The sequence below is a fragment of the Solenopsis invicta genome, chromosome 11 (assembly GCF_016802725.1).
Source record: "Solenopsis invicta isolate M01_SB chromosome 11, UNIL_Sinv_3.0, whole genome shotgun sequence".
NCBI classification, from domain to species: Eukaryota; Metazoa; Arthropoda; class Insecta; order Hymenoptera; family Formicidae; genus Solenopsis; species Solenopsis invicta.
Window position 1 is genome coordinate 10,185,740 of NC_052674.1, and position 59,760 is coordinate 10,245,499.

General features: G+C 37.6%; 6 protein-coding genes across 8 annotated transcripts; 1 reads left to right on the forward strand and 5 right to left on the reverse strand.

Annotated features, from left to right (window-relative positions):
- Positions 1-2,832: 2,832 nt before the first annotated feature.
- LOC105200273 (chymotrypsin inhibitor) lies at positions 2,833-4,417 on the reverse strand. The gene is made up of 3 exons (XM_011167747.3): positions 4,263-4,417; positions 3,373-3,470; positions 2,833-3,115 (listed from the first exon to the last, which is right to left on the reverse strand). The coding sequence occupies exons 1-3, from the start codon at positions 4,309-4,311 to the stop codon at positions 3,035-3,037; spliced, it is 228 nt and encodes a 75-aa protein (XP_011166049.1). The 5' UTR covers positions 4,312-4,417; the 3' UTR covers positions 2,833-3,034.
- A 2,387-nt stretch (positions 4,418-6,804) lies between these two features.
- LOC105200274 (chymotrypsin inhibitor) lies at positions 6,805-8,512 on the reverse strand. The gene is made up of 3 exons (XM_011167748.3): positions 8,354-8,512; positions 8,086-8,189; positions 6,805-7,929 (listed from the first exon to the last, which is right to left on the reverse strand). Exons 1-3 carry the CDS (start codon positions 8,412-8,414, stop codon positions 7,792-7,794), a joined length of 303 nt encoding a protein of 100 aa, XP_011166050.1. The 5' UTR covers positions 8,415-8,512; the 3' UTR covers positions 6,805-7,791.
- Positions 8,513-9,089: 577 nt separating this feature from the next.
- LOC105200275 (chymotrypsin inhibitor-like) lies at positions 9,090-10,144 on the reverse strand. Its single transcript, XM_011167749.2, has 3 exons — positions 9,985-10,144; positions 9,720-9,829; positions 9,090-9,569 (listed from the first exon to the last, which is right to left on the reverse strand). Exons 1-3 carry the CDS (start codon positions 10,031-10,033, stop codon positions 9,489-9,491), a joined length of 240 nt encoding a protein of 79 aa, XP_011166051.2. The 5' UTR covers positions 10,034-10,144; the 3' UTR covers positions 9,090-9,488.
- Positions 10,145-12,186: 2,042 nt separating this feature from the next.
- On the reverse strand, positions 12,187-13,533 carry LOC105200276 (chymotrypsin inhibitor). Its single transcript, XM_011167750.3, has 3 exons — positions 13,378-13,533; positions 13,113-13,222; positions 12,187-12,964 (listed from the first exon to the last, which is right to left on the reverse strand). The coding sequence occupies exons 1-3, from the start codon at positions 13,424-13,426 to the stop codon at positions 12,881-12,883; spliced, it is 243 nt and encodes an 80-aa protein (XP_011166052.2). The 5' UTR covers positions 13,427-13,533; the 3' UTR covers positions 12,187-12,880.
- Positions 13,534-16,277: 2,744 nt separating this feature from the next.
- On the forward strand, positions 16,278-17,367 carry LOC105200277 (inducible metalloproteinase inhibitor protein). Of its 3 annotated transcripts, none has more exons than XR_850957.3 (4): positions 16,278-16,436; positions 16,702-16,826; positions 16,982-17,160; positions 17,259-17,367. XR_850957.3 is itself a non-coding variant. In XM_011167752.3 (4 exons), exons 1-3 carry the CDS (start codon positions 16,385-16,387, stop codon positions 17,105-17,107), a joined length of 303 nt encoding a protein of 100 aa, XP_011166054.1. In that variant the 5' UTR covers positions 16,278-16,384; the 3' UTR covers positions 17,108-17,156; positions 17,259-17,367. The 3 variants fall into 3 exon arrangements, 2 of the variants coding, with proteins under 2 accessions (XP_011166054.1, XP_011166053.1); XM_011167752.3 differs by having other exon boundaries at positions 16,982-17,156; XM_011167751.3 differs by having other exon boundaries at positions 16,982-17,367.
- Positions 17,368-29,433: 12,066 nt separating this feature from the next.
- On the reverse strand, positions 29,434-58,835 carry LOC105200284 (dynein beta chain, ciliary). Its single transcript, XM_039455165.1, is given in 39 exon segments — positions 29,434-30,047; positions 30,196-30,344; positions 30,431-30,787; positions 30,855-31,069; positions 31,154-31,281; positions 31,488-31,789; positions 31,986-32,267; positions 32,450-32,750; positions 32,820-33,374; positions 33,661-34,130; positions 34,189-34,492; positions 34,573-34,742; positions 34,894-35,190; positions 35,292-35,554; positions 35,655-36,004; positions 36,110-36,374; positions 36,621-37,097; positions 37,276-37,637; positions 37,743-38,989; positions 38,992-40,156; positions 40,244-40,808; positions 40,882-41,410; positions 41,540-41,785; positions 42,435-42,464; positions 42,752-42,900; positions 43,169-43,549; positions 43,768-44,039; positions 44,249-44,603; positions 44,954-45,271; positions 45,426-45,969; positions 46,095-46,359; positions 46,528-46,769; positions 46,856-47,283; positions 47,623-48,029; positions 48,151-48,416; positions 48,498-48,730; positions 48,919-49,158; positions 55,687-55,953; positions 58,552-58,835. Coding segments are annotated over 38 exon segments (13,650 nt in total). The 5' UTR covers positions 55,913-55,953; positions 58,552-58,835; the 3' UTR covers positions 29,434-29,752.
- Between the last annotated feature and the right edge of the window lie 925 nt (positions 58,836-59,760).

The window sequence follows — 59,760 nt, forward strand, 5'->3', positions numbered from 1 at the left end:
AGTTCCGATGTTGCCGCTCATCGAGTAATGGAAGATAACCTACGCGTAAACGAGATTTTTGCAAAAAATATCTACTCATTTCTTATTTCTCAGATATCCAATCGATCTACACTCTTTGCACAAATTTTTCTTACATATTTTTTTGTTATTATCATTAATTTGTACAAAAACTGTCTGTTAATTTTTTACAAATTTTGTGGAAGAAGGCTCGAAAAATGTCATTTTCCATAAGACACAATGTAAAGTTGCACTAAATATTTTTATTAATATCTCATCACTGAGGTATCCAAAGGACTTAAAAATTTGCGAGATATATTTTTATACACATCTTAACTTGTATTTAATTTTTTTTCAAAATTTATCTGTTAATTACTAACCAGATGAACCTCCTTAAATCGACACGACGTAATACACGGAAGAAGATAATGTTGTATTACAGTATTAGCTAACGATGGTATAACTCAAAATAATCTTATTAATAACCATGTAACAACAGTATTGATGAAACGAATAACATTTTATTAGAATAAGAGCGCATGACGTATTTGTTTATTAATATTAATATTATTATTGAATTAACAAGATTGTTTTCAATTAGTAGACTACTGTATTAGCTAGACTTTTAATACACCGTGTACGATACAGTTTCGTATAATATAGTTTCCGAAGTTTATTGATACCACTTTGACAATCGCTATTTGTTTATTTAACTCTCTGCAAAGTCATTATTTTATTGCTTATGTTTTTATATGCTTGTAACTCTTTATGATACGTGCTGCTGTAAAACTCAGATTCAATCTCTTTATATCTCTGAAAAATCAGTCTGTAGATTAGATTACTCATTAATACAATAGCAGATTACTTCGCGAATGTCTCATCCGCGTGCCAATTGCGCTGCTTAATTCTATTAATGACAACTTGCCTTGTGACGGAGTTCAGTTTTCTGAGCTGTCGGAGTAGAGAAGTGGAGGAACCATGTGACGAGGGTACGAGGTGCCTAATATATTAACCACGTCTTTAATTGATAAAGACACTCGGTCATGCGGCTAATCCAATTTTAGGATTTGAGCTTGTATTAAATTAAAGGATTTTGTTATGGCGTTACTGATACAATCGTATTTTTTCTATTAATTTTTTAATGCCATTAAAATTTTACTGCTATTTATATCTTTAATTCGACACTTAATTTCTATCCATTTTCATTTGGCTTTCAATTTTACATGAAATTAATAAGAATACTAAGATGAGTGCAAAATTGCATTACTTTGCAAATGTCATATGATTGCCGTCTCAAGACTGCGTAAATATTATTAATACTCAAATGTGCTGTACGTATCTAGAGTATGTAAATTAGCGTATGATTAATCGGCGATTGTCACGTCAGATGTGATAAGAAAAACACATTAACGGTTTCGTCAACAACATTTAAACGTAAAAAATAAAGCCTGTCCAGATGGAATAATACAGAAATTTATTATTTCATTCAATGCACTAATATTCGAAATATTCAACCACTCTTTAGATACGTACTATATCCATATGTGACGAGCTTTGTCATATTGTCATGTAAATCGTATCGTCACGTCAACATGCACGATATCGACAATGGCTGATGATATTTGCTTTTGTGAAACACGTTATGCATCTTTCGGTAACATTTCTAAACCGGTATGCGTCATTCGTGACATATTTTCTCTCCGAACTTATCTTAACGCTGTGAAAACATACGTTAACCGAAATAGAATTCCAGTTATCTATTAAACACTTCTATAGTGCATCGTTATCTTGTTATTTTATATTATTGCGCAGATATAGTAGAAATTAGGGATGGGTAGTAACTTGTTAAAGAGTTAAAAGTTAATACAGTTAAAAATTAATAATTTCTAACTTAACTTAGTTAATTTTTAATCATTTAATCTTTAACTTTAATTAGTTATTTTTGAAACGCATTAACTTTTTTCCAAATTAAAAATGTATTTATGTATAAGAAAAAATTGTAAGAGAAAAATACATTTTTGTATAAGAAATGAGATTTGTTTGTTATATTATACAAATTTAATTTATAAATAAAATATTAAGTTTGTTTGTTGATCCACATTATAATTGTTTTGAGTAATTTAACTTTAAAAAATTACGATTTTATAATTTAATAGTGTTTTTCAAAATTAATTTCTAATTTAACTCAAGTTAATTTACTCTTAACGTAACTTTTAACTAGTTAGTTTTTTATTCATGTAATTAAATTATAAACCATTAACTTTAGCTTAATTTAATTTAAACAATGTATTAACTTACTCAACCCTGGTAGAAATATATTGCATAATATGTTGTTATGAATATTATGATATATTTGTACATTTATTTCTAAAAAAATGTTAAAATTGAATATTGAAATTGTTTATTATTTATTAATTATAATCCGAATATCTGACTAGAAATAGCAAAATATCTTGTAATTTTAAATTATAATCTGATTTTTATTTACTTTCTTTGACTATTAATAAGTTAATAATTTCTATTTATTTAATATAATAACAAAAACTGATATGCATATTATATAAACTTTCCATATGTCATATGGAATACATACTAAAGATATTTCGTAGTTATGTGAAAGAACAATTTATAATTTTTAATGATGCAGAACTAAAAAATGCTAGTTTATTTTTATTTAGTTTCTTATTTACTTTCTTTTGCAATATATTTCATGCATATTTTATATTTTTTATAATGTGTAATAACTTGATAGATATTTAGGTATACAAATAGAATTTGTAAATATCATGGATGTACAATATTACAGGGTTCTAAAATATAACAAAGTTTCCTAAATATTTCTAAATTAATTTTATTAAAAAAAACATAAAAAGCAACATTTACTCAATTCAATATGCTACATAGTATAATTGTTCAGATTAACAGTTACAAATTTGTGTGACAAGCTTACTAATTAGCAAAGATTTTTAATGTTTATTAGATTTATGTTTGGTATGATGCGATATTATACTCGTTTGAAAATCATGCTTCTGAATGATTAACAATTTTGCAAAAGTACACATTGGTTATCCGCATTTCTTACATATCCCTCCACACATTCGCATCCAGGAATACATGCCTGTAAAACAAAATAAAATAATTAAATTCAAATACCAAAAATTTTATCTGAACAAAATTATTTTGAAATTTTAAATATATTTATAGATTTATTTATAAAAAAATATGCATAATTTTCTACTATTTAAAATTTATGAGAACTAGTCGAGGTAGATTTTTTTCGACATAAACAGAGAAAAAATCTTATTAAAATATTTAAGTATGTTATTTGAAAAAAATTTTTAATATATCTTTTTCGTCGGAGTATATAATACTGACCAGCGTGCAGGCTTTAGGCTGCTGATCTTGACAGGTGGTTGGACATTTTGTACCACAGGGAGTAAATACTTGATTTTCACCGCAATTAGGCGCAGCATCTATACAAACATAGTTAAAAATTAATTATTATATTTACTCTTTACCTAATAAAGTTTTTGAAAATATACACGAAAAGAACAGATTATTGCTAAAATATCTAAAAAGCTGGATATAAATCTGAAAATAATTTTAAACTATAAAAATAATTATGTATGATGCTAATCTAATTGTTAAAATATAAAGATTTTTTACAGCATGGCTCATCATCCTTGAATATTCTTCATAATTATTTTGATGATCCAGCAAAATTATTTTCAAATCTGTATCTAGTTTAAAATTTTTAGATATGTCAGCAAAATCGTTCTTACCATGTATTATTATATAAAATATTCTTTAGTTTCGCTTTTCTTGCTCAGTACTTTATAAATATATTTTCTACAGCGATATATTCTCTAAAACGATTATGACCAAGTTACATTCTTGCTTTCAACAGAAAGTTTGTACATTTGAAGCGAACACAATTTTTTCTGTTATTAATTAGTGTGAAAGACTCGTCTTTTCCCTTAGATTTTGTATTAAGGAATTACAAATTTGAAATTTTGTTGAAAAGAAAACTTAACAATTTATTATTATTTTTTTTTATATATATATAAGGAATGTAATGAAGCCAGTAGTTATAATCTCACTTTGTAAATGACTTCATTCATTCATAATTGACAGATACTTGGTTATGATTATTATTACGATCGTGTGCATCAATGTAACAGTAGCACAATTTTAGAACAGTATCAAGATGACGCCATTACGGTAACGTTATTTAATAATATTGATTATTGTTACGTTGGACTTACTGATGGTGACTGCCACGATGAGCAAGAGAAATACTACGGCGCGGAACATGTTCGTGTCTTCGAATTCGTGTCGCTTGCACTCGAACAACTCAAGATAGACTGATGATAGCTCACCATTCCACTGAGCTTATATACGATGGTGGGCGACCTTCGATCGCGACGTGTTGTCTCCCGAGATAGGTATTTTTTCGGCATACTTACTTCCCTCTTTCTCTCGATGGACTCATCTCACAGTTTGGTACGTGACTATTGACTCGAAGGTTCGAGCCGTTATCGGTATGCGTGATATGAATTTTAAACGATGTGCCTATCGGTAAATTTGTAATCTAATCCCAATTTCGAAGTAAAAGTTTTGGATTTACATGAAACTAGTTTTCGATAATTCTGAGGTAATAATTCCAAGGTATATCGAACGCTTAATAATTTCTTTAGAAATAAAACAAGAGGATTGATGCCTTATTTTTACCACCAACGTAATATTTTATCAAGCTCACAAATATTTATGATTAATTCAATTATTATAATTATTAATTACCAATTATAATTCTCTTCACAAATTCCTATAATATATGGATAAGAAGTCCATGGATAATTGCACGTTTAGAAATGAAAAAAATTTTAATTTCTAGTTCCACTCTTTCAGTCGAAAAGAATATATAATGTATGTAAAATAATTCCGTCACTTATCTTACGTTCGAACAAAGATTGCGGCAAAACTCAAAAATGCATTCTCGTTAATGAGGTCGACTATATCTTTCGGGGCAATCCCTACAACTTAAATTTGACATTTGCTCTCATTATGTATCTTGCTTCCAAGAAACATATAATGTCGCGGGGATTTACATGCCTGTTCACACTAGTCGTTTAATCCTAGATAAGTGGCATAAATATTTAGCATGTTACGGATAGAAATCAATAAACACGTAAAGTTTCCAACATTTTACGTGACAACGCAATTGAATGATTATTCTTGAGATTACAACACTCACACAAATATTTATTTTGAATAAGTTTTTTAAAATTTTGACACCTTAACAGAAATTTAATATTAAGGCTAGAGTGAAAGAATAAATTACTTTATTAATGACTAACAGTGGTTTTAATATTTGAAATAAATATTTAGTACTAAATTGATAAATTTATGTAAGATAGTGCATGGAAAATAACTATAAGAAATTATTACATTACATCACTCAGTTCATTCACTCATTGCTTTTACAAGCCAGATCTAATTGATAACTGATTATCTAAATCAGTTAATCCTTAATTGAAGTACTACAACGGTACATGTAACATCAATATTGCATTATCACTTGTACTAAAAATAAATTAGTAAATAAGTTATTTAATGATAGTTTTTTTATAAATAACAGTGCACTCAATTTAAAAATAAGAACATTTGTTAAAAAATATTTAATGTGTTGTATTTTTTACAATTTAATATATATCATATATTTTTATCTTAATATAATATTTTAATACGACGTTAATAAATTATAAAATGATAAATTATTAACATTTTACACGTTTTAAATTGATTTATTTTGTGAGATAAAATTACGAGACATAGTTCTTATATTTTCTACTTATATAATGTGAATATTAAATTTAAAAAATAAGAATGTATATATAGAATTTGCAATTAATTGTTGAAAACAGAAGGTACATTTTCACACTTGAATGTTTGATCAATATTTCCTTTTGTAATATTGATTTTAAAAAAATCTGTGTTGATTTTCGCTAGTTAAATAATTACAAGTTTTTCTACGTGCATACATATGCGAATAACATCACATTTTGCATTTTGTTTTAGGTTAATTTTTACTACATATAAGATAATATCAAAATCATGTCTTTTCCTTAACTTTATGTTTGCGATAAAATTGGTTCTCGTGGGTTAGTAAAAACGAAATTATTGTAAACTATATTATATCTTGTGCTAAATATGCAGATAACCAATATTACCATTGCAGCATCCATATACGATGTCTCTTTTAACATATACATTCAATATTAGCTAATATCTTATTCATTCTGTGAAATCTTGTTATTTCAACAGCATTGACGTACAAATCTTCGTTTGCTTCTCAGAAATATGACAAGAAGTGAAAAAATTAATACTGTATTTTACACGTTCCTTTTCTGTGCTCTCCAAATGAAGAACAAATTCATTCTAGGGCTTATTATAAAATTTTCTAGTATGTCTATCTGTTTCAATAATAAACTTTTTCATAATTAAATGCATGATATATGTTTGAATATATTATAATCTATTGACTATTCATATGTACAAGAGATAATGCAATTTTCTGTATATTGTACAAGAAATTGTATATTGTTATAAAGAAGAAAATTAGGAGACCTGTTGAAGTAACTTTGACGCTATTTGCAATACAAATTTACTGCATATAAGTCCATACATCCAAATTTTACAAATCTTTTTATATTGCAACCAATAGGGCATTTATTATTATTTTTTTTGCGTAAACTAAAATACGCGTAGTTGTAAAAAAAAAACAATTATTTCTACCGTCGTTATGTCTACGATAAAAGAGCTCATTTATTAAGATACATACATATATGATTATTTTTTGTATATAATCTAAAAAATAAAATCAGTATCTTATTTAGCGTATTTGCTGTAAATTGTTCGAATTTTCCGTAACTGTCATTTCAATATTAATCATAAGATACATATGTTCCATCATCATATGATGTTACACAAACATTGTATATATTTAGATTGAAGTGCACATTTCTACAAAAGAAAAACGAAGAAAGAAAAAACTGACATCTTAAATTAGTAATACTTAAACATTCATTATGGATACAATTGAATCAGCAAGTCCAGAATTACAAAGTCCAGAATTTCTTACGCATTCCGTCATTATTTCGATCAAACAAATGATTGTATTTTTTATCCGCTGTTTTATAAAATTTCTCAACTTATTCGTCACATTTCTAGTATCACTAGTGCAAAATATTATTGTCGAAAGGTGAGTACAAGAGTGAAGTATTGAAAGCTTAATTCTCGCGCAAATAATTCTCTTGAACATTCACAGTGGTTTTTATACTGAATACGTAAAAATATTTTTATTCAAGACAGATTTATAGAATTTATTTGTGTTCGCACTGACTTAAGCAACATTTACATAATTTTATTTAAAAAAAAAAACAAATAATTTATTGCAGTAATAAATGTTTGTCATAAAAATAATTTACTGCACACGCGCATGCACTTTATAACTATTTCCTTTTTATATTTGGAAAGATTGTTACTATACGATATTTAATCATTTTTAATCATTTAAGCGTTTTTAATCATTTTAAGTTCACAAAAAATAAGTATAATAGATATATTAATACAGAGAAATACAATATTTATGTTGATAATCTTTTATTTGTTTGTCATTAATTAGTAAAGATATAAGCAAACAATAATTATGTTAAATTGCATCTAATACAAGTTAATGTTGGCATTTTGCAAAACATGACGTTTAGTTAGAATTTTTGTAAAAATCTCGAGACGTTAGACCAATTTTTTTGGCCCTTTAGTAACGGTTTTATTAACTGCACCTTTAGTAGCATCGCATTCTGCAGGGAGCACACATTGTCCATTGAAATTGCGCAGATATCCTTGTTTGCATTGGCATCCTGTCACGCATTTCTGAAAAAAAGAATTAATATCATAAAATATCGAGATAATCTACATAATTAAAATATGTAGATATTTTATAGTTAATTGCATATTGTTGCTGCTTAAAGAAATATAACTTTTAGCGGAATTTGCGTGTTTAATAAAATCGAATAACTCGATAAATACCTTAACGCAGTGTGGCTTAGGCGACTCGCAAGATGGTGGACATGCCGATCCGCAAGTGGTAACCTCTTCGTTTTTCTTGCAGTATTTTCGTACAGTAATCGTGCCTAGACGAATGCAGTGTTACACAAATTATAGTCAAGTCCAATTACAATATTAAAATTACAATTAAGCAAGAAAATTAAGATATATTAAGATAATTGTGTACGAAGGTTAAAATTAGTCGCAAATTGAACACACGTAATAAATGTTGCGTAATGCAAATACTTACTGGAAATCACGTCGATCATAAGCAGTCCGAGTATAAGCAATGCGAAACTAGCGCGAGACATGATTAATGATTCTTGCACTTTATTTTTTCAACTGTTGCTACTGAGGAAATGTACGCTTTTATATAGCGTTCAGTTTATTAACACATCTTAGTCAGGAGTAATGGAAAACTATTATTTCTTATCCAGTCTCTATTTTGTCATCTCTAATTTGTCAAATCTTTGCACTGACGCACATACAAATTAGATCGTGTGTGAGACGCGGACTGATTCAGAAGTATTTTGTTTCAACCAATCACTTGAACATATTTTACAAGTCGTACATTAAGGTACACATAATTATGAAAAAATAATTATTTCTACCGTCATTTATGGGTTCCACGATAATAGAACTTAGTCATCAGAACACATGCCTTATGCGACAAGAGAAGAGGATTTAATAAAGTTTTTTTCCATTATTATAACATGTTTTTCTTTAACCGACACATTTTATTCTTGTTGTTTATTTTTTTGTACACATGATTTCACACATTTTTTTATTCATTCAATACTTAATCATTCGCATATTGAACTGAAAATTTTCTCGTAAAATAATTATTATAGAAACAATATATCTTGTATCTTGTTTGATTAGTTTCTTAAAGAAAAATTAGTTAGCCAATACATAGTATGAAATCGAACATTATCATTAAAAATTTGTAAAGTGGGTTAGAAAATATTGATACGCAAAATCTGGCGTATTAAAATCAAGATCAAAGCATGTTATTACTTAAGATTACAATACCAGAATAACATTCTATTTGTGCAGTTTTTCTTATAAGAAGTTATGCTATTAACTGTAAAACGATTCGTTATTGCTAAATAATTTATCATGGTAATGATTTTTTGTAACACAAAAATACTTTACGTCATGAGCGCATGCACTTTATTGTTTCGAATTTGTATTTATAGAAACAGTGTTATTATGACATTTTTTATTTCTAATTATTTTAAATTTACAAGAAATCTGTTAATAGAAAAACATTTATATCAATAATTTTTACTTGTTAACTGTTTATTATTAATTAATAATTATTTAAACCTTGAAGTGGTAAACAAAATTTCTCAGCCCTTTCGTAAGTACGTATCGAATAATTTTTAACATTCTGAAAGAAGCACACATTGTCCTGAGTTATTTAGCACGTATCCTTCACGGCACTGACATCCTACTACGCAATTCTGCAAAAAAAGAATACTATAAAATAAAGAGTTAATCTACATAATTAAAGAAATTTTCTACAGTTAATAGCACAGCGTTGTCACTTGGAAAGAAGTATAACTTTTGACAGAATTTACGCATTTAGTAAAATTAAATAACTTGACAAATACCGCAGTGCAGGCTTGAACAGGCGGCGAATCACAAGTTTGTGGACATGCCGTTCCGCAATTGGTCCATTCTTCATTTAACGCACACTGGCCTTCCTGTGCAGCAGTCATACCTGTACATATGCATTGCAACACAAATTATATTCAAGACATCAATTATAATATTAAAATTACAATTAAGAAAGGGAATTAAAATACTTGTTATAAAGTTTACATTAATCGCGAATTAAGTGAACGTAGTAAAGTCTTACGTAACGCGAAAACTTACTGCAGAGCACTCCGACCGTTACAAGTAATACAAAACTAGCGTGAGACATGGTAATAATTCTTGCACTTTATTTCATTGACTGATGTTCCCGACAAGATATGTGCTTTTATAGCCAAGTTTGTTCGTAGACCTTGGTCAGCAAAGAGTACGTGTTTTGAGAATTATTATCTATTATCTAATCCATCTTGCGTCAGCACATATATAAATCTGCTTCTTACTTATGCATACATAAAACGTGTGTTTACTATTATTAACACATAATGTAATATTACTCAGAATTCCAACCACTTATAATTCTGTTGTTATTAAGAAATATTATTAATGAAATTCTTATTAATAAACAAATTCTTATTGACGACATACATTTATTACGTTTAAAATTTTACGCCACGTCATTATTTTTATGTGCCCTTAAAGAACATAAAAAAATGATCTCAAATTCTGTGTACTGTGCAGGAGTTTAAAAAATAGCGATTATTAGCTGAGAAAAATGACAGGAAATTTGTATATATGTTTTAATTAACACATGTTATTCGTTACGACTCGTTAAATGTTTTAAAAAACGTTTATGCCTATTTCCAACGCAAATTAACCTTGATCTTACAAGGAGACCCTCAGAAGTGTCCGCCTCAGATTTAGACGAGCCTTCACGTTGTAGTACAGATAAAAATAAGGAACACATATTTTTTTATACGTGCCCAATTTCACTTTTAGGGAGTGAAACACCCTTTTGAAGAAAATGTTTTTTTTTCTTTCGAAGCGTACATCGTCGAAACTATAAAAGATAGCAAAGAATGTTCTAATTAAACGTTAAATAGCTTGAAGAGTACTTTGTAACAGTGAAAAAATTATTTTTTTTTATACTTTCCCCCACCACTCATCTATTGTTTTCAAAGTTTTTATTTTTTATTATAAGCAAAATAAAATTTATTTTATTAAATTCAATGGTATATGATAAATTGATAAAGTTATGTTGCGACATTTCCATTTTCCAAAAATAATTAAAAACCTCTCGATTAGCATTTGTTGTTTATTTGGAGAATTGAGGGTGGAGTAAAAAAATCGGATTTGTTGAAAATCGCAAGCAACAAATTTGGGGAATCATAATAAGTCGAAATATCTCATTAATTAATAATTTTATTGTATTATGCTAACGTACGACTATTTGGGGTCGTTTTTCAGGAGTTGCGGGTGTAGCAACATAATTGAGAATTGAGCAACTAATTAGTAACAAATTAATAGAAGAAGAATCTGTATTGTTTTTTTATTTTTTTTAATGACTGTGCTAACTTTAATTTTAAGTCTGTACAGCCACTATTTTCTCCGAATCGGCTGGAGCAATAAAATCCGGGATTGAGCAACAAATTAACAACAAAAAATCAACAAATTTCTATTCCTGTTTTATTCGATTGTGCTGCATTGGCTGTGTAGACGTCGTACCATATGCTTATGGAGAGGTTTTTAATTATTTTTGGAAAACGGAAATGTCGTAACATAACTTTATCATACATTATTGAATTTGTAATAAAATAAGTTTTATTCTGCTTATAAAAAAAAATAAAAATTTTGAAAACAATAAGTAAGTGGTGGAGTAAAGTGTAAAAAAAAATTTTAAAAAATTTTTTTTATTACTGTTATAAAGTACTCTTCAAGTCATTTAACTTTCAAGGGGAAATAGGTATATAGATGCAAATCAGCAGCAATTATTATATTAAATTAATTAATTTAATAAAAATTGTGATATTACTAATTCTTATTCGACATGCTGTGTTACGACCGGAAAAACAATTCGGCGCACATTCTGGTTGAATTCGAAGAAGTATATAAAATCAGACGAATAAATATAAGCACTAAGATCCAGCTACGATCGAAGAAGGCTTTTTTATTATCATTGTATTGTTACATTATCGGTCTAAAAACATATCTCTACTTTCAACTATAACATTTTTTGCTATTTTTTATAGTTTCGACGATACACGCTTCGAAAGAAGAAAATCGATTTTTTTCAAAGAGGTGTTTTACCCTCTAAAAGTAAAATTGGGCATGTATAAAAAAATACGTGTTCCTTATTTTTATCTGTACTACAACATATTAAAGGCTCGTCTAAATCTGAGGCGGATACTTCTGAAGATTTCCTTGTTAGTCATTAAAACGCATGCCTTAAACGACAAGGGAAGAGGATTTAAAAAAGTTTTTTTCATGTTTTTTTTAACCGTCACATTTTATTCTTGTTGTTTATTCTTTTATACATATGATTTCATACACTCTTTTATAAGTCATTCAATACTTAATCATTCGCATGTCGTACTGAAAATTTTCTCGTAAAATAATTACTATGGAATAATCATATCTTGTATCTTGTGTGCGATTAGTTTCTTAAGGAAAAATTAGTCAGTTAATGCATAGTATGAAATTAAACATTATCATTAAAGATTTGGAAAGTGTGTTACAAAATGTTCTTTCTTGTAAAATGTGTTAAAAAATATTGATATACAAAATCTAACGTTAAAATTAAAATCAAAGCATATTATTGCTCATGATTACAATGACCAGAATAACATTCTGTTTGTGTAGTTTTTCTTATAAGAAGTTATACTATGGCTAACTGTAAAACGATACATTATTGCTAGATAATTTATCACGGCAATGATTTTTTGTCACAAAAATATTTTATGTCATGAGCGCATGCACTTTATTGTTTCCAATTTGTATTTATAGAAACAGTGTTATTATGCCATTTTTTATTTTGAATTATTTTAAATTTACAAGAAATCAATTAATAGAAAAACATTTATATTAATAATTTTAATTTATTAATCGTTATTATTAATTAATAAGTATTTAAACCTCGAAGTGGTAAACAAAATTTCTCAGCTCTTTAGTAAATTCATATCGATTAATAACATTCTGAAGGAGGCACACATTGTCTTGAGCTGTTTAGCACGTATCCTTCACGGCACTGACATCCTATTACGCATTGCTGAAAAAAAGAATAATCATCTATAAAATATCAAGTTAATCTACATAATTAAAGAAATTTTCTAATCGCACAGCGTTGTCGCTTGGAAAGAAATATAACTTATGACAGAATTCGCGTATTTAGTAAAATCAAATAACTCGACATGTACCATAGTGCAGGGTTGATTAGGCAGCGAATCACAAGTTTGTGGACATGCCGTTCCGCAAGTGGTCCATTCTTCATTTAACGCGCACCGGCCTGGCCGTGCAGCAGTCATACCTGTACATATGCATTGCAACACAAATTATATTCACGAGATCAATTACAATATTAAAATTACAATTAAGAAAGGAAATTAAGATAATTGTTATAAAGTTCGCATTAATCGCAAATTGAGTAAACGTAGTAAAGTCTTGCGTAACGCGAAAACTTACTGCAGAGCACTCCGACCGTTACAAGTAATACAAAACTAGCGTGAGACATGGTAATAATTCTTGCACTTTATTTCATTGACTGATGTTCCCGACAAGATATGTGCTTTTATAGCCAACCGGTTTGTTCGTAGACCTTGGTCAGCGAAGAGTACGTGTTTTGAGAATTATTATCTAACTCATTGCGTCAGCACAGATATCTATGTGCTTCTTACTCATGCACATACATAAAAAGTGTGGTTACTATCATTAACACGTAGTGTTACTCAGAATTCCAACTACTTGTAATTGTATTGTTATTAAGAAATATTATTAATGAAATTCTTATTAACAAACAAATTCTTATTGACGACGTACATTTGTTACGTTTAAAATTTTACGCAACGTCATTATTTTTATGTGTCCTTGAAGAACATTAAAAAATGATCTCAGATTGTGTATACTGCGCAGAAGATTCAATAATAGCGATTATTAGCTGAGAAAAATTCGTATATATATATTACAGGAAATTCGTATATATATTTTAATTAATACATGTTATTCGTTACGACTCGTTAAATGTTTTAAAAAACATTTATACATTTTCACGAACGCAGATTAACCTTGATCTTAGTTTAACTTACTCTTTATCTTACTTTAGTTTTGGAAGAATTATAAAAGATAAAGAGTAAGTTAAACTGAGATTCAAGTTAATCTACGTTAGTGGAAATGGGTAGTAAAAGAGCAAACTATTAATTAGTGATGTTCTCGGCAATTAGCGTTGGAATTACCGAGGCAGGCAGGACACAACTCTCGTTCGTTTCAATCGGGAAATGTTGAGCTTGGAAAACGTGTACGTTGTGTCCATTTTGTCAGCGTAAGCTCGACGGTCGTTCAATCCGGCCACTTCTCGAACACGCTTTTACCCTAAATGCCATTTCGCCATCGGCGAGATGGTCCAAGTGAATCAGTCTGACCCTTCTGCTCTCCCTCGTTCTCCTGGCACATAGTTTTTTTTTTTTATTCCGCGTAAAGAGCGCTGAGAATCGAGTATCCGGCGATTCGAATCGAATTTATTAGAGCAGGAAATTGAATTATTGTCTATGCGTACAACCTGCTTTCGAAACATTTTTTTTTTCTTAATTTGGAATAAGTAGACTAATTTACTTCGACATCACTAACCCGGAAGGGTTAGTGATGTCGAAGTAAATCTATCTGCGACGTTTAAACTCGTCGATACGAGTCTATCGACTTATTTACGTTACCGTCCATGATGCAAATAACGAATTCACATTAAACGCGCGTAACTCTTACGAAAGAACTATCTTATCTTATTTTTTTTTTTTTTTAATCTTAAAAAGCGACTTGTGATGTCGATTGCCAACCATCTTCCTGGTATCGCAGAGATTTGAAGACGGGCGATACGAATGCAGGGACGAAAACTGCTTTCATACGCCGGGGGCCGACGACTTAATTACTTGGAAAACCCGGCGTGTAATTGTCCCACGTACCATTCCCCATTGTCTCGGCTGTCCTATTCAGCATTTCACGACGCGCCCGGCTCTAACAACGGGGGAAAACTCGAATCTCGAAATTCCCCGCTCGTGCGCTCGCCTTCGTTTTCCGGTCAACCTTTGTACTTCCTCTCGCCCTACGTTCTACCTCGTTCTTGTTACGCTGCTTTCACCGCCTTCGTGTCGAGCCTTCGTATCGAATAGCAAAGCGAACGATAACTTTACTGCTCCACTGACCCCATCGTGACTTTACTGACCGTAATCCGACGAGCGATATGCAGGGAGCATCTGGAATATCTCTGATCCAACTTTCTCTGCGTAATTTACATTTATTTTTCATTAACCTTGACTCGAAACGAATCCAGATATGATAGTACCTGCAAAAATGAGAACTATCAAAATATTTCTTAAAATTAAACAAAAAAAGAAACGTGGAAGTTTTTCATAGTCAGATACAGATATGGAAATGAGACAAAGATAATTGAAAATATTGAAAATAAAATATGTAAAGGTGTAGCAGAGAATATATTACACCTGCTAAGAGAACATGAAGCAATTACAACCGACAGATAAGACATCCTTTATTGTAAAATTCATTTGTACAAGTAATTAATGTATATATTTATGGGTCGCAGGTGTGAGTCACATTTAATGTCAAGACACTTAATTTTCAAAGGTGACTCATACCGTTTTTTTTTCGTCTCGCGCGCGTAAAAATAGAAGCGCAAAAAGACAACGTATCAAATAATCCGGTATATATAATAACACACCGGTTTCCTGAGATCCGATGCGATAGTCTGCGTTATAACGACGGGGAATCACACGTTGTTAAACACTATTTTTATTACATCACGGTCTTCCTTGAACGGTATGTCATACAGCGTGAAGGTGAACGAATCGGGTTTAAATAAAAAAAAAGACGTTTCAGATGCATTGTTATTACCATCGTTTATTCAGTGGCAGATGCGAAATTATCTTTAAATAACTCGTCTTTGCTGTCTCAGGCATCAAAAAAGAGAGCGTTTGCAAACTTGGTGAATTTATATGTAAGAAGTTACAATTCCAAGCGCACATTCTGCTATATTCACGAAGATGTAAGTCATATAGCAAATAATAGGCATTTTTTTAATTGTTTTGTTTTTTTAAAATTTGTATAAATTTGATTCATATCTGTATATCAAGTTTCAATACTGTAATTACAATACTGTGAAATATTTAAATTTATGAATTCTGAAATTACGATATCTTTGTCGTAAAAATTATATCGTATTTAACATTTTTTCACGTGAGAGATATGATAAATTAATTGCAAGTGGTAAATCACTTTGCAAGTTGAAAAGAAAGAAAACGTGTTTTATTACGAGTTCGGAGAATTCTTCGGAGAATAAATTTTAAAACTCTACATTTAGATATTGAATCACTCGTATATATAAGAACCTTGAAACGATGAAGTTGTAACAGTCGTATAAGTGCTGCCAAAGCTATCAGGAAAAATTGAGAAAAAATCATTATTCATTATGTCTCGTATAATGATAATATTATTTGCTGGATTGGCGATATTTACTGCGGGTAAGTGTACATTTAATAACACTATACAATATTATGTAACATTAATATTTTTTGTATTTTATAAAAAAAAGTGCCGAAGTAATATGTAAAATAAAATAAATAATTTTTCTGGTTGGAATTCATATTAAATGGCTTACTAACAATAAACACAAATATCTAAGTCATATTTACGATATATATAGAAAGTTTTATTAGGGAATCAGTAGCTTTTTTCTTTTGTTAACGTAATGTATTATAATAATAGACAAAACTTGGTTGTTTTTAGACACGTTTGCACTAGCACTTAATACACCAATTGAGTGTAATCGCGAAAATGAGGAGTATCAATGTGGATCGGCCTGTCAAACGACTTGTACTAATTTGGGCCAAAATTGTTCTATAATAAACATCGTAAGTGCATAAACGAATCAATTTTTAATACACTATATTAAAATTTAATTTGTAATTAATGTTTAGATACAATTTGTAAAAGTTACCAGAAATTTAATATATTTTAGTTATTTCTATTCTTGATGAAGATTATTACTTTTATTAATTTCTTTTAGAGATGTAATGATGCTTGTTACTGCAAGCCAGGATACGCGAGAATGGGTGGCGACAGTAGTCCATGTATTCCTATAGAAAATTGTCCCATATACTATCCCCGGGGAACAATTCCTCCGAACGCATAAAATCTCTTCGAAATTCACGAATGGCGAATGTGAACGTTGCTCGCAGAAAGCAAGTATTTATCTATATTTCTTTCGTAGCGTAAATTCAGTAAAAGGAAAGAATATCGCAAATATATTGTAAAACACAATTTTATCTTTCTCTTCTTTCAAGGCACCTTAATATAACATGCGATATACAGCTGAATTTTCGAAATCGTAGTTTGTGAAGTAATACGAGGTAGAAGGTAAAAGTCCAGAAAATAAACAAATTATATAAACTACTTTGTCGATTATTTCATTTTTTATTATTAATGACATTAACAATTCTTTTATATTTCCAATAAATTTCAATTGGATATAAACATTGACTTGTAAAATGTAGAAATAATTTCATGATATATAAATAAATGTGTTTTATGTCAAAATATATTTTCAAAATAATTTCTCTCCAAGATATTTATTATTTTGTAATTTTTGGTCTGAAAGGGAGGTCTACAATAATTGTTAAACAATTTAATAGTACGAAATATTGACTAATAAATATAGTATGGCATATTTTTCATTTACATTATATGTCTCTAAGGAACGTTAATTTTTCTATTAAAAATAATTAATGCGTTATATATGCAGATAAAGCTACCATCTCTACAGTAAAAATTATTAGACTTCTTAAGACTCGCTATAATACATTTGGTCAACATCATATAAATGCTAATAAAATGTTAATGGAAGATTCAGAATTACGAAAATGCTTGTCACTCTGCCAACAAGAATACGTAAATTAATGACGACAACATGTATACGTACATATACTATTACAATGGCCTCAAAAATCCGGATTTTGCTGGAAGAACGATTTATGCATAAGATTAATCCTCAAAGAATAAATTATTTTTTTTATTTTTTATTTGTTGCAATTTATGAGTTGCATTTTTACTGTAGAGATGGTAGCTTTATCTGCATATATAACGCATTAATTATTTTTAATAGAAAAATTAATGTTCCTTAGAGACATATAATGTAAATAAAAAATACGCCATACTATATTTATTAGCCAATATTTCGTACTATTAAATTGTTTAACAATTATTGTAGACCTCCCTTTCAGACCAAAAATTACAAAATAATAAATATCTTGGAGAGAAATTATTTTGAAAATATATTTTGACATAAAACACATTTTATACAGCATAGTTGTAAGAAACTCTCTTGAAGAGTGTTACATAAATGTAGATTTGTATATAAATTTATGTATATTAAAAATATTTACGTTATGCTGCTATTATCTCTTTGCCTTTATAAAAGAGTAATTAAGAAGAAAATTAAAAAACAATTGTACTTTTCTTACTTTTTCTTGTCTCTCTTACTGCATCAAGATATAATTATAAATAGATTCTAATTACTTTTTATCATTATTTAATAATTATTTATTTTGTCGTCATATTAAACTGATAATTTTACAAGGTAACGGCCTTGCATCACGATCGTCTAGATCACAGATAAGTGAATACATTTCCCACGCATCTTCCTCGGTGCGCCGAGCGCAGATTCGAGTGAAGCCGTTCTTCCGGAATATTGTTCGCTAACAAGATAATAATACTCGACTCAGAGTACACACGACGGAAGTCGGAAACCCCGCCTTTCGACGGGATCGGCTTCGCGTTTGCTTTAAGCCGCTTTTCGGATTAACAAAGCTTCTCCACAGTCGTCGTCCGGTTATTGACAGCCCGCTATGCCGACGAACGAAGTAACCGGCCCGACGTTCGAACGCACAATCGCGTAAGTTAAACAATTTGGCCGGTGTTCCGAAGAGGTGCTCCAATATTTGGTCCCGTAATGTAATCCAGAAGTCGAGAGAGGAGAACGATGTTCAGACTGTTCCGTACCTCTCCCACGCCTAGGCGAATTCCCGTCGAATATCGTGAGGCAGCTTTGAAATTTCCAAACGCGATTCTTTGCGATTAAAATGCGCTGGACAGCGTACGATTACGAAACCGTCGCTCACGCAAGCGCGATTCATGCGCTCTGTCGAACGCATTAACGCCGCGGGCGATCGGTGAACGATATACGATGCGGGAACTGCGGAAGTACACTTGGTATAAAAAATCTGCGTACATTTGATACTAACAATAACAAAAAATTGTTTGAAACATCCGACGATTTCCTCATTAGTTTTAACGCTCTTATACTTTGTCAGAATACAATTTTGGAATTGTGTAACGACGAATTCAGAGTCTTTGATTGACATTCCGAGAGATTTTGATTGTATGGATTTTTAGATTCTTATACTTTTTATCACATTATTTTTAATATAGCACACGTAATCTGCTATTTCCAATTTTAATCGATAAAAATTTAATGAATAATTTCGTCAAGTTTGAAACATTTACAAAAATTAAAGACAATTTCTGTAGTGTTTACAGAATATTTTTTTTAGACATTTTGAGTTGAAACGTAGCTCAATGTAACTTTTGTGAGTAAGTGTATATAGCTCGTATGAAGCGCACACTTGAATCCATGGTGAATCCAGCTCGAGTTTCGCATGCCGCACGTGCGACGATCGAAACCCTCTCGTGCCAGGAGAGCGAGAGAAAGAGAGAGAGAGAGCGAGAGAGAGAGAGAGAGAGAGAGAGGCAGATTCGTTGACGTACACCAAGAGAGCAAGGAGAGATGGACGCCGGTGCCTGAGGGGTTGCTCGAGTTCCTGCCGGCATTTGTTTAATTGGGAACCGACATGGTCGCCATGGCACCCCTCTCGATCGACCATTTACCCGTCCACATGAAATCTCTTCGAAATTCACGAGCGGCGCATGTGAAAGCTGCTCGCGGAATGCAAACATTTATATATACTTCCTTCGTATCGCACGGAATTGCGACAAAAGGGAAGAATATCGCAGAAACATTGTAAAATACAATTTCACTTTTCTCTTCTTTCGAGACATATAAATATAACGTGGTATACAGCTGAATATTCGAAATCGTAGTTTGTGAAGTTTCCGAGAAGTGTACCTTCATGCAATATTACGAGCTTATAGCCCTTTGTTAGTTTACGTGTCGTGCAAGCTGCTATCGTGAAGGCCGACCACGAGGGGTGGGATTGTGAAATTTTCTCTAACCAAACATGGCCGCCAGATCAACCCTCCACAAAGCGACGTCGATGCGAAACTCCCGCTGCCCTGCCGGAGGTCCCGTTGCAAGGAAACGAGGGTTGAATTCGAAATGGTGCTTAGAGTACACGTTACGTATTGGCACGTATACTATTATCGTCAATTTATTTCTGTTTGATTATACCACTGATTCTTCCTAAAAACTAACGTAAATCTGACAATACGCTACGAGAATGGAAGAATTAGTACTTCGATCAATTTTTGCCATTGCACGAAACGTGAAATTTTTTCTTTGCAAATGTCACGAACAATATTGAAAATTGATATTGAAAAAATACGATCGACTAAATGCTATATGTTAGAATGCAAAGTTGTGACTTTTCGAAATTTCCTCCAGAATCGTCCGTCTTCATTACGGTCTTCTTGAAATTTCGGAATGTAAATACATTTTACTCGGGCTCGGTTGGCGTGATAATCTGACAAAATGTAAATACATACTCTCCTCTGTATGAATATTCAATTAACAGACAATAGCTGTGCAAACTGTATGTTTGTTTATACAAGCTACTGAGGATTATCTGCAATTATCGAAGATATATTTCAACAATTTTCATTTCTTAAGGCAGAAAAATTTCTTTGATAACAAGATTATATCGTAGAGCAATTTATGTCATGTTTATGTACTTGTGTTGTGTCACGTTCCGTTATTGCCTGTAATTAAGTTAATAATGATTATATAAATTTAAATACGTCATTTAAAAATAAAAACTGCATCCGGTTGTTATTTTGATAACCGAATAATTTAGCGATGTGACTCACGAAGTATCTTTTGTATCGCGTTTTACCGTAATTAAAGTGATATTAGGTTCCCAAGGTATTTACCGTTTATGTTTAACGCTGGAAATTTCGCAATATTAGTCCAGACACAAAATTGGTCGAAAAGAGGAAGAAATTTCTAGTCTCGCAAGTGGCTCGTTATCGCTCTTTCCTTCTTCCTCCAGATTCTCTACTCTGCTGTTGTTGGCGTCTTTCTGAAATAAGCTTTTATTCTCTGTACCGGCAAATTGATTGGAAAAATAATTGGGTTCCTCAAGTCCTTCTGAATAGACGGACGGTCATTAAAATATCCGCAGATATCCGTGAAGTGAAACGGGTTATTTTCGACCACAAGAAATTTTGTGCGTTTTTTTTTTTAAAAAAAAGGAACCTGTCCTGATTCAATAAGGATAAATTAAAAATAAACTTCGCGATAATGAACGATTAATACATTGACATGTTTATTTTTGTACCGCGCGCTGCTGTCCACAATTGAATGCAAAATGCTACAATGATAGAAAAATGAATAATGAATATAAATTTAGCATCATGTATTTCTGTGTGTACGTGATGATATACAATAAATTGCCAATTATGTAACTATTTTAAAAAATATTTTTCGCATGTTGTATAGGTGATTTATTTATCAACTTAATTGCCTCGTCGTTTTTTACAGCTCTATAAGTTTCGGGGATTCAAATAACGGTAGATTTTTTTTTCTTCCTTTTTTCCTTTGCCGATGATGTCATTGAATAAATCCTGCTGCTAGCGACGCGATCGCGATCTTGGAACTGGCGGCACATGACATTTACATCGCGCCTACATTATCGCCGTGAGACACGCGACGCATAGCGCCACACGCGCGACGAATAATTCACCCTCGCCTCGTACATCTTCGGGACTTTATCTTGGGAAAAGGGTGAGCACATTCCGAACGTCACGTTGTTCCAGCCGGCAATGTGAATACCAAACGGCGGGCTGCACATAACTCAGTAAACGCGGAGTTGCGTAGCGGCGCTCGAACGGGTGATAAAGAAGGCAAATATCGTGGAATAACTGAAAAATGGAAGAAGACTGCAGTACGGGACATTATTCTCGATAGCGAAAGTCGTCGGGAGTGTGGATCTATTATGGGGACTATTGCTCGAAGTCCCGCGCGCCGCAGCACGGGTTGACGCGCGTCTAAGGCGGGCGAGGCGGAAATCCTCGTCGAGCTTGACATAATCCTGACATTATTGTCTCGATGTCGGTTCAGACTGTCGAATAATCCCGGGATCCTTGTCTCCCGGCAGGACGCGATAACACCCGAGAATAGCGTGCGGACCGGTAGAGTTAACCGGGCGCCCGATCCGGTTTTCAATGGGCGATCGGCGGAATTTAAAAGCGTCCGTCGCTCGCTCGTACCCATAGTCGTGCACATAAATCCGCGTATTTCGGACAGCTCGGATCGCGAAACAGTGGGGATTAAAAAGCGCGCTGCCGAAAATGTCTCCCTCCTCCCTTGCGCAGTCTGTTGAAGTGACAACCCTTCTGCACAAACACAAACGTGTGCGGCGCGACGGAACTAGTCTGGATCTCTTTGTGCATATACAAAGATTTGATAGTCTGTCTAAATATTTCGTGATTACCATTAATAAATTGATTTAACGTATACAATAAATAATACATGATAAACGCAGACAAAATTATTAATGCGCGCACAGAAAAGGATAAAGAGATACGTTTGTCGTAAATCGCGTAAAAAATTTATTTATACAGGAAAAAGGTATAACAAGAAGAAATATCCGTATTTCTTTTTAGAATCATACGTTGATGTACGATCGAAAACGGATTGTTTAATGAAGTTTCTGTGAAGAAGAATATACGACGAACGATAAAGTAGTCCGTTGGAGAAGTTGATTATCTAACATATAAATCATAATAAAAAAAAAAAGATTTATTTCCATGGAAAAAGGATTCTCGTTAGAAGGCGCATTGATGCTTGTATGATCGAAAACGGATTAGTCTAATGGAGTCTATGCGTGGTAGAATACGTGCTGCAATGATGAAATGACTCGTTGGAAAAGTTGATTATCCGACATAAATCACGATGCGAGAAAAGGATATTTCCTCTATGGAGAAAGGATTCGAGCCTCTCGTTAGGAAAATTGACGTCGATGTGTTCTAGCGCAAATTAGACGAAGTTTCATGCGCTCGTCACGAAGTTACATGCCGCACAATGAAATGACCCGCCGCGCGTTAATTATCTAGAGTTAGATCTTCGTAAACGTGTATCTCGAGCTTGGCGATTCTCCAGAGAAACGACCGTGAAAGAAATTCAAGCGTCGTTTGGAAGATGGATCGGCCGGCCGCGCCAGTTAGCTGCGAGCCGATAACACGTGCCTTTCCTCGCGGCATTATTAAAGCCCGGCCTGGAATGAATCACGCATCGACTTAATCGCATTAACGATAAACGGTCTGCCTCCAAAGACCCTTCGGACTGTGGGCCCAGACCCACAGTAGACGCGCAAATATTAGCCGGCGATATTTTCTTCGCGCGAGACGCAAGCAAGATGACAGCCGAGAACTCGCGAGTGTTCGCGATGACGGAGGTGCAATTATCGTGTTGATCATCGCGCGTCGATAATCGCACTAACGGAAAGGCATGCCGGGAATATTTAACGCCTTATCGGCGTAATTCATCTTCTGTCGCAATACGTGCTTCGCTTCATCAGCGCGGCGTAATTTTATCGCTGCATACAAAGTACGTCCCGAAAATGCATAGATAACTTTAAATTGCAAATTGTTCGACAAATTTGAAATCAGTTGTTCCATAGTATATAATTCTCGTCTTTGACATACCTGACGGCATAAATTCAACATAAATTTGCACGAATGATACAAGGAACGTCTCTGACTCACGCTGAGATAACGTGGTTCTATTTTAGAACCGTTTCCAATAAAGATAAAAAAATAGCTCGCTGAGTTTAGCATACGCTACACAAAAGGCATCCCGATGTAACTTTTTGAAAAAAGCGAGTTCTTACTTTTAAATCTCCGCGAGAGAAAAAATAGGTATTCGAGTCATTAGTCAAGGTTCAAGTATATAGAGAGGAAAGTAGTAGAAACGATTCTTTGCGATGTATGCCAAATTGTCTCTTAAAAGCTGAAGCGATATTTGCATGTCTAGGAAGCAGCGAATTCAAAATTTTCGACGCTAGCATTAAATGGAGTTGAGAGGAAGAGAGCAAGAGAGAGAGAGAGAGAGAGAGAGAGAGAGAGAGAGTCAGTAAACACATCAGAGATTCGAATTTACACTTCTATGGACACAGCTAAAAGTAGGAAATGTTCATGGCAATGCGAAACGAAAATAATGCCTATACATGAACGTGAAATTAAAATGTCGACTATGAGGGGAGAACACTCTCCTGAAAATTGGCTTTGACGTACATACATGTGGACAATAGAGCATATAAAAAAATGAGAGACTAATAAGCGATTTTTTTTCCACTGCCCGAAAACACGAGTACGAAACAAGCTGCGAACAATACGCGCTGTGCCGTGGTGAACCGAATAACATTGCCGGTATAATTAAGCCGGCTTTAATTAGGGCAATACCAAAGCACTTCTAAATACACGCGGGAGGGAGAGAGAACGAGAGGAAGTCAAAGTATACAATTGAACCAGCCGTTGTTTGGCAAGGCTCCTATCGAATAACTCGCTGCGCGCGTCCCGAGTGTATTTCAACCGAAGGGGGGAAAAAGTATCTCTCCCTCCCTAGATTTACGTAACGCAACTACCCTTGCAGCTGGCCAATATTATTTCGCGTTGTTTTCGTCGCGAGAGAAATACGTAAATAAATCTATCGAGTTTTAGAAATTTTATACAAACAGAAATTTGCGTTTCTGTAATTTACGCGCTGGGCATATGTAACCAGCTGCCAACTGAGCGCGCGAGGATATCGCGTACAACAGCCAACCGCAATCGTCGTATGTACGCTGCGCGAATATACACGTCGTTTGAGAAAAAGTAATTTTTGAATTTAATAGGGCAACGATAACACCCCGTGGGCATTCGTGCGTAGGGTGAAGAGAAAAAAAAAAGTATCTCGCGCGAATACACACGTAGTTCGAATTTAGGTAGCGGACCCACTGTGTGCTATCTTCCCCCGCGTTTTTGTTGTAATCTCCCGAGGGATGCATGAACGCACGTACGGCTCGGAGCTCGGCGTATATCGAGTGACCCTTGTCGGGATACGTTCGCAATATATGCCCAGGAGTTTATAATTTCCGGAGCTTATAAGTCCTCCTTTATATTCTTACTATTATGCCGCATTCTATGGTGCATTCTGCGCGACTTTAATAAAAGGTTATTTACAGACAAGGATGTGTAAACAAATCTCTTCTACTCTGTTTTCGCTGTTCCGTGCCATTATTGCGAAGATATTTCATAGCGTAAATATTTCGCGTGGTTCGCGCGAAATAAAATCTTTATCCAATTTTCTCATCTAAATTTAAGCAATTCGTTGAACTAATTGAAATACGTAATCACTTCACAAAATTAAAACACGATTTTACATTTTATTTTAGTCTGACTTTCCGCAGCGTGAATTGTGCCAACTCAAGCGAAAATATCGCGACGACGCGCAGAATCGGCGCGGCCAGGAGAATCGTTTCGCTCCATAAAATTGCCTTTCCGACATTAGTGACAGCCGAAGTGTTCCCAAGCACCAAAAATTGGCGGATCTTTACGTGATCGGAATTTGGGGGGGTATCACCTGTGGTCGACAGGCGACTACAGTGACGCTAACTAACGTCACGTAATCAAGTAAGCAGTTTAACCGAACGATCCGGTTAGGACGACTTAGCCCTCCGTATCGACGAGGCGTCACTAATTGGTTTACAGATCTCCCGAGCCGAAGTCGGTGCTCAAAGGTCTCTCTAGTTAGCCACGTCTCCACGATCCCGCCTACCGTTTCAATCCGCCCTTCGCAAATGCTTAATTAATACCTTCACATCCCGCCGTCATCTATATCTTCGATCAATAATTTTTGCAAAGCACGCAAGATTACACGAATTTCGAGATCAATCTACCTCGCACGGTAGCTTTTCGTTTTTTTTTTCTTTTCTTCTTTAGTCTGCTCTTGTGAAATTTAGAAAGGACGAGAATGAAAAGAGAGAAACGTGCGATTTCGCATGTTCTTGAACAAAATATTTTCCGCGCATGTCCCATTAACGAGATGATCCACAGAGAATGAAATGAAAAGTTATATCTGACACGTTCTGTTTTTTTTTTTTGTCAACGCGTCAAACTGCATTTCGCTATCTGAAACATTTTTCTCGCGGATTACTCTCTCCATGACGTCCGGTGAACGTGACAAACTGTAGAAATCACGTAAAAAGTGATAGATAAAAATATTTTTAGACCTTATGTCGCAACAAGACATCATTTTATTTGATGTATGCCGCAAGTGTTCGCTGCGAATATACACCACCGAATCGTATTTTGAATTTGCCGGAATCTCTGTCAAGATTAAAGAATGTAACGCGGGCATCCGAGAAATACTTGAGAGCTGAATGTCAGATGGGACTCTCTCTTCCACGAAGTGAAAAATGTCGTCCGTATGCAAAACAAATTGCGCGGCAGCTCTCGTGGCGTTTCATTACCCCTCTGAAACCGGGGTGACTGTCTAAACTCGAGCTTTTCCCCGCTCGAGAAATTTAATTCTAGACGGGAATGCCTGACGTCCTTTAATATCACGGTCACGACGAGTATGACGCACCGTCACCTGCGGTCGGTCCTTTAAAAATGATTAACTCGCTAAAGAAGCGACGGTCCCAGCCGCGCCGATGCCGATGAAAAATGGAAGTCGCCCGCTCTCAGGACGAAACAAAGGAGCCATTAACTTCCCCTTGTGTTAACGATGACCATGGACCTTTCCCTGATACCACGATACTGTAACGCGAATTCCTTGTATCGAATAAACAAAGTAGGCAAACTTTCCGACGAGTAATCGCCTTCGTACAACACAATACACTAAATTGCTTTATGTACGGTAGCTCTCGTTATATTAATAAAAAGAAAAGAGATTTACGAAGTTTATCTGAAACCTTTTGTCATCTCTGACAATACTAATTCAAAGTGAGATAAAAATGAGTGAAGATCGAGATAAATTTATCGATATTTTGCAGACAAAAGATCTTGTTTAAATATTTTATATTTAAAGTAAGTCGAATGCAATTAACAATCTCAAACCCAATTGCACAAACATTTCAAATTAAACAATTTGCTCTCCACTTTTATGAGTGTACCTTGTAAAAAAGAGGAAAAAATACATTTAGATTTTAAAATTACGGAGTGACGAGAAAGAATCGGTTTATTAGATTAAAGTATTGCTTCTGTTAGTGGAATTTTATTTAGTTTAATTTTATTCATCTTCGATTGAAGACGATGCACTCGTAATCGTAATTGGCAATACGAAATCGTGAATAAATTGATGATTTATTACGCTAACCGATGCCTATTAATATCCTCTTTTGTTGCGGCTGACGAGGCACGCAAGATGTGGCATTATGCATAATCCTCACATCAAACGTGCTCGTTAACGGTTTGTTGAACGAAACTGATCGTTACGAACGGATCGAAGGTCGGAATCTTTAAAAAGAAAGGACTACCTGTTGGCACAGATTCTTCGCCAAGCTTCTATTCCTTTCGAAGGCTCTTATTTCAAGAGCCTTCATTACTGAGTTCTTATCGAGAACTTCAAGCTTATAAGTTTCGCTCTCGAGAAAATTTCATTCACAATACGCGGAAAACGAGTATTAAACTCTTGGAATTTATTGATTTATTTTCTTCAATAATATTATATAATAATTTAAAGATTGTTACTAACAACATATTGCTTCATTAACTTGTAAACGAATTGCGTAATTTTGAACATACAAATTAACACGCTATTTTTCATAATCTTGAACGCAGTACAACTTCCGCTTTCCGCAAAATATTAACAAGACTTCAAATAATTTTGGCTCTCCCCTCTCTCTCTTTTTTTCTCTTATTCTCTGTTCAGCAACAAAACCGACGCAATTTTCGAGATATCGCCTAACGAGTGGCTGATGCCCAATTAGGCGTTGAAGTTTCTTACGAAGTTCGTGCCAGAAGCTCAAGTCCTGAAACCAGAAGCTTCCTCTCGTTCCGCCTGACACACGAAACATCAGCTATTCGAGCTTTTACCCTCCACCGTCCAGCGCGGCTTAATGAAAACCGTGATTGAAGCCAGTGCACGGATGCCGATCGATCCGCCACGTATCACGAGGAGGGTGTCCGAGAGCCAATCACTGGCAACCGTCAAAGGGACGATAATTTTTTTTCTTTGTCCCCCTTCTGTCCGATGGGATTCATGAGTTGACTTTGTGCAGATCGTACTATTAGTCGTGCCGCTGTATGTTTGCTGTGTGCCTGAACCATTAGGGTGACCAGAATGTAATAATAATAATGTTGCCGATCTTTGCAGAAAAAAAAATGCTATTTTTATTATCGAATCGGTAAACGTATGGATCAATGTTAAAGTCAAAGTTTCTCCATTTACTTTGATTTGTTAACTTTATTAAAGCTCGCGTGAAATTGAATCGTGCAATCTTCTCTCACTGAATTAATTCACTGGAATAATTAATGCACGCAACGCAAACAAAAGATTTTGTAATCGCGTGAATATCTTTCAATTTCGATTGCTTTAAGGAAATTTTTTCAACTTGCGTACTCATTGTCAACATTAATCGTACGATACTAAATATTTTTCTTTATGAAAAGTACTCTAAAAAAAAAATCGATAATGAAGAAGTCAGGTGTTTTCTCGAGAGCTCTTCGCGCGTGATAAAATTTTTATTCTACGAGAGATATAGTTCAAAGGCTGCGTGGCACACATTGAAGTCGAAAATTTTATTTGTTCCGCTAACACGATGCAATTTTGATGCGCGCGACTTTATGGAGACCTTTGTGTTCTCCGCGCGGACACATCTTTTTCCTTTCTTTCTTCGTATCCCTATCTCGGGGGCTTGGCACTAAATTAAATTGACCGACACTTTGTAGCTGGATAGGCATCGGCTTTTGTTTACTCCGGGATACCAGTATTGATCTCCGACGTCTTCAGGGAGGGCCTCCCGGTTTCGACGAATGACGGATAATTTCTCCTTTTTCCCTGTCGCGGAAAACTGAACACGCCGGTTCGTGAAACGGGCCGGATACTCCTCGGAGACCTCGCGTCGTTTCTCCTCCTACGTTTTATTAACTCTCGGTCGATTAGTCCCCCACCTTCGATCGACCATTTGGGATTTGCCGTCGAATCGTTCTCTTCTTTATACCCCCGTAATTGCGGATCTGCGCGCGAAGCATCATCTCGTAAAGAACAAATTTATTTTCGACTCAAAAGTAATAATAATATCTAAATTATTGGTATATTTACAACGTTATATCTTTATTAGAATGTTAAAATATAATAAGAAGCATTTGCTATAAATAAATACGAACAATTATATTAATCTTAATTAATTAATTCTGACTAACATTTTTACAATCAATTCTTGTTACATGACAAAATAGTAAAGAGTACCATCATATCTACGTAACAAAGAATACTTGCAAAAATCTGACAAAGAAACGATCGAGGCTTATCTTCTTACGCAGGTACGACGATGATGTCAATGCATCTATTTTGATATTATTTAAGTAATCAACATCGACTAATTGCTAACGACAGTTATTCTATCTAGGTTTGTAGCAAGAGAGCAACGCCGGCCAACGTCCATTTAGCCGGTTTATCCTTAGTTTTTAAATTAAATGTCCATACATATGTCGGGCCACGCGTACGTGTTTTGTACACCGGGCACTCGTACATGTTTCTCAAATCCTGTTTGTCTTGCGTGATCGCGCGTACATTAATCACCGGCATCGCCGGGTATAATTCCTTGGGTCTGGAATCGACGATGATTCCCGTTTGGATGTCCCATCGCGCTCCTTCCATAAATATTCCGTGGACGTAGGCCCCGTCCCTCGGTGCTGACCTAACGCGAACAAATCGGAAAGGAAGTCACTCGTCGGCTCGATACACAAGACAAGTCGAGTTAACAGGCGATAACTATTCTGCTCTCGCGACCACCTAGATTATACCCGCGGAACTTCGACTTCCGTCCAATTATTCTTCCTACTCACGTGAATTCCTCCTTGTTCTTCTTGGTCACGTCGCACTGGAGGCACATTTTATCGAGCGGCAACTCGTGCCTTCTAGCTGTCGATTGCATGATGGCGGTGAGTAGCGATTGGGGATTGAAAAACCCGGCGAGCCACACCGATGCCGGTAACTGGAAGAGAATTAATTGTTCTATTACGTTAGCTCTGTCATAAGAACGTGTCGTCGTCGTCGTCGTCGTCGTCGTCGTATACACACAACGAAATCCGTGGACCATGTTTCCAGCTCTCTGATCCTCAGCAGCAAATCGACGAACCAACCGGTTAGACCCAATAAAGACGGATAAGCTCTGCTAGCCCACACCGGTGGAACTTGATCGAAGAATAACGCATTTTCCAGGTCTTCCATGTCCGACGTTATGGTGAGCTCGCCCTTAAGGCCCAGATCCAACTCCCGCAGCGATCGTTTAATTTCGGTCGTCAGGTAATTCATCCTCTCGCATTCTTGAAAGGCGACGATCACGTACGGTGTACGTTCCTCCACTTTTCCCATGATCTCCGTCATGTTGAACTCTTCGGGTAGCTTCTCTATTATTTCGTCCAATACTTGTTTTACCTGAGATAAATATAGCACGTGAGACATCTCATAATAAATCTATATGCAAACAAGTGCCTAATAACACCTTCTCCTCTCTGGTAACGGTTTGTCCTCCCGAGCCACCGGTGTCACGCGGTTGCATTTCAAAGACCGTTCGGAATAAATTTTCAGCTGTCATCGTTAAAAAACCGATTTCCGCGTTTGGATGTAGCCCATACAAATATGGCGATTCCGCTGGTATAGCTTCATCAATATATGTATGATAACCGACTAGGTCTGTATTAGGTGGCGCAGGAAAACCTGAAATGCAAGACGATCGCAGCATTAGCATGGCTCCTAATAATATATTATCCTTCATTAATATTAAACAGCCTATTAATTTACCTGGTGCTAGTTGCAATTCTCCGTCGATCAGATCAGGTTGCATTAATTCTTCGAGATAGGATACGCAAAGTCTTCTGTCCCAGTCATCCGTTATATGACCACCATACATAATTTCTCCGAAGAGATATCTTTTTAAGAATATTAATTATTAAATTCTTTCATTTACATATCTTACATTATAAAGGGGATAACTTCATTTTAAGTTAAATTATACATTTACGCGTGTAGCAATGCTTGATTGATTTTACTTAACTTTTAGTAAATTGTGCTCTTTGTTTAACTTATTTATCTTATTTATTATTGATCTTGATTAATAATTCAAGTATATATTAACCTTAAATCTTCCCAAGGTACCTTCGGACTGGCTTCCAAATAATTATAAAGTACACTGACACTGATGTTCAGATCTCCCACATTGAAGGGATATATTTTATTCCAACCTTGGGGTCCGAATTTACGACGTTCCGCAACGACTGCGTGAAAGTAACACAGAGAGAATAAAATCGTTTTGAACTCGGCTTCTTTAGAACACATTTCCAAAGTTTCTTGATTAAAATTGTCCAGAGCTTTATGCAAATTCGCTTGCATACCAGTGGGCGGTTCGTTTGTTATTTTAATCGATGATTCCAGAATACCCTAAAAATAATTATAAAACAATTACCGAATAAACAAATATTAGTGAAATTTATTGAATTAAAATTTCTTTCCCATTACGTGTAAATAATTTAAAAAATTTACAATTTATAAATTTCATAAAATATGAATAAAATTTTTCACTTGATTATTATCTTTATTTAAAAAATGTAAGACAGAAATGTAAGATTATTCTTACTTGAGGTATTATATGACCGGCTGCCGTACTAGCCGGTTCTGCGCTCATAAACATTCTGTAATCAGAATGAGAACCTTCCGCGGCCGTCTCCAATTTCTTTTCCAGCAGTGGAAGCCACTTTTTTACTAAATGTATATTTTGTAACACTACCCAATGACCATTTTTAGCCGCTACGTCAATAGCCTGCTCGGCCACCGTCTCTTGCCCTTGACCAAGAGACACATTATGAAAATTTTGATTATCTGACGTAAAGCCAAGACGACGACCTAGATCTTCCACATCCTCAACAGAAAAAACATCTTTTGATTTATCATCATTGTTTTTTCGTATTTCATATCAAAAGAAATTTAATAATCTGACTTTTATATTAATTTTTTAACGAATTCTAGAAAGTAAATATTTATGAAAAATTTTGCATTATTTATGAGAACAATAAAAGATAAAAAGAAATATTTTATAATCACCTTTAATGGATTTACTCCGGGCGACAGAATAAAGAAAATGGGAGTGCTCGGGCTAGTCTCCTCGAAAGATTTCGCGAACTCCACCGTTCTCGCCTCGATGTATCTCGCACCAAGCTTCTCCTCGATAAACGCTGCGATAGCATACGTCATCCTGTCCGGTCTCAGAGCTCTCAGCATGCACAGACGTTGTATAGCCGTCTTATTTTTCCACTCTTGGGGAAACTTCTCGCGCTCCGGACATTCGCACTCCACGAACTTTTTCCAGCGTTTGGCGGAACTCTCGATGTCCCGATCCAAATTCCTTCAAACAAGCGGGATAAGCAAGTGGCTACAGCGCGACAACGGGACAATAGTTTCTCATCGTGCGTACCGAAACTCTTCCCTCGTAGCGAGACTTCTTATCCCACCCCAACTGACGTTGGTGAGGAAATCGACCGGCGAGGTGACATGTGGCGTTATAGGGAATCTCAGGAGGAAGTCCAGCTCGCTAGCCGTGACTTCGTTTCTTACCAATAAGATTTGAAAAGCCATTTGCGAAGCGAAGATCAGCTTGTCGCACTCAAAGAGCCCCCTGCTGGTGTACATGAAGACTGAATGCGTGATGCACTCGATTAGATTCTGCACTCTTCCCGCAACGTCGGGCGCGGGATCGGCCTTTAAGATCGCCTTCTGAAAGACTACGCTGAAAGCTTTTAGCGAAAATTGATAGATAGGATTGATTGTATTTAGGTCATTCAGAATAAAGTATAGCAATGAGGCTCTCGCCGCTGCTGGCCGATATAATTCTCGAGCTGCGTCGATCTGTCGACTGGTACCGCGAGCTTCCGTAACTTTGGACTCGATCTCCGCGGCCGTACGCTTAGTAGTCTCTAAGTTCTCCACGAGAGATGTGTCTTCGAGGACATTGCTGCCGGCTGATGATAGTCTAAAATAATAATAATAAAATTAATAATTATATGCATTGCATATATTTGCCGCTGCATACGCTCATTTATTTCACAAACTCGCATATCACTGATTGTGAATTCATTGAAAAAAATATTTATATAAAGAGAAAATTTTGTTATAATATATTATTGTAATTTTACACAAAATTATTTCTTTTCGGAGAAGCAAACTTCTTTCTCGCGTGACGAATAAATTTTTTAATTTATATATGCGTACATATATAAATAACTTATAGCTCTTGAATTATAATGATGATCTTGTACCTTGAGAGAAGTGAATCTTCGAGACTGTTGAGAGTAATCTTGAAGTCATTCTGTTGCCGGGTAAGCTCCGCCTTCAGCTCCTCTAAATCCGGTCTCTCCGCCTTAACCACTTCCGCGAGCAATTGATCCTCCAAACCATCTCTCGTCACCGTGAAATTAATCAGCGTGGTTTGCGCTTGCATTTCCGGCTTGTAATGGGGATTAGCCAGCTTCGTGTGCAATAGCAATCTGAACATGGAATTGTATTCCACCTCTTTATCACCGATCTTAATGGCTCGACCCTTCTTGATTAAATTTCGGCCCAGTAGAGGATCCAGAACGGGATCTACAGTTTCCCCGATGTTCTCCAGCAGGACTGTAGATCCATTCGCTAATGATACCTCGATCACGTCCAAGTAACCACGTTGACCTAATCTAATCACTTTCAGTTCGTCTCCATACTTCTCCTTGATCCACTTTATACCCTGAAGCTGTAAAATTTTTTTATCGAACCTAATTCGGCTTTGTATAATCTCTTGCCGTATATACCTGTGGATCTATCATTAGCGGCCAACGATCGGAGTTGGTCAGTATCGTAGCGTTCTCCGTCGACATTTGATCGTTCGGCAATCCCTCGTTATTCCATTTGGCGATTTGCGTGTCGTCCGTTAGCAGCGAGAGAGGATCCAGACCTTCGGTAATTGGGACTATCGGTTCTATGCTGCGTATGAACGGCAGCCATTGCTTGCTTTGTAAATCCTGTCGGAATTGTTTTGTGAAACAACCCACGTAGGATATGAAAGCCGTCACCAACAGTACATCGCCGGGTAAAGTCGATGCTTGCTGCATGAAGCTACAAATATTTGCAATTGTTTTCTTTGTGATTTTCGTATAATGTTACAAGGTATTACATATTGTAAAAAAAATGCTCACTTGGCCACTGAATCGGCCCAACGAACGTTTTCGGACGCCAGACCGCCGACTAATCTGTTCGCTAACGCGATCGTTGAGTTGGTGGCGTCGGCTTCTTGCTGGCATTTCAATTTCTCGGATGTCGCTTGCTCGAAATCCGCCGTTAACTTCGCCAACTGTTCTTCCAAGGACTGAAAAAAAGAAATTGATTATCCGAATTACTTTAATATGTTAACGAAACATTGTGCGTGAAATGACGCATGTGCGCGGATCTGTGCTTTTTGAAATTCTATTGAAATATAGAATCACAGAGATTAATCTTTGATATTAATATTCACTTACAACCACTTTTCGTTTGATACCGCTAAGCTTGTCCTGAGCTGCAGCCAGCTCCGCGTTGGCATGCGCGAGCGCTTTCCGTTTCGGTTCTACGTCGCAAAAGACTTCATAGAACTTGATAATATTGATCACCCAGGCGCATAAGCCCGCCGCGGCAGCTGACTTAGATCTTACGAACTCAGGCTCGAATTCGGAGTCCTTGAGATACGGCTGTATCGCTTTAATCACCTCGGGATGTATATTCTCTTTGTCATAATTGATTAAAGCATCCAGAAAGGTATCCACTTTCGCCATCACGATCTTTACGGGGAAAAGAAAGAATATGACTTTCGATGCTTGTTGCTCAGATAGAATCACGAGAGAGATTCTCTCTCGAATTGTTCCAATCGATTTGATAATACCTTGGCGGCCTTCCAACTGCGATCTTTAGGTACTTTGCCACCTGGTGCCAAAAGGACCATGACTGCAGCAGTGACGTTTGTTACAGCGCCGGGAGGCGAGCCGAATGATTTTAATTCCGTTAGATTCGCCTTGTTCAGAGTATTTAGAGCTTCTTGCGCCGCGAGCAAAGCAGGCTCGGCTTTCATTAAGTCTGCCTCGCAGTCTTTTTGCTTCTTCGAAACTTCGTCGGCAATCACGGCCACTTTGGACTCCTCCTCATCCGCTATAGATTAAATAACGATTTTCAATTAAAGTATTTTTAAATACATATATATACAGAATTGTGTAAAATTTATTGTTATTGTATTATTAATGATACAGACCTATCGCCTTTTCTTTTTGGACTTTTTCCGTCTCGACGCCAACTATAGCAATTAAAGTGTCTGCAGCTTCGTTCTTCTGCTGTAATTCCACCTCTTGTACGGCTAACTTCTTCTTTAACTCATCCACTTGTACTGCCGTTGATCTCAACTTGTCCAAACCGTTTTCCAATCTAGCCACTCTGGCACGTAGTTCGGAAGTTTTTGTTTTTAACAACCTAGTATATAAACTTATTTGTTCCAGGAAAGACTTCGGAGTTGTATAATTGTAACGACGCTCGCTGCTCAGATAATGACGGCTTGCTATATTTACAGTGGTGTGCGCATGGGCCATAAATTTGGCAGCTGATTCTCTATTTAAAAAAATATATTCTTTTATTTCAAGTTATATATATATATATATTTATTTATTTATTTATTTATACTATTTCCGTTCGCATTTTAATACTATTTTGTACCTATAAGTTTCTGGCAGTTCTTCCAGTTCTTGCAAGAATCTTTTCGACACGGACATTAATGCCTCTTGAGGCCACTCATGAAACCAGTTTATCATTGTACAGTTTATAATCGCCGGAAATTTTCTGGATCTGACTCGCAGCGTCGAACCAACGGGAGAAAAACACAATACTATCCTGAGTTGTCGACGTACGCGATCGATGAAGAACTTCCAGCAATTTTCGCGTGTGTCCAGCATACCGGCGCCTTTCACCTCGTTACGAACGCCTAATCAGATAATAACGCTTGTATCTTTTTTTTTATTTTTTTTATGTAATTGTACGTGTAATTATGACTTTAGCAATTAATGGCAATAATATTAATAAAAATAAAAAAATAATAACGCTAACAGATAACAATAATAGAAATATTTGAAAGATATTAAATGAAAAAAAATATATATTTATAAAAATATGCGATTATTTTATCTACTTTAATGTGTCTAGAGTTTTTAATTAAAATTGCTTTTAAAACCTGCTATTATATTCTCCACCTCATCCTCGGCGAATAAATCGGGAACTTCCCCTGACGCGAGCATGTCATTAATAAGTACCAAGAATTGCTCGTTCGCTACTTGCGCGTCCGTCATCAGGAACATGATACCCAAATTCTTTAAACCGGCTTTCGAATACAGGGCGGCGAGTTCAAATTTCAGATCGGTTATGCCGTAACCCTTTTTCAGTTGAATTTGGAAAACCTCCAGTGAACTTATAAAGGCTGCTAATCGCGAAAGACTCTGCTTACCGGAACCACCCACACCTACTAAGAGCGCGCTGCCTCTAGGCGATTCTAGGATTCTATTTACGCGACATACGTGCATCATAGCATCCTCGAAGAGCACTAAATTCATGGCCGCTACCATATCATTATAGCTGACCATTGCTTCTGACAATAGCCGATGTAAAGTTGCCCAATCCTTGACGGGCATGTATTTCGGCTCTCCAACGCCTCCTAAATATTTTACAATATTTCAGTAATTTTCGAAAAATTAATTATTTTTATATTCGATAATATGATAATATGAAACATAAATGCTGATAGTTAGATTTTACAAAATTACAATTAGTTATTAATAATTTTGTAAAAATATTTGCAACAGAAAATTAGAAACAGAATAGAAAATAAGGACCTGCAAAATGACAAAAAATATTGGGCTTTTCTAAAATGGCGCTCTCGTCCACCTCCTCCACATTCTTTTTCAGAATATCGAGTTGTAGCTTTAAGAAACTTTCGATGTCTTTCTCATCCGTTAGTTTATCTCCGTAGACGCGTTGAGTTTCGTGCATCCAAAGTCTGATTAGATCCGCCGAGGACTGTAAGCACTCGTTGCCGCTGAACAATAGACCTTGAAAGCAGTTGGAAAGTTCGCGGAGATTGAAGATATAATGGAACTTTACGGCTGTCGGTAGAAACATTTGAGCGCAGCGATGATGTAGTTGAATGCTTGCTTGCACGATGTTCGGACACAATTCCGTGACACTTACGGGAAATCTAATTAGTATTATTAATTAATGATTATTATATAGTTACATTACTTGGTGAACGATTCAATTATTGCTAGTATATATAGAATTTTCTTATCCATTTTAATATTACCTGTGTTCTACATTCGCGAAATGCTGCGACAAAATAGAGGAGTATATTGTCGTCAAAGAATCCACGTTCGGAAAACTAACGGCAAATACAGCGAAATGTCTTTGCAATCTCGGATTAATTGTAAACGACCCGGCGGTTGGATTCATGCAGCTGACATATTGGCAATTGTGAATATCCTTCAGAGTTAATTTGGTTCGATCGTACCAATGACCGTAATCTAAGTGTTGTCTAATTAATGTGTGAGGCTGGACCGTGCCGTACGCATCCACTTCCGGCATATTCATGTCGTCGATGAAGTATACTAAAGTCTTGTTTCCTGGCGGGCCATAATTTCTGCCCGCTTTCTTCTCCAGTGATTTCTCCAGGATTTTCTGCAGCATCTCGGACGAGGTGTAGAAATTGAACGGTACATTGGCTACCGCGTAATTTTCAGGAAGCTGAAGAAGTTTCTCGGCGACCAGAACGGTCTTGCCACAACCAGCTGTGCCTATTAACATTATCGGATATTTCTCCGGCATTAACAAGTCGAGAAAATATTTTATTCTGATACACTCCGACGTGTAGACTAGAACGGCTTGTAATGGTATCTCCGGATCCAACTCGAACTTCGGGAGACGTTCCGTCCAGGAAAGGAAACTCTTCGTCTCGCTGTCGATGTAATAGTCGAAAACCGTCCCTTGCCCCGGAAATTTCACCTGCTTGAATTCGTTGGTCCACCATTTAGTGAACTCTACTCGGTAATCCACAGTTTGATCCTGAAACATGGAGGAGCCGAAGGCCCAGACGGCAGCGAACACGAAATAAAGTTCGTAATGCTCCTTATGAAAGTCGCCGGCCGTCAGCTCTGACGTTAAAAGACAATGGAGAAGTGTGCACAGCATCTCGACGTGCGCCATATCGGCTATAGGCGTGATTTTCTTGAATCTCGTTCGTAAAGTTTCGAGACAAGTGGGAATGTATTTGTCGAAGAGCATGACTAGATTCGACTTCTCGTTCGGTAAAGATCGCTTCTCGACCCAGCTCGTCACGTACGGATTCCATCCCAAATCTTGTGGGTTTATGTACAGGATACCGGCGCGCGAGACCGTGGCAGGTGTGGCGGTTCTCAGGTTCGAAATCTCAAAGAGTAATCTCATAGCTGGCGTAAGGGCGATTCGTTCGTTGCTGGCCAACGTCAGAACTTTGTTGTCGTCCATAACGGTATTCAGCGACTCGATCCACATCGGATCGATGTCGCCATCCAGAACGCGATGTCGCCATCCAGAACGATCCACTTTGGATTCTCGCCGCCCAGGTTGGCCTGCTCTCTCATTATCACCGAGAAGAGACCGTCCTTCCACTCTCGCGTCGCTGGATTGATTATACCGAAGAGCTCGTCGTTAGTCACAGCCTTGGGATTAAGATCGTTGTACACTGGCTTTCTTTTCATGTTGTGATACGTCTTGAACAGCGATTTCCAAACTTGGGTCTTTCCAGAACCAGCTATACCCACGATAAAAACGGAGTGCCTCACTTCTAATAGTTCCTCGAGTTGTACGACTTTGAGAATAAAGCCGTCTTCAGGTTGCAAGCTTAGATCGGCTGCCGCTTGCTTAACCATCTTCTCGAACTCAACGTCTCTTTTTCTGGGAACGTCCAATGCTGGGAATAAATCGGCTATCAGACCCATGAAAACCGGCAGATCATCCGACACCACTTTGGGAATATTAAAGTCTCTCAGAGCTCTCATTAGTACCTCTTCTTCTGGTCTGCCAGGATCGCCTCTTTTCAAGCTACCAGCAACTACCAAGACTGACTTTATCGCTCTTAAACCCCAGTCATAGTGATCCTGTTTGGATAACAACTCCTTACACAACGTGTATAACGTGATGAACTTCCTCGCGAGTACTCTTGCATCCTGAAATCCCTCCGCTACTAACATTATCTCGCATATCAGCTCGAAATCAGGTACGACCATAGCGCAGGGACGAAAAAGCGCCTTTAGATTCTCCGGCAATTCCGTACGACCGGCATAACCGGGATTCATAGTGATGAATATGCCAACGGTCGGCTCGAGAGCTATCGTCTCTCCCATGAAGTTGAATTTTTCCTTTTTATCTCTGATGGCGTCTTGAATCGATTTCACTTGCACGGCGACTACAGAGAGCACCTCAACAGTGATTCTGTTGAATTCATCGAAGCAACCCCATGCACCGGTTTGCGCCAGACCCTTATATATGTTACCGCAGGACTTGTAGTCCATCTGCTCAGAGCAGTTGAACACGTACACCATTATGCCAAGAGCCCTGCCGAGATCTTTCGTGGTCTCGGTTTTTCCGGTTCCAGCCGGTCCGGCTGGACCACCGCCCATGATGAGATGCAAAGATTGCGTCAGAGTTATGTAGCACCTGTCCGTTAACGGCGTTATGACCAATCTAGAAACAAACGAGCGTATATTACATCGACGATCAATAAAAACAAATACTCGTACTCATTATGTGAAACATAATGCCTGTTCTAACCTGGGAGTATTACCCAGATATTCGTGAGAATATTTGAACTGTGCGTCACAAATATTTGCGAAGCAATCTTTTTCCTTCTCGTCCCATCTGTGCCGCAGTTGACTCTGCCATTGAAAGGCCTGCGCGGTCTCCACCTTCGACTGCACCAGTTTCGTCACGACGTCTCTAGAATGAACGTCGATCGTACAGATGGTCATAACCTTCTGTCTCTCCTGCTTGGTCAGTTCTCCTATCAGAAGCGTGATCAAAGTGCTCAGCTGCGAAATCTGCTTCTTCAGATAGTCCTTGATCGAGTTATCGTAGCCCTCCTCGAGACGTGCGAACGCCATATTGACCTCGGTGGTCCACCAGATCTGCGTTCCGCAGAGAGACACCTGTGCCGGATAATCGAAAAGCCATTGCTCTCGTGGTTTTTCCTCGTACGTCACCACTGCTTCGCTGAAGTAATGGCGGATAGATACGCGCATGGCGCTCTGAAGACGATTCAACCAGCCTTCCACAGCTCCTTCGCAAATCATTTCGCAGTTCGCGAATTCCACGTACTCGCCGTCCTTAGCAAACATACCTGAAATATGACGGAAAATAAAATAATTAATATTTAGCGCAAAATGTTGTCCATGGTTAATTATTGTAATTACCCAGGACGCGCTTTAACGCGGTATTCTTAGTATCGAAATTTAGGCGCGCCATAGAATCGAATAACTTTGTCAAGTGTTTCGCTACTATTTCCGGTTGATTCCCATTCGAGAGTACGTCGAGCAGATCGCTAGAAGAGACGAAGTAGAATCGTGGAAAGGCGAGACGCTTCGTTTCGAGATACTCCGCCAAGGCCTTCTCACATAATACGAGCTCTTTTTGCAGAACATCCAAAGCGGTCACAAGACCGTCCTTATTCGTCGCCTCCACGACGTTCGGCGTTTTCGCCATCTCCTCCGTCATCTCCTTAAATTCCTTGTCGATGCGAACGAACCGCTCAGCGTCCACCGGCAACTGCCGTCGAATATCCTCGGACGACATGAAGATACTCTCGAGGTGCATCCAAGTACGTTGAACTTCGAACCAGACCGTCGTCACCTGATCGGCAATACTCAGTTTCTTTTGCCACGACGACACCTCCTCCAGGAAATGTGCGATAAATTTCGAAGTGATCAGATTTTGCAATTGTACCTGCAATTTTAGAAAGAATGTCATCTCTCTTAAATATCAAGATCAGAATGATATTTTTGTTGCTAATTGCAAACCTGTTGGACATGGATAAAATGCTTTAACTTCAAAGTTATGATATTAATTAAGTACCTGGTTCTCCTCTAAGGTTTCAATCAATTCTTCACTAGCTCTTATCAGAGTAGCTCCCGTGCGAGCATGAACTTCCCGCTCGAACTCCATTTTTGACCACGTCACCTTCAACTCTTTCATATATTTCTCCATGGACATTTCCTTAACTGCTTTATCAACGATATTCTTAACTTCCTCCTCGCATTCGTGGAGATTCAACTCGAGCAGATCGGCTAGAGTCGTTGATTCGTCCATTACGAAACGAACCTATGTGTAAAAAAATCGTCTGACGATGCAGCTACATTTGCTCGATAAAAAGGATTTATGTCGATTGTGTGATTTAAAATGTGTCGATTTACTTTACTTATACAATAATTTAGAGTGATGTAGGAAATTGCTAAATAACGTAAAATATGTGATGTTCGATTTATAGCAAATTTATTAAAGAATCGTACATTGATTTATACAATGAATGAATGAGGAACTTACATAATGAAAGAATACGAATTATAAATAGGTGAGTTATCTGATTTCTAGCGATTTCAATGCTAAATGTGGCTATTCTAACTCTGAATTTATCATCTAATGCGAAATTCATATCAAAATCATTAGACACATCCAGCATTAAGTAAGCCTATAGATATAATAATAATAGCTTTATAAATTTGGCGAATAATAAAATTCTAAAATCCTAACTTTATATTAATTAGCGTGTCACATGCTGCGTTCTAGCCATGCTTATAAAATATAATTTATAAGAGTCGAATGTAACAGTGCGCACTTATCAAGAACTAAAGTTGTGCCAAGGTTGATTTTATCAAAAATTTGTGATTTTAACTATTAAAAATATAATGATTATATAATGAGAATATAATTGGAAAGGTCAACGTGTAATGCGTATGTACAGCGGACTTACGGTCATTTCTGGAGTCATGTTGCCCAATTTCTGTAACACCGATAGCGTATATATACAGCGGTGCAACTAAGTCTAGTATGATCTGATGTGATTACGCACAATCGCATTATGGGATTGTTATATACAATTTCGCAGGATCATTTCAAACGTAATGATCGCAGCATCGTTAAAAAAAATGTCAAGATATAAAATGGGTAGGGCGTTGAATGAATTTATATCTTCCTTCAGCTAAGGACATCAAGTATATCTTCTAATTTGCATGAGTTTGTACCGTAGGGAAATGAATTAAACATCCGCTCTGCAATTTCCAGCGATACCTTAGTACTATTCATCAGCTGTCGCCAGTGCCTCTCCCGAATAGCTGGATTTTGCAATTCTCCTACGGCACGCAGCGACGTAAGCATATTCTTCACCGTCGCTTCCAACGATACATAAGTGTCCCATGGCCTCATTTCTTTGTCCAGTGCTACTGAACAAATACATCTGGTGTGAAATTGAAATTTTATATCGACACGTTAAACGCCTCGATCGGGAAGAAATGTTTTCGCGCATGATTTTGCAGATAATAAAGTACAGCTGTATACTTTATACAACAGCAATTTGAGTCGCGAGAGTGAAAAAGGGGGAGCGCGCGAGAAGAATAATAATATTTTATAAAGATATATTCGGGACGTGAAACCGCGCGATTCGAGGGAATCCTTCGGGAGGCACGGACAATTTCTTTAGCTACTAACCACGTATCTCCTTCGCAAACTTCTTGCACTCGATGTCCATATTCTCCACGTCGATTTTCCTCCAGGGCGTCGTCTTCCAGCCCTCGATACTACTCTGCACTATATTTACATAATCCCAGAGCTGCTTAAGCATCTTCAGCTCCCTCCTGCACTGCCTCAGCTGTTTAAATTCGGGTACCGTCACTTCAAACAGGGAGGCGGATTCTTGTATATCCATCATTTGACGTTCCAGCATGAGGATCTCCTTGTGAGCCTCGTCTAATAGCTCGTATGGATTCTTGCAATCATATTTGAAGAATGCGTATCGCCGAAATGCCTCTCGGTACTGATTTATTGTAATGTCGAACGCGGAGATTCGTCCGCGAATTCTTGATACTTCGCCTATTATTTTTGTAAAGCATTATTAAATTTTATGATTTATACGAATGATAATGTAAAATGTTACGATAACATTATATAATATTTAAACGTAAAAAATAAAATTTTAAAACGTTTCCTAATTAAATAAAATTAGAAACATAGTTTAGAAATTTAACTATAAGTTGGCTGACAATAGTATTGCCAACTCAATAATGTCGATTGCTTCTCGTTCTACGGACCTGCCTGTAATGGCGCAACTTGCTGCTTCACCATAAGAGCGAGTTTTTTCGTGTTTGCCCATTGCTCCGGCAACTCTTGCAACAGCACGTTTACTTCTTCGGGTATATCTTGATCGTAGAACTTGAGCAACTCAATGGTTTCTTCTAATGGGTGGAACATCTCGTCCGTAGTTGGCTGGCGTTCTTTCACTTGCAGTAGGAAGCCCATTACGCTAACTAGAGCCACATAATCACCCGGTTGTACTTGTTGTAACAATCCCTGGTCCGCTAATCTGGAATATATATGTATATATAAATGATTAGCTATATTTAAAGATAAGCTAGATATATTAATTTTTAAAAAAATTATTTAGACTTTTATACGAGTTTAAAAAGCAATAATTTAAATGCTGTATTAAAAGTGATATTTTGTTTCAAATTTTGCGATGTTGTAATTACACTATTGGATGTCATATGTTACAAACATTTTAATCGAGAGTACCTTATGAACGCGCCCAGATCGGAAAGACTGCTTGTTACACGATCGACCAAATGTTTTTTGAACATGCTCGACCATTTGCACACCGTGTTTAGTACTGACTGTCTGAAGGGTCTTAGGTCTACCCTGAACCAGCCGCAAAATACTTTGGACAGATCCATTTCCTCGATCTCGAGATAGAGGCCCTCGTAAAGGTCAATTTGTTCGCGAAATTGCTCCATTTTCGGCGGTGACTTCGTCGGACCTTTAGGGTCCTGAGCCGCCACCATGTCTATTTCTTCCATTGACAATTGACGGCTGTACTCGAGGAATTGTTGCATTACAACATCTCTATCATCCAGCCATAAATAGGCGTAGCCTGATCGAACATTGAAACATTGCATCGAGATTTAAAAAATAATGTATGCGGTTTATATTTTGAAATCGAAAATTAGAAAATTTTAAAATACATTTTTAACAAATTTTTCCTAATTTTATTTTTAATTCCAGATTTTCTCAGATATATTATTTATACATATATGATGCATATTTAATTTAAAGTTATAATTCTTATTCGATATTATAATTATATGTATTACAGATTTCGGACAAATTATTTGAAAAAAATCTGAACAAGTAATGAATTATCTAATTTCTAGCGTTTAATATTATTTATTAACGTGTTAATTTAAATCGGTACTGTTATAAGCTAGATTGTCATAAGCATACCTTCAAAATTACTACAAAAGTCAGTAGCCTCCTCTACGGCAGTAGCTACGCTTATCAATATTTCATCTTTCATTGCCTTTATGTCTACGTCAGATGCTAATTCTTCAGCGTATCCCACAGAATCATTTTTTAATCGCGGTACCAAGGCAGCCATGCCGGTAATATCATTTAACAGACCAAGGATCATCTGGTCAAGTCCGTCAGGATCTTCGGGTTCCAATGATGGCAAGTAATACAAATCTGGCTCTCTGAGCTCTAATTTTGCTTCAAGCAGTGGCTCGCACTGGCCGATTGGATCCATGCCTTCCGCTAAGTAGCCTAAAATATAACAATCGTAAAAAGATATTCGATTTTATTAAGCTTTTATGTCATCGTATACTTGGCGTAAATTAATAATTAATTGACAATTAAGGAGACGTTAATTAAACTTTTTTCATCATGCTTCTTACTTAAACTTAAAATGGATATAAACCTAAAGAGCATCCGACTGCTTTCCGAAGAAACTCGATCACAATGTCGTCGATATACTTCACGTATTCTTGCCAAGCTTCCTGCTCGGTCTCGTTAATTTGGAAGAGCGTTTTATTTTCTTCCAATATCGAGTGTATCTGCTCAGCGGCTTTCGTGATCTCCGCGTAACATTTCGATACTTTTTCCGAACGGTCTTCCAAAGCCAGTAGCGTCTCCTTACGACGATCCTTCCTTTCTATGAGGGGCGTTTTCGTCCAGGGATCCAAAATGCTTCTGATCTTCTCCACGTTCGATTGAGCGGACTTCATACGCTTCCAAAGCCCCTCCACGAGATCGCCCAGCTCCGTTATATATTCTAGAAGCCCATCTGATCTCCAGCATAGCTCATCTTCTCCGCGGGATATCAAGGAATCGATCCGCGCCACTTCTAACTCGATTAGATCAAACTCGACTTGCTTGGCTGTTCTACGTATGTTGTTGTATGAATCGACCGTGCTAGCCAGCATCGTGCGAAATTTTCTGAACGTTTCCGCGCTCTCGGATACCTGACGATGCGATATTAAATACAAATAATAATTAAATACATGCGATAGTGACTTTCCATAAAAGTTTTCTTTGAAAAGACAAACTTTTACTACTTTCAATTGAAACGCGCGTCAAGATTACGTACCTTAACTGCTTCTTGGGGAATATCGGAACGTGACATTTGTTTCAAATAGTTCACCTCTTTCAATACCGCGAGAAGATCGGGATCGAAATTTAGTAGCAAAGTATCAACCTCTCTACAAATCAAGTGACGTTTGAGACCAAGATCAACAGTTTGCGGTACCGTTCGCGCCCACTCGGTGAAAAGATCGCCCTCCTTATCGGCGAATATTTTTATCAATCTTTCGTAACGTGCCATTATATTATTACCTTCGTCGCTGTGAACGATCCTACAAATGAAAAAAGCTGTGAACGTCTTAGCAGATTGTCGAAGGGATATTTAGAAATGTTATTCTTCTTCTTTAGACTTCGTATAATTTTCATGAAAATCAACTCTTTCAACTCTATCTGGAGAGCGGGGAGTTTGAGGAAAAACTTTGATGCATCGTGATACGTACGGGTGCGGCATGGCTTTGAACGATTGTACAGGCAAGTCGATACGCTGCCGCAACATGTTGGTGAACGTTAAGGCGGCGGCCAAAGGTGGAAGATTAATCAAAGCACCCCTGCTACCGCGATTGAACAAAACTTCCACCACCGACAGTTCCATGTTTAGAAGTTCGAGAATTCTAGCGTATCGATTAGTGAATTGCTTTCGTATGACGGGACGCTCCAATACTGATCCAGCGATGTTTATCAACTGATAATTAGAAGCAGGCAAAACCTTTTAGATTTCGGATAATTGATCAAATTCATTGTACTAAGAAAATGAGATAATTCGCAAACCTTGAAAACACTTTCGAGATTGCCACAGTCGTCGAAAGCTTGGCACAAAATCGCTGCTAGTTTGCTATCGAGGTCGGTGATGGATTCAGCGAACTTAGTACAATCGACGTCAAAGGATTCGTCGTCTGGCTCGAGAACGTCGCTAGCCCTCACAGTGAATGAAACGAAAAGCTGCTGGAATTCTTTGAACACGCTTATGATCCTCGCGCTCAAGGACCGTCCAAGAATGCCGCCTATTTCAATCTTCTCCAACTTGGAAAATTCGAGGACGGTATCGAAGAGCCACTCGATATCCGCCAGCCGTTTCAGGAAAGCATCGAGACGAGTAAAGACGGCGGTCGAATTGAATGTCCAGGGTGGAGCTTCCGGTTTCAAGCCGGGCATGTGCTTTCTCAATTCGAACTGTCTCTTGAATTCCTCCAGAACTCCTGAGTGAAAAACATTTCTGAGATCTCAGATGAAATTCACGAAAACAGATTAGAATGTGTGTACGTGATACGTTATACATTAGAATTGTAATTTTATTTGGAATATTATACAAGACACAGTCATTCAAAACATTTATATTTAATCAACGATATGTCCTAATAAAATCTGACACTTGAAGATTTCAGTACTTATTAACAGATTGATAATCACGTTTCGACTTCGACATGCAAGAGTTCAATTAATAACCATAATAATAAAAAGTAATGATTCTACCATCTTGATAGTTTCAACAATTTGTTATTAAAAGATTTAATTACAACGGATTAACCAGTCATTACCTCTCGATATTTTTACGCGCTGGAGAGCCTCGTCAACATCACTTTGAAATATGGAAGTCGGATCGAGAAAGCGGCATGCCTCCTGTATCAATAAGTTACATATCTGTCGAAGTATGATGATGAGTTTGCTAGAGCTTTGATAACTCTTGCACTTCGCCCACGCTAATCCAAGCGAATGTATCAGAGTTGCCATCAGCGGCTTAGCTTCGGCGAAGTCGATCTCTTCTACGGACTTGAAGCACTTCGCCAGAGGCGTCAAGTACAACGATATGTCCTTCGCTTCGGCCAACGAGGAGACAACGTTGTCGAATAACGTACGAAAGCAGGGAAAGTACGCGCTGTCAGTTTTTTCGAGAATTATCGCCATTTTCTTCACGCGATCCTCTTGCAGTTGATCGTAAATGTATCTGCAAAAAAATGCGTGCGATAATGGACATTTTTACATACTGTAAAAAATTTAAAAAAAAAACGTGCATTTGACTGTCTTATCAAAATATCGCGTGAAAAATATCATTCATTAATCAATACCTCAAATTCGCCAATCTGGTAGACCAGTACTCTAGCTCGACGTTGGGCGTCGGATTCTGTCCGTTTTCAAACGCGACGCTGGATTCATGAGTGACCACGTCATTCACTAAGTAAGCCCACTTTATCACCACACCTTCTATAGCACTTTTTAGATACAAATCAACCGCTTGCGGTCCCTCTGTGGAAACTAATCTCTCGACTTCCGCCACCTTTTCGAGACCCGCTGGCATCGGTAGTACTGTCCGTCCATTTACCTGACCTTTTACCTGTGCGTTTAAGCACACTTTTTTGTTTTGTTTTATAAAGAGTTCATTTAAAAAGGCAGAATTTTCAAAAGACTTAATTACCTGATACAGCGTGCCACGGAGAGCGTGCACGTGCTTACATATATCATGAATCGCTATTTCCGGCAGGTCCTTGTGATTTTCCGGTTTAGTGAGGAGGGGCGCAATGATATTATCCACTAAAGTAGCTAATTGGTCGACAATCCGATGGGATAAATCTCCCACGATTAACATGGCCGAACATTCTTCCTTGTCTTTTGGTAGTGGCACTTGCTTTACCTTGACTGCGTAAACTCCTGTGTGCACGCAATGAGACATAAATTCTCTTTATAATATATTATATACATACAAATGCTTATATTTACGAAAAATAAATTCTATTAAAGCGGCATGAAAAATTCTTAGCAATCATTAATTATTATTACAATATATATTTCTGATTATTTAATCTCAATACAACAAATTGCAAGCATGAAAAACTCACCCTTTGTTCTCTGGCATGGTATGGGAAAACTGGACGATGCCACTAATTGTGCATTCGGCGTTAAAACAACAAAAAGGGCGGCTGGTAGTGATTTGTCCAAAAAATCCAACACCACGTTCCGATATTCCTCTGTCAGTAATAACCTTCCCCATTTTTCAGGCTTTAATTTCAAACTCTTCTGCACGAAACCACCGATGTATTCGAGTCGAAAGTCGGGTGGTGCTTCCGGAGTAGTCATTTCTAATCACAGTATCAGAAGACATTCGTATATTTTCTTCTATTAGAAATTTCAGTGTAATTTCTCTTTTTGAACTAATAACATTTGCTTAAAGGCAAGTAAATGTATGCCTATCTGCTCCTGTTAAATTTACAATTACAATAAAGGGAGTTGTATACGTCGATCAAATTTGTAGGCACAGTGGGCTAATGGCAATCTCCCGGTCACGCGAAAGTCGAAGAACGAATGACCGAACGATTCCGCGTCGAAGACTCGAGCGACGCTTCTTAAGGGTTCACGGGGACGAGCGATCGTAAATGCGAAATTTCGCTGACGCGATGTATCATGCTCGTTAAACGGCTGTCGTGCAAGCGGGTCAGGAAACCAGGTACGGACTGAACCAGCGAAAAGCAGTCTGGCATTGGACGCTCGTGTCTCTCGAATTGGAGCCCCGCTCGCTCGTTGGCCGCCTATTGTCGCGGGACGCACGTAATATGCTGAAAACAACTGACATTGCACGCGATGTTCGCTTTCTGTGTAGCGGCAGGTACGATCTCATTCCTCCTGCGAAGTTTCTTCAGGCTCGCGCAGCCCCTGAGTCTTCCGGCCGCTAGCGTGACCGTTACATTTCGGCTCCTTCTACCCGCGGCCTCGCAACTACGAAGGATCTTCGCTACTTTTGTAAGTTACTTAATACGTTCGCGAATATTAGCACGTTGTAAAATGAAGTTAGCACTTTCCTTGCTCGCCGTGCGTTCGGCCGAAGTCTTTTGCGTCGGACACGATTTTATTAGAAAGTTTTTTTTTTATATTGAAAATTTATCCGAGGCTTACTCTTCATATATTTGTTATAAAATATCATAGAGTTCAAATTACGATGTCATAACGTGAAATTTTTACTCTATTGTAAACCAGATAGCTTCGATTGAAGTTTATATGTCCGCAAAGAAAATTTTCTATGAAAGTGTTGAAGTGGAAGTGACAGTGACGAGAAGACTAAAGCTACGTTTTATGAATCGCTTCACAAAATTAGTCCCATCTTCTCCCACGAACGTGAATATAAATTTTAATCAATATCATGAATCTAAAACGCACGTCACGGAAAGTTCTACTTAATGCGAAATAGGATCGTTCGGAATGTCACTCTGTGCCGTGCACCATTTTCGCGTACAAAGAAAGGAATGTTTAGGCTTAAATATCCCGATCGATCGGTCGTAAAATCTGCATGTTGGAGAAAAAAATAATTTTTACACCGTACTCTCACACGTGCGTACTTAATTAAGCACTTCTTCTGCAGCGCAGCTTTTTCCTTTATCAATTCGCGACTTTAGTTTTTTTCTTAATTTTTTTTTACTTACTATAAAAATGTTTTCCGCATTTTCGAAAAGCGCAAGATAGATAAAAAATTTTCCACGTCACTTTTAAATTGTTCCAAGCGCCTCTTGAACTTGCACTCATTGAATTTCTCTTGCTTCTCGAGTAATTCAACGAGTTGTGAATTTTACAAACATTAGATTAAATTTGTATTAAAAAGACACGAAATGTGCTGCAACTCAGATTTGAACGAGTTTAGCTATAACGTTTAGCAAAATGAGCGTATTAATAAAAATGGCTTTGGCTGCGCCCGATCGAGCACGCCGCTCGCGCTGTATGGGGGTGAAGAGAGAGAGAGAGTTTCTCTTTCATCGCTTTAATCCTAGCACACGCACGTGCACGAACACGAGGGTACGGGACGGAGGGCGCGTACGCGCGTATCTACAAAGGGCCCGGGCGCTTTTCATTTCGCGGATACTCGCCCTTCTTCAAATTAGGAAAAAAGAGGGCGAGTACATCCCCCCCCCCGCCTCTCTCTTTCGTACTCTGGCCCACCATATCAAATTACTCCAACCCCCTTACCACCTTTTTATCCTCCGCTCGCGCGCTCCGCTCGTACGCTTCCGCCCCGCCGCCACCGCCGCCGCGCCGACGGAAAGGGAGTGCGCGCGAGAAAAAAATTCGTCCTCGCTGGGTGGTCGCGAAAATTGGAGCAGCACGAACCAGCATCCGGAACAAAGACGGTAAATGCGCTGTAACAGCGTTCGGAGGCCTCCTCATAAACTCTTTGTACCAGCGCGCGGTGCCCCGTACCACTCGCAATCAAGAGATTTGCGCACAAAGAGGGTGGCGAGTTCGGGAAAATTCGAATTAATGTAACGTCACGTAATGTTCTTATTCAAGAGTGATTTAATTGCTTCTTTAGAATTCGTCTCTTTTTTCGCTCTATTCCTTTATTTTCTTCTTTTTTTCTTTAGGGCGAGGCAAATGTAGATTTTCGAAATCGTCTTTCGACGTAAAACAATTTGCGCGCGGTAAAGAAACGACTCCCGACGTTATCTACCCTTCGGGGAAATTTGTCTTGCCAGCCATTCGTCATTCCCCGCGCGATTTCCGTCGCTCTAACAAACCGGCCGCCACGGATTATCGCACGTCCTCGCGAAACAGATCATCCGGCGACGGCGTCGCTTACTACTCTTCGCCGTCGTCGTTATCGCCGTCGCCGTGGGGGGTGTTTCACGTTTTTGTCTGGCACGACGTTGAAATTGATGATCGGGAATCCCGCGGGCCGACTCGGGCATTTCACTTTAAGAGTTCTCGGACGAATGAATAATGCGACCGCGTGCCGCCGCGAAAGCGATTTCTTATTTAGGGAGCTTTTGAACTTGATGTCATTTTTCACACGCGCGTCTACCACATATCGCGCGCGGCTGCAACGATACGACGATACGACGAGCGCCCGCCGCCCGCTTTTGAAACTTCCGCGGTTTACCCTCCTTGCGAGGAAAAATGAAATATTTCTCGCCCACCGCGTGCATTTTCCAATTTTACTTTGCGCGCGAGCCGACAGTGGGTTCACTTCGCGAAAAATGGGATCCTGACGGTACGCGCGCGCCGGAAATATTGGGAGAGACACGAACTCGACGTTCTGCGCGATCTCGTGAGAAATCGTTTCGTTGCTAACGGCACTTTGCATCGATTGTAAGCTGTCGATTCTCCGTTTCGTGGAAACGGTAGCAAATTGTAGCGAGACAAATATAAAAGAAAATGTAACAAACATCTTGTTCTCACAATTTTATAAAAAAAAACGGTTGAACAAGTGAAAGGGTTTAACGAATAAAAGTTCGAGGGCCTGTAAATTCGTAATCTTCAAGAAGAGAAAGATGTTGCGCAGGGCATTGGGCGAATTCGTTTGATCCGGCGACTTCTCGCTTCTCGGGAGGCGAGAGGACGGCTTAAAGCGCGTCAGATGGAAGGGTGAGGGATGTGTCAAGCGCTCGCGAGAAGAGGCTCGAATCATACAAGCTTGACAGCCGGCATTATGATAATCCGGAATCGGTGCTGCGTTCTATACGTGCCAATTCTCTCAAACGGAAGAGCTGGTAGAGAAGGGAGGCGTGAAAGCCTCGGGAAACACATTTTATTCGCGCCAACGAAGCTACGTCGAGATTTGATACCCAACGGAGGAAGACATACAGCGCATGCAAAATGCATGAATAAAGAAGATACCGAGATTCGCGCGATGTTATTCGCATAACGACACGACCTCGCGTATACGCGAAATGTTTCTCCATTTTATTATACATTTGAGCACCCTAAGATATAATGAATACGCAGGAACGTGTTCCTGATTTATAATTTTTAATAACATTTTTTTAAATAATGTAATTACATATTATTACATAATATCCATCGTGCAATTTTACGTGAAACTTTTCACATTCCATACATGTATAATTTTTCTTCTGTCAACGCAATAAGAATTCTTGCACGGAGAAGACAAATTTTATTGTGTACAGAAAAAAAATTAGTATCAAATCAACAATTCATTGTTTCCTATATAAGCAAGAATATAAAATCTTGAAAGAATTTATAATCTTAAACAGACATAATTTGCTTACATGAAGAAAATTTTCCTCTTCATGTGAGATTGAAGGAGATTTTCATGAAGATTTTATATTCTTGCTTATATATGAAACAAAGATTGTCAATTTGATTCAAATTTTTTTTTCTGTGTAGTATCTACAAATTTAAATAGATACAGATCAGAAAATAATTTTACATGGAACTATCAAAATAATTACGGAAGACGTTCAAACATGATGATACTGCTGCAAGAAATTTCAACATTCTGATAACCAGCTTAGACGTCCAATATAAACTTTTTAATGGTTCAACATAATTATTTTCAGATCTGTATTTTTATAGCAAAATTATCCTTTCCGCGCGTCAATATTGCATTGACAGAAGAAATATGCATTATATATGAAACGAGATAAGTTCCACGTGAAGTTACACGATCGATCCCCAGAACGATCGAGACAGATGAGAATAGAATCAGGCAAATGGACGTTCTGCTGACGACGTTCAAGACTATTCGGGAACGTCGAAAAATCTCTTACTCCGCTTGTGTCTTTCGGCTGTCTAATGTATGCCCGCAGTCCGCGGGAAATGAAACGGACCGTGAGATCGAATTGGAAGTTTGCCCAGAGACGCGCCTAACGAACGCTACCCTAATAAAATCTCGACCCCTTTGCCCTCCCCCCTACCCCTTAAAGGAGGAGGGCAGGGTCGTCTTACTCGCACGGCATACGCCGGCACCATTCTCCCGCGTTCTCAGCCTCTGACATTTATAATTCAAGGCACCGTTCCTTTGCAGCCCAGGGAACGGGTTGTCGCGTCGTGCGCGGCACCGTGCACGATGCAATACTAATTCGAGCCAAAATGTCTCTACTCGTATCTCTGGAATTTATTATTTTAATCATGGCTCCCGCACACGACCGCGCGTGTCTCCACGCGCGTGGAAGGATGTAGCGCCGCAAACCGTTTGTCGTTGCAGCGAGGCAAGGCAGCAGGCTGCATTCACAGCAAGTTTAAGGACGCTCCACGGCGATCATTACGCGCAACTTCGAACGATAAGAACGAAATCATCGTCAGCCTCTCTCTCTGGAAACTTTGATTCTTCTGTACAAAGATCCGCTCGATTCTCGCGAGGGATTTTCTTTTTGCAAAAGGTAAATCTCAGTTTTTCTCATTATCCTTCTTTCAGAGAGATAGCAGCGCTGTAATTATTTCTAAAAGTGATAAGAGATTACGGGCGAGCCGGTTTTATAATACGCCGACGTCTCTGCGTTATTCTTTCCTTTTGTATACGCAGATGGCACGATCTTAATCTACCCTTGTGGATCTACCTTTAAACGGCCGCGGGCGTTGCGGGCGTTTTATGAGTTTAATTTGGGACGCAGACGGTTTCTCTCCCGCGTCGTACGGGTTTTCGGTTCTCGCCAAATTCACCGAGACGCCTCGCGTAAGGTCGCGGCGCAGTCGCGGAATCAGTAACAGCTTGCCGATCCCGGATATTGGATTACGCGTAAGCGCGTAAAACCCCTCGGCCGCTCGCAATTAAAATAATTGCCGATTTCACGCGTGGTCCACGATTAAAGAGGACGGGGCCGGTGTCGCTTCCCTTTGTCTCTCGAATTTCTGCTCGCCCACGTAATGGACTCCTTCCTCGCGAGCGTTTGAAGTTTCGTCAAACGAAGCTATAGTGGCAGCGTGATGCAGCGCCGCTGCTCGGGAAAATAAAGCGAGGCACGCGCGAAATTACGGGGAAGAATAGCTAATTTAGTCGAGACCGAGGGACAGCGAGATCGCCGAACTTTCAGTCGACATCCGCGTTCTCGCGGACTCTCGTCACGAGAGTGGAATAAAAATGAAAGCCATGGGGAAAGGAAAAAAAGAGCGAGACGTTTCGCGAGGAGGGTGGACGGAGGGGCGAGCGGGGAGGAGGATGGAACTTAATCCCCGAGGCCAGAGACATTTCCTTCGCGCCGTCTATCGCTGTTCAGCCACTTTCCCGCTGGTAATACCCCCGGCGAGCGTCTGGGAAATTCTCCAAGTTAAGCTGCAGCAAGCTCTCCATTTTCGCCCACTCCAGAGTCTCTCAACAGGTTACCTGAGTTTCACGGTGCAAGCCTCATCCCCGCTTCGTCGTATCAAATCGGCGGTGAAGCGAGCGAGACTTTGAAAGCGGATGGGGACGGAACGTATTTTATCTATGGTACACTTTCTCACGTTTGCTTGTTGTGAAAACTGATTGATTCGCTACAAGATTTCAACTTCAAATCTTTTCTCTTTTTTTTTCTTTTATTTGTAAAATGTAGAGAGCATTTCTTTTATGATAGATTAAATAATTGGATATTCTCCAGAAGTCCTTCAAAATGTTTTATTCGATGAAATTCAAGTGGCGGCTAGTCTAGAAAAAGATTCGGCAATTGCTACAATATTAATTAGTGAGCTTTGCTTATTGATTTATATCACGCGTACATAAAATATTTCTCAAATCTATTAAGCGCGATATTTTTTAACACCCTATCTTTAACTTTCCGAAAATATTATATACGCAAAATATTTAAAAAATATTGTGTTTACTTGATTTTAATAAAAACTTACACTTTATGATACTGTGATTACAAAACAAACGCAACTTTCGTACACAGTTTGTGCATACTGCCTACCTACGACCTTTTTTTCGTTCGTGTGATCTTCCTCCTCCGCCTGCTCCTCTTCTTCGGACGCGCTATGGGTGACTATCATCGATTGAAGCAGCTTCTCGAATTCCTCAGGCTTGTCACCATTGTGATTCTGCAGAGTCGGCATCGTCTCGACGCAGACGGTTTCATCGTGCGTCGTCGATTTTTCCGAGCCATTCGGGCTCGTCGCGTCACCCTCGGTATCAGACATTCTACACTCTTTCCATAACAGCGTTTCTTGATGATGTCAAGCTAAAAAATATCAAAGACACGTCGTTAAGCACGATTTAGTAATGGACGATTTATCGATATTAAGTTAGTAAGAAAAGAGCAGAGATTTTTTACGGTTTTTTCAGTCTCTCTTAATATAAAATTGTTATTGCCGTTGACGATGCTCAAGTTTTTTTTTTTCGTATATCCGTATGATGCGAAAGATTCAATCGTTAAGTTAGAAATAGATGCGACACCCGCGAGAATAGTTTCGCGCCCTTTTACGCGCCACAACGGGAGTTGATAGATGCGACCAATGAGAATGATGCATGACGGACGATGCGAGAGGATGGGGCAAGCGAAGGGTGACAGGAAAAGAAAGGAGCGGCAGCTCGCTTCGGGCGTGCGTAAGCGTGTAAAATTGAGCTATCCGCATTCATATCAGTCCTGCTTTACGACCGCGACAGTCCTCGCACATTGCCTCAATATTCAGATATTATTCGTGAGGCGGACTTCTCGCCGCTATCCTTCTCTTAAAACGCGCCAATACCGTCGTTTGCGGCGGAAAGTTGGGAATATCCTCCGATTATGCTGACATGGCTTGTCTCACAGTAGTTACCGTTGCCTCCTCTCTCGCGTTATCTTCTTCTTGCCGCTTACTCTTGGCTTTTACTAGGCAGATAATCTTCCGCTCGGTTTTTTTTTCTTTTTTCTTTTTACAGTAAAATGATCGCGTCATCATTTTCCACGTCGGCTATCTTCTGAGATTAAGACCGCTCGTTTTTTTAAAGCATAATATAATTTCTCATCAAGTCCAGGGAACCATAGAAAATTCATCATTTACCAGAAATTAAATTAATAGTTCGACTGAGGTGCTTTCCGATTCTTTATAGCCTGAATTTTTTAATGTTATTAATACTTTCGAGAAACCTGTTTACATAATTCATAATATTACGTTCTTTGAATTTTTTACTTTAATTCTATAAATTTTAAACGAGAAGGAAAACGTAAATTAAAATAAATAAAAACTATTTAGGATTTTAAAATTTCGATAATCCATATAGAATTATCATAATCCAGAGGATTAACAACTTTGTTTTAATTTTGTGTTATTATGGTTATATATATTTTTGTTAAATGTCCTTGGTATTTTTTTCTATTATCTTGACATTTTTCGTGTCGCTTTAAGTTTCTTTTAAGCTTATATTCCTATCTCGAAGAGATTTTCTCCCACGGAATGCTTCTATCGCGATGAAATCTTACGGCTTCCGATGTCGTTTCATCACGATGTCTGTCGCGTGTGTTCTTCTTCTACTTTTTTCTACACTTGTTGTGTCTTTCTTCGATATCTACTGCCCCATCAAGCGACATTTTATCTTCCCATTCTCCTGTCGTCGCGAATTCCCGTCATGTCGCGCGATAAGGCAGCAAAAAGGGAAAAAAGGAGGAAAGAAGTGCCTATACACTTCGATCGAGTGGAAGACTGTGAAAATTGCGTTTCTTATGCCTTTAACTAGTATATAACATCGCATGAAGAGCGAAATCACGATTGCATCTGCCTGAAGAAGTTTCTATGTACAGAAATAGCATCGCACTTCGCAAAGTATTTATTGATTCCCGGTACGTCTATTGGCTTCTGCCCGTTTCAACATGAATTATTCATTAAAACTTATTATTAGATCGACGTATACGAGTTATAACTCGCACGTGCCGCCGATTGTAAACAATGAGAGACACATTGCGCAGATGAATAATAAAAGTAATAAAATATAGTGACAGTTAACAAATAGAATAAACGATTCTGTAATTTATTGAGACGAAAATAGGTGTTGCATAATGTATGAACAAACACATCATACTTAACATGTCTTCATTACTAGCTCTTTTGTGACACGTGAAGATAATTGTCGGATTTTTGCAATGCAAATTATTAAGTGTTACAAGTCTATCCGAGTATTTTAATCTTTTATATATTGTTCGAATCAATTTTTTTTTTTCATCGAAATTATATTTGTTCATAGATATATAAATGAAAAGTTTATAAAATCGATTTTCAGAAAAAATGATATTGAAAAAATGATGAACTCAACATGAGAGTTATATTTCGTCAAGTTCACCGTAGCTACGGCCTTAGCTGTTATCGTACAAACACTTCCTAGCAACGGTTGTTGCACCATGACGACGTAAGGGTTGTGCTTGTTCGAATTTTGGCAGTTCGGGTGCGTGTTACACATTATGCTCTCTTCGATTTTCTTTCTCTCGTCAGCTAGAACGGTGAATTTCCTATTTATCTCAACTTGAAATTTTTTTATTATCGTATAAAGCACAATAATCAACTTATTGGGCGTGAATTTTGATACAAATTATTTTACAGCAGCAATACGATGTGTGAAATTACATAATTAATTTTCTCTCTTCGGGCTTGTTCGAGGAATGTAATAACGTGTAAATTTTACTTGTCACATTAAAGATTTGAAGATTTATTATCATCTTAATTATGATTTGGAAATATATGAAATGAGTACATGAATCATTATGAGATGGATGAATGATACACGACGACATTCAGAAAGGCATCGATTGACAGCTCGGGTTCTTCTCATTTCAATAACAATATCTTTACCATCACCGGTTGCCTACCTTCCAAAAAACATGGGTGCGGTGACCGGAGCCATTCATCAACGCACAGACAGGTAACCTCGTACCACTTGCCTACGCTCGTAACTATCCCATAGTCTCGGCCATTTCGCGGTCTACTCACCCCGTCTCGGTTTTCTTCCCTCGTTCGTCTTAACGCGTTGTTTTGCACCTGGCCATGTTGTACGGGTACTAATCGGGGGTGCGGAGGCATCGCGGCGGAAGCGTCGCGGCGCCACTTGCCGATAACGCTTTTACACGCTCTCGTGAAGTTATGGTAAAATCAAATTTCTCAATCCCTTTTCTCTTCCTTTGGCTACGTAAGATATTCACCCATGAAAAAAAAATATTGTACTAAGATTTTCAGTAAGGTAAAAATATATTTAGAAAATAATAACAAAATTCAAATCTCTCTGACTACGGCGACGTCTTATTATCAACGAAGCAATTTTCTTCATCACTAATATTCTTTAGATGTTTTCTTTAAAGTATATTTCCTTATAATGTTACATAATTATGAAGATATATAAATGCGATTCGTGCCGTACTTTACATCTTTCGAAACTTCTCCCCACGATAAGAGGCTTTCCTCCCTGAATGGCGCGAAGAGGGTCCCTAAGAATATACCGGATTTCATCCGTCAGATTCGGCAGCGCCTAATTAAAAAGCGTATAATAGATTCGCGGATTTCTGCGCAACGCACTTTACGCGGGTCGTATATATTCGTCATAAAGTTTTACGTTTTCTCTCATGCATAATTTACATTGAGCGCGGAGAGTATATAGCCGCTCTTCAAGGAAGGGAGAGACAAAAAGGAATCGAGAAGAGAAGGGAAAAAGAGAGAAAGAAGAAAGGTTTTTTTTTTACACCGCACCGCGTGACACGCTCGAGATAACGCAAAGATTTCTTCGTTTCTTCTCTTCCTTTCCCGTCCAGGCCTTTCCTTTCCCCAGTCTCTCTTCCCGTTCTTCGTCTCTCTCTTTCACCACTCTTCCCCTCTTCTGACATTTCGCCTTGCGAAATCATGGAGCCCATCGGCCTCATACCCATCCATCCGCGAACCTCCGATGGCGGCGCCGATCTCGTCGTTACACGCCGAGTAATTCCGCCGGGGAATATCGCGTTATCGGCGAAACATTTGGGCACTTTGGTCTCACCAGTAACTAGTGACGGTGGTGGTCCACTAGTCCAGGAGGAGAGGCTCCAAGAGAT

Bases quoted from the DNA above. Each gene is read 5' to 3' on its own strand.
- LOC105200273 (XM_011167747.3), bottom strand. From the start codon at position 4,311: ATGTTCCGCGCCGTAGTATTTCTCTTGCTCATCGTGGCAGTCACCATC. The intron at 3,471-4,262 runs GTAAGTCCAACG...ATGTTTGTATAG, and splicing joins CATCGTGGCAGTCACCATCA to ATGCTGCGCCTAATTGCGGT. The intron at 3,116-3,372 runs GTCAGTATTATA...TTTGTTTTACAG, and splicing joins AGCCTAAAGCCTGCACGCTG to GCATGTATTCCTGGATGCGA.
- LOC105200274 (XM_011167748.3), bottom strand. From the start codon at position 8,414: ATGTCTCGCGCTAGTTTCGCATTGCTTATACTCGGACTGCTTATGATC. The intron at 8,190-8,353 runs GTAAGTATTTGC...GCATTCGTCTAG, and splicing joins TATGATCGACGTGATTTCCA to GCACGATTACTGTACGAAAA. The intron at 7,930-8,085 runs GTATTTATCGAG...TCTTTTTTTCAG, and splicing joins CTAAGCCACACTGCGTTAAG to AAATGCGTGACAGGATGCCA.
- LOC105200275 (XM_011167749.2), bottom strand. From the start codon at position 10,033: ATGTCTCACGCTAGTTTTGTATTACTTGTAACGGTCGGAGTGCTCTGC. The intron at 9,830-9,984 runs GTAAGTTTTCGC...GCATATGTACAG, and splicing joins AACGGTCGGAGTGCTCTGCA to GTATGACTGCTGCACAGGAA. The intron at 9,570-9,719 runs GTATTTGTCAAG...CTTTTTTTGCAG, and splicing joins CTGTTCAAGCCTGCACTGCG to AATTGCGTAGTAGGATGTCA.
- LOC105200276 (XM_011167750.3), bottom strand. From the start codon at position 13,426: ATGTCTCACGCTAGTTTTGTATTACTTGTAACGGTCGGAGTGCTCTGC. The intron at 13,223-13,377 runs GTAAGTTTTCGC...GCATATGTACAG, and splicing joins AACGGTCGGAGTGCTCTGCA to GTATGACTGCTGCACGGCCA. The intron at 12,965-13,112 runs GTACATGTCGAG...TCTTTTTTTCAG, and splicing joins CTAATCAACCCTGCACTATG to CAATGCGTAATAGGATGTCA.
- LOC105200277 (XM_011167751.3), top strand. From the start codon at position 16,385: ATGTCTCGTATAATGATAATATTATTTGCTGGATTGGCGATATTTACT. The intron at 16,437-16,701 runs GTAAGTGTACAT...GGTTGTTTTTAG, and splicing joins ATTGGCGATATTTACTGCGG to ACACGTTTGCACTAGCACTT. The intron at 16,827-16,981 runs GTAAGTGCATAA...AATTTCTTTTAG, and splicing joins ATTGTTCTATAATAAACATC to AGATGTAATGATGCTTGTTA.